This window comes from Malaclemys terrapin, chromosome 10, assembly GCF_027887155.1.
Source record: "Malaclemys terrapin pileata isolate rMalTer1 chromosome 10, rMalTer1.hap1, whole genome shotgun sequence".
NCBI lineage: Eukaryota > Metazoa > Chordata > Testudines > Emydidae > Malaclemys > Malaclemys terrapin.
The window spans coordinates 70,476,383-70,548,010 of record NC_071514.1 but is presented as its reverse complement, the minus strand read 5'-3'; the positions used below and the strand labels follow the sequence as shown (position 1 = coordinate 70,548,010).

Sequence of the window (71,628 nt, the reverse complement as noted above, 5' to 3'; positions counted from 1 at the left end):
GAGGATGAGATTTTTCCCTCCCAGTGTATTCTGGAAGATTTATCTCCTCCTTCTGAAGCATCAGAGATGGATACAGCTGGAGATGGGACACTGGGCAGGATGGGCCAGGGCTCTGACCTGACACTGAGTATTCTGTCTCTTTCAGCTGCATAGCTGGCTGGTTCTTGCTCAGATGCCCCAGGTCTAATTGATGGGCATATGTGGGATTAGGAAGGAATTTTCCACCAGGTCAAATCTGCAGTGACCTTGTGGTGTTTTTGCTTTCCTCTGCAACATGTGGTCACTTGCTGAGATTATCTGGGTATACTTCATTTAATCATTTCTGTGCCACTGCAGTGGCCTCAAGCACTGATGCACCTCAGTCCCTCCTATCCTCAGCCGATGGCACAGAATAGTTTAATCTCCTGTGGGTCTCATTTACTTGGTCTCATTTCCATTGCTGGATTTCATGCGTGGGTGCTGCTGGTGACCTGTGATATACAGGTGGTCAGACTAGATGATCTAGTGGTTCCTTCTGGCCTTATACTGTATGACTGACTATATTTTTGTTTTACATTTTTAATAGTAAATTTTATTTATAGGAATATCTGCAGGGAGTACACATCACCAGAAATCAAATCATAGCAGTTAAATTCCACAACAACCAACATTTCAGCACTTACTGTTATCCATTTTTAAAAACCATAAACAAATTGTTGCCTGGAATCAAGTGAAAAATTGCAGTTAAAGGTGTGATAAACAAATAAAAGACTACAAGATTTACAGATGGGAGTGATTAGTGCAAACTAATCAACAAACCAAGTAGAGCAGCTAAAATAAAACAGACAACAGGGGAGTTATTATACACATACTTGTGAATCATTAAGTGTAAATATAGTAACCATCTGTTGCCCAAGACAATCTGGAGCAACTTGGTACACGACAGAATGAATTTGGAAATTACAAGGTAGATGCTGTTTACTATTCTAACGTCAGTGTTGTTCAGCTACTCAGGCTACACTTCTCCCCAGGGAGATAAAGGGAAGGAAATTCTGGAAATGTCAGTAGTCAAACTCTTCTTGCTAAATATCTCAAAACATCTCTGTGACTGAACTACCATGTCCTGTAAATATAAGCCCAGCAACATTTAAGTGCTGAAAACTGGATATGTGTACAAAAGGCATATCTTTCTGGGAATGGGGAAGAGAAGGGATGAGCAAAAGAAGGGAAGATGGACTAGTCGAGTGACAACTATGTATGTCTTAGGGTGTCTTGGGCTAGTCATTCTCTAACTCTTTAAGGGCTGTCCTAAGATTGGGCAAGTACTATAAAACAAGGAGATAAAACAGGATCATTCTAGATCAAGGGTATTCAAACTTTTCATCGTGTGGACCATCTTCCTGCTTAATCATAATCTTGCCTCGTCTCCTTGGTGGCTGTTGTATAAAAGTTGTATGTGTACAGTTAACACTAAGATCAAGGTAGCTCTCTGATTTTATGAACTTGCAAGTGTACAATAGAAACTGATCCCACTATCTCCCAGTATGGTGGAGAAGGGTACAAATTCCGATCACTAACCCACAGGCAGCTAAAACTTGTAATCTAGTAGTCCATCTTGAAAACAGTGTCCTGGTTTTCTAGTTTTGATCTTGTCTCAAATTAAAATAATGTTTTTGCAGATATGATTATCTGAAGTCTCCATTCCTCCTTCTGTTTTGGACTACTGTGTTAGACTCTCACTTTTATTCTCTCATTTTCATAAAATCAAGTGGGAACCAGGGAATGTTACATGTAAATCAGAATGCCCTTGCCACCACTATCTTGAAACTGAGATTACGTAATTTATTTCAAATTCAAGTAAAAATTACCAGCTGCTATAAAGCTTGTTCACAAAGTTGTTTTTTTCCTCCCAAGGAGGGAGAATGGGAGTTTCTTCCACTTTAATTTTACAATAGAAATGTCTAAGATCTCAAATACTGTATTGGATAAAGGGATTAATTCAGTCTATATCACCAGTGAAAGAAATATTGTATGAAGTCTATATTTAAAATACCTGGTATTTGATGGACTAGGAATTTTTTTTCAGGGGAGAAAAAAAGCCACAGTGAGGGATCCTTTTCCTGTGCTGTTAATAACAATTGCCCCATATCATGCATGGTGGAAAAGTAAACTGCCAAAGTCTCTTCCATTACATGTCTTGGTTACTTGGCCCAAGATAACTGGTTTCCACCTTAACTCAGCCAAATTCTCACAAGTCTGGACTGTTTCCCAATTAAGATCCATTGCCCTGACTAATTTATCCTGATAGATTTATCCTATCTAATTTATTTACTGGGGCTAGGCCATTGGTAACCAGGACATAACCCGCTGGCTGTGGGGTAGAGATAGAGTTCAGTTCCTTCCCTTCACGTGTACTTTTGCACAGCAATTTACCATTTGGAGTATAGGACAATCTTCATATTAGATCTATAAATACAGGACTCATAAGAATTTAGCTAAAGCCCACTGTGTTCTGTGGGCTGACAAATCTTAGAGAATATTAGTAGCCTGGCAACTGTATTAGAATACAAAGTAAGCATTGTAGCACCCATCTTTATATTTAAAAAGTTTTTGTCTTTCTTTTTTGTTTTAAAGGCAGCTGAGAATGGAGCCACAGGCGTGGAGCTGGACCTTGAATTCACTGCAGATGGCATTCCCATTCTAATGCATGATGATACAGTAGAAAGGACAACTGATGGGTCTGGGAGTTTACGTGATTTTACGTTTGAAGAAATTAGGAAGCTTAATCCAGCTGCAAAACATAGACTATGGTAAATGATCAGCAACAGTCTACTAATACTTCTACTAATTTTTGAAAATGTTTCTACAGTACCAAAACATCCATCATAAATAAAATTGATTTTGACCCATCCGTGACTTAAAAACCCCTTAAAACTTTCCAACATGCATGTGGTGCCCCTTGTTCTATGTTGGAGGCAGATCAGAATCTGTCTCCTTAACCCTTCTTGGAGTGGGAACCACGAAGCAGAACTGAGTGATTTTGATTTTAAGGATGAGATTCTCCAACATCTAATGCATAAGCAGCGTTAACCTCAACTTAATCTTGACCAAACGCTTTTTAGGACAGGGTTTGGTCTGAAAAACACTTCATATGTTGGGACTATTGCTACTTTTCAAAGCTTGCTGGGGTAGCTATTTCTAAAGTGAATTTTATTGACACATCTCTTAATTAGGTTAGTTTATTTAAATGATCATGTGTATCTTTGTATGAATGGTGGGATGACTCATTTTATCTAAAACATAAGGGTTATACTGTTGGAAAGGCATTACTTGGAGTTCTAAGAAGGTTTCAGATAAGACCTTTGATCTTGACATTGGGCTTTAATTATCTCCATTCTCACAATATGTAGGCAAATAAATATATACACTTGCTGGAATATTTACAAGAATAAGTCTCCTAAAATGTTACTGTAAATGATCTATTTATTTTTTTTAAGAGGGAGCTCCATTAGTTTATACATTTGGTGTTTTTAATTTAATATACTCTACACCTTGGCACAGTTCAAATCCTTCCTTCCTCTTTGTTCTTGGAGTTCTCCTGGATTGGATTCATTCCACTGAACTCTTTATACCTTTCTGTAGGAGAGATTTCCGGGGTGAAAAAGTACCAACTTTGAAAGAAGCCGTTATGGAATGTATGCATTATAACCTCATAATCTACTTCGATGTCAAAGGCCATGCAAATCAGGTATTCTTGCTAAGAGTGCTTCTCTCACCATTTCATTGGATTGCTCCCATTGAAGTCTCTAGCACTACTCCCTTTAACTTCAGTGAGAGAGGTCTTGGGCCTGTTTTTGCAGAAAGTAAAGTTTCGTTTTATAAAACAGACAACTTTTTCATGCTTCATTCTTTCCATTTCATTGCACAAAGACGCTGACAACTATAATTAGAATGTGGCTCACTGACATGTTGGGCTCTGGTAATGTCACAAGCATGGACTGAATCTAAGTGAATGAATAACTGGGTCCTCCCTGCCACCTATTTGTGTGGAAGAAGAGAAATCATGATGGGCTATCCTGCTTGTCTGTAGTTGTTAGCACCATGACATGGGGTACTTTTGGTAGGTAATGGTTTGCTTGTTCATAAACTGTATAGCTTTTCTCTGACGTGATATATAGAAAAAATGTTTTCTTTCAAAACCAAACCACAGTTAATGCTGCAAATGTTTTATAGCAATAGACCTCGTCAGGGGTTATGTATCTCTTAGCTCTTAGTGCACTTCCTGGCTATTGAAAGCATTCTGCATGAGGCACGCACAGTATGAGAAATACTGTACATCCTTTTATGCTGCAATCTATGAATATTGCATAACAAACAATGTCTACAGCCCTTGAGCTGTAGACAAATTTAAATGCTGCTTTCCTCCTTCCCCTTTCTAATTCCAACCCCCCCAAGAAAAAAACACCCTAAAGTGGGGTCTTTCTGTATTCTAATAAATTCTTTAAATTTTACCTATGACTACAACGTACATTCTGTGTATTTATCTTTCTTTGACAGGCAGTTGATGCCCTAAAACTCCTCTATCTGGAATATCCTCGTTTGTACAACAGTAGCATTGTCTGCTCTTTCATACCAGAGATCGTCTATAAGGTAAAACTTCCTAAAGGCTTATTTTGATTTTTTTAGTTTTATGTACACCATGTCACAATCACTGTAATATGATTATACTCTTGTGGAGAAGTGTAACTCCAGAGTACATGGGGATCATTCTTAAGTAATTAAGAACACATGTAAAAGTAGGTGTCGAAATGAGAGGAGGACTGGGGTATTCGACTCTCAATCCTCATATACCCCCACTCACCATTGCAACCTTGTCAGACCCTTCCATACAGATTAGATAAATCTTGAATAACTCCCCCCTCTACCCCCCAGAATTACACTGATAAAGGTTCATTAGCTTAAAATTGACACTAAGTGACATTGATACTGAGGTGCCAAGGTATCTATTAACACATTACACCCGTGTCAGATTATTATGGAAGTTTAGAATACATTCAAATAAATGGTCTCCTAATTCCCATTATTTGTCAACCCCTTCCTCCATGTGCATGGTTCTCTTGCTCAGCTGTCTATTTCCCTTCCCTTCTCACCTTACAGAATCACAGGCATTCCTGAATTTTTCTCTAGTTTTGTCCTCCTCCTTTGAGTCCCTTTTGTTTCATCTTTTCCTACTTTCCTTGCTTCTTCCTTTGCTATCTCCTCTCTCTTCTTTCCTCCCGCTTGTCTCGTTTTCTCAGCTACTTCCCCTTCCCAATCCTTTGTTGTTTTACTGCCCCCCCATTCAAGCTCAGTGGTAAAGTGAAATTAACAACACACTTGAAGCAAGATACTAGTACTGCTTTGTGTTTTGTTAATTTCATTTTACTGCTTGCTTTGCAACAGGATGGGGTGGAGCTGAAATTAAACATGCCTGCACTGATGCTTAAGTCCCTGGCTAAGAGATTGGTAACAATGGGGACCTGTGTGAAGAATGAGGGTCAGTCTCTTTTTTTTTTTTTTTTTTATTAAGATTTTAGTAACTTTCTATTTGTATTAATACCTTATTAGAGTTAAAATAGTTAATTCTAACTCATCATTTTCCATTTATGCTGTTTGTTATTTTGCATGCTTCATTAAGCTTGGCTAGTGAAGATAGATTTGTTCACACACTAACTCCTGCACAGCAGGATACTGAAATGTTTGGGATGTAAGCCCTGCAAGGGAATGTCCAGTTCTAAACATGCATTTCATTTTTTATTTAAATAGCATGAAAAAACTTCTCTTGGGTCTTATAAAACAACATCAATATTGGGCTTATGCTACTTAATAGCAATCAAGAGCAGAGCCTCAAGTTAAATAGCTGAAACTCAGTTTCCTCTGTTTACTTTTGAGGCCTCAGTTTAGGGTTGCAGGATTGCCCCGTAACTGTTGGTGACATCACAAGTTATTACCTGAAACAGGCTCTTTACTAAGGGTACGTCCACACTACCTGCCAGATCGGCAGGTAGCAATCGATCTATTGGGGATCGATTTATCGCGTCTCATCTAGACATGATAAATCGATCCCCGAACGCGCTTCCCGTCGACTCCGGAACGCCACCAGGACGAGAGGCGGAAGCGAAGTTGATGGGGGAGCCGCGGCCGTCGTTCTCGCGCCGTGAGGATGGGAGATAAGTCGATCTAAGATGCGTTGACTTCAGCTATCGCTATTCTCGTAGCTGAAGTTGCGTATCTTAGATCGATTTCCCCTCCCTCCCTCCTCCCCCCCCCCCCCCCCCCCAGTGTAGACCAGGCCTTAAGTGTAGGAGAAACTGCATTAATATAAACGCACTGGCAAATTTGAAATATTAAAGCCCTTTCCATTAATGATTTGTGATATTAAGATAAAATTATTTATTAAGGCTTTGCATTTCATCTGTGTGTATAATAAAATAAATAAATGATACAATACAGACCAGTTAGAATTATGTGGCAATCTGTAGGTCTTAGTTATTACAAAAGTTGAAGACACTAGGTTTCAGAAACTGCTCTTTGAAACTTTGTATTTGCTAGTGTTAAATTGGCATTTGCTGAAATGGTTTTCAATACAGTTCAGTCTGTTTAAATTAAGCACAGCTTAGTCAGTGAGAACATACTGGGTCAAACAGCCTTTAGAGAATTTACAAACTGGTCTAGATGAAGTAAACTGTCTAGCCTCCTAAACAGCACGCTAAGCTGTATTTATACAGAGACTGAAGTTGGTTGACTTGCTGATACTGACAAGTGTACATTAACTTCTAGCAAGCCAGAGTTTGAGACTAAGGACCCTACCTGACCTTCCTTGCACACCCATAACTCCCATTGACTTAAATGGGAGTCTTGTGTGCACAAGCAATGCAGGATTCAAGCCTTAACATAAGTGTCACTTATTCAATCAAGGGATTACCAAGGGAAACAATACAAGCACTTACAATAAATAGTTTCAAAACCAGGTTAATCATCATCTTGGAGGAAAAAGAACTCTGCTAGACCTGCAAATTCACAAACTAGTGCCTCTCATTCCTCCATCTTCAAATGTTCCTGTTTGCAAGTCCGTCTAATCTAGAGTGTAGCCCTGGCATTTTGGCATCATCTGCTAAGTACAACTTTCTTATCTTGGTCTTCCAGATGAGGCAATCTGATAGGAATGTTGTTACAGCATTAACACACAGGCCCTGGAGCCTTAGTCATTTTGGAGATGGGAAGCCTCGTTTTGATTGCTTTTGGAAGCACTATGGGTATATGATGATGGACGTCATTATGGACTGGAGCCTACACAACTTCTTGTGGTACCTGTGTGGGGTTTCAGCTTTCCTCATGCAGAAAAATTACATTTCACAGTAAGTGTTAAAGCATAAATTTTCAGGAGGAGCTAATGTATCCAGAGGTAATCATGTAATAAAATAGGGAGGAAGAGGTAAGGTGGGACCATGATTTAGATGAGTATGATGTATACGAACACCAGAATCTCTAGTGAGTGTACTGTATGTTGTTTTAAACAAGTCTCTTATTCAATAATATATGCAATTTATTTTTTCATATTTATAATGTCTGTTCTCCCCATTCATATTTTTACCTCCAGTGCTACACCTTAAGTTAAAACAAAGGAGGGAAATTTATTGCTGTTGCCTGTTTGTAAAGGGATATTGTAGAAAGGTGGAATGCGGAGCAGGATGTCAATAGACAGACCATGGGCCAAATGCAGACCTCCAGATGCTTTTGAACAAACACAGAAGTCTCTTTATTTACTTATTATCGTTATTTTATTATTTTCTCTGGAGTCTGGACCTTGACTATACTTGGACCTAGAAATTTGGACCTTGACAAAAAAATAGACTACCCCTGCTGTGGAGAATGTATATTGTATAGGAAAGCTCTTTGTTTTAGCCTGTGTTCATGGTAGTCTTGGTCTTCTTACAGTATCTTTGTTCTTTACAGAGAGTATGTGAGGCAGTGGTCTTCACGAGGAGTTCAAGTGGTTGGCTGGACAGTGAACACACTTACAGAAAAAATGTACTATGAGACCGTCCTTGAGACCAGCTACATCACAGACAGCTTGGTGGAGGACTGTGATCCTCACTATTAGACTTACACTGTATGGGACTCTGAAATATGCCATCCTGGTTCATGCAGATCTGAGTTCAGCACCAGAGGGTCCAAAGATGCAGAATGAGGCTGCATACATAGGTTGGGTTTTTTGCTTGTACTGTATGATTGGATCTTAAATCACAGCAAACCCCTCAGTCACACCACTAGGCTGAGCCACAATCAGCATTAGTGCTGGGGAGAAATGTTGCGTGCATCTGCTATCAGAGGAAATTGCTGTATGGTCTAAAAAGATCAGTTTTGATCAACTGATTTGGTAACTAGTAGTTCAGACAGGTTGCTTATAAGTCAACTGTTTCTTTACTTGATTTAACCCTTGATTTTTAAGTCATCAGCAGCTTTTGAATGCCTAATTTTAAACTGTACATTAAACAATCTGCTCCTCAAAGAGTAGTGTGGTGTACCTCTACCGCAATGTTAAGAGCGGATGGTAGGTGTATTCCCGTACCATAACTTTGAATACGATATGGTCAGTTAATATTAGAGAGTAAATATACTTCACTGCTACAGGCTGGAAAGGATGGATATTCTGTACTCTTACGGTATGGAGAAAGACTATAGCGGTTTCTGGTTTGGGCAAATACTGCACTAAAACCTTGGTGGCTGGTGGGTAAACTTGAATGTCTCCTTTTACTTCAGTCTTAAACCTGACTTTAAAAAGGGGTGAGGGAGGTTAGAAAGGTTCTTCCACCTGATGATACTGTAGCTGAATCATTCTTCATAAACAGAGGCTGTGGAGCTGCTGTTAGCCAGAGGCTAAGCAGTAGCTGAAACACTTCTTTGTTGTTGCTGCTGCTGCTAAATTGTTTGCACAGCTAAATGGATAGGAGGGCTCCGTGACAGGGTTCTCTCAACACTCTTGGCACCACCTCCTGGTCATCCTGGGGCTTAGCTCTGCCAGGTGCTGCACCCTCTTCAGCATTCTCTCGACCCATCTTCTTCTCTCAGCCTGCAGCATCTGTCTCTCGGAGCAGCAGCTTCTGGTTTGTGGCTTGACCCTCCGGCCAGGTCACTAAGTTCCTCTCTTTCCAGGGAAATCGCAGTCCTTCCAGACCAGCTGTCTGTCTGATGTCTCCAACATCCTGTGTCACTACCCGGTGGCTGGTAGGGGAACCCAGGCTTGCCCGCTAAACTGGGTTCCAGCTCAGGGACCCTATAACATGCAGCCAAGGCCTGTACTGTCCTATCCCTTGCTGCTGTTTCCCTGGGCTTCTTCCTACAACCTTTCTCCTCACAGAAATACTACAGACTACCTCCTTGCAGCCCCCTTCTTCTCTCAGCTCCTGGGCTTTATAGAGGCCTCTCCTGTTCCTATCCAGCTGGGCCTGGTTTAATCAACACATGTGCCTTAGCTCCTCCTGCAGGTGTAGCCTGGGGAGTTAATTGGCCTGCCTGGCCATCTTAACCCCTTCCAATCCTGTGTGGGGTGGACATGGCATCACATACCCTGTTCCTCAAGCCTACAACCCACAGGGCTGTAATGGCCTCCTGCCCTGCATTTCCCTGAGCTGTGCCCACAGATCATCCCTCTCTTGTTCTGCCTCCGCCACCAGGAGACGCAAATTATGCTGGTCCTCCATGGCCTCCCGCAACGTTTTCTTTTGGAAGAAAAGCCCTCTATTCACAGGGCTTGCTCTGCTGCTGCTAGCTTCTCCTACAGCTCCTTCACTTGCCTCCACAGGATCCCTCAGGGTTTGTGTTCCCACCATAGCTTGCTCTGCTTCTGTGTTCGTTCTGATGTCGGTGTGGGCCCTCTCCACCCCAGTCATCTGTTACCTCCTTACTACCTCCTACTGGGTGTGTGGGTCCATAGTGATTGCCGCTGTGTCTATCCTGACAGTTTCCACCATGCTCTGGTCCCTGGACACCCCCTCCTTGTTTTCTATGTCACTGGAGTCCATGACTTCCCCTTGCTATCCTGTCCTTTCTGAAGAGGGTAGTGCCTCCTTATGGCCAACCTCACAGCACCCAAAGCAAACTCCTTTGCCTTGTGTTAGCAGTAGTCTTCCAATTGACCTTCTTTTGTCCAGCCCCTACTCCTGGGCTAGCCTTCACTTCATAGCTCATATATGGGCATCCCTTCTGTAGCCAGGCAAAACATGCCCCTCCTTTTCCTGTTGTCCACACAGGTAGGACTCTTTTGGACTTTGTTTTCCTGCCTTCTGAGAAAGGCTTCCTGTCCCTGTACAGGTCCGGGTACTCTCTTTTTAGGTATCACCTTCGTCCGTAGGCATAACACTGCTTTGACTGGCTCCTGGCCCTGGTACCTCCCTTCCAATCTTATTCCCTGCAGCCTCTACTAATTTCTTCCCACAGGAGTTTGAACAAATACAGCTGCTGTTCAGCTAGCTGTCAGATAGTCTTGCAGGTACCAATGCGCCTCCCACTGCCTCTGTTGGTTCTCCAGCACTTGCCTCAGCGAGATCTGGATCCGTCCCTGCTGTTTGTCAGTCACCTTCTGCAGGGGTAGTGACTCTAGAGTTCAGCCTCGGAGGTTACAAGCGCTCTCTGTAAAAAAGGCTTCTGCATAATGTGGCTCTATTGTCTCTTCCTGTTTTTCTGCTATGGCTCTCCTTGCATGGGGGTGAACACCTTATGCATTCCTTTACAGTCCGCTACAGTATTTCAACCTCCGCTTGTATCTGGGTCAATTGTTGCACAGTCTTCCACACCGGGCCTTGTAGTGGGGCGATCCTTTGCCTGGCCACTTGTGATGGAGTTCCTTCACCGCTCATGGCCATTCTGGGGATTAGTTCTGCCAGGTGCTGCGTCCTCCTTAGTGCTCTTTCTACCCGTCTTCTCTCAGTCTGTAGCCTCTCTCGCTCTCGGAGTGGCAGCTTCCAGTTTGTGGCTTGGCCCTCCAGCCAGGTCGCTAAGTTCCTCCCCTTCTGTAGAAATCGCAGTTCCTCTGGACCAGCTGTCCAGCTGACAGCTCCAATGCCATGTGGCTGGTAGGGGAACCCAAGCCTGCCCTCTACACTGGGTTCCAGCCTACGGACCCTATAACATGCAGCCAAGGCCTGTATCGTCCTAGCCCTTGCTGCTGTTTCCATGGGCTTCTTCCTACTTATCTGGATTCACACTTCTGTAAAAATCAAAGTGGTTTAGACTTGTAATAAACAAGTCGGATAGTTCAGGGCTAGTTTTATAGTATGGCAGGTATGCATCATCTGTTATGAGTAGCATCCATAAGAGTGGGTTTGATACCTTTCCGAATGGATCAAGATCTACATTAACATTGTTCTTATTATGAATACCACTAAATGATCAAACTGTTGTAGCAGTACCCTGGGTGGAACCTGTAGCTAGAGGAGAGAAGTCCTGAATGGCACAGCTCTGCAAGGAAGCATGTGTGGAGATAGAACTACTGTAAAATAAGGGTGGTCTGATTTAAATTAGAGAGAGCACAGTGAAAATTAACCAAGTGTCAATTTTATACCTTACCTCCAGAACAAAATGTCACTTCCATGTCATTTAAAAGTAGAGAGACTTAAAACCAGTTGTTTACCTGCTGTTGTTGGTGACCATTGAGATGTAGCCGAACATGCTAACTTGTAACCAATAGATGTGTAACTATGTATTTTCAGATAAAAAGGGTAATCGTATGCTTTAGCGTGCAGGCTACCCTCTTGCATTAGAGCTCCACCTCCCTGTCCCGTGCCCCCTGTCAGCTCAGATACAGCACTGCACAAGTGGCTAGTCACTTTCTTGAGACTCTGGTGGTGGGAATTGAGTAGCATTCCCTGTCAAAGCTAGAGTAGCAAACTAAGAGGATCAACTGATCAATTCACTCTGTTTTGTATTTAAATGATGCCTGATACTCATATGCTACATGTCACTGTTGGGTGAAATCACTTTCTTCATAGGCTATAGCATATCTCATATGACCAATCAGGGGTTAAAATCTACCTCAATAAATTAGGTAAAGTCAGTGTTTTGTGCCCAATAATTAATTGTGTAAACAGTTCTATAGCATCACTTGACTCAAATGAAATCTGCATGTAATGTAGGAACTAACAAGTTGATTAAAGCAGTGGGTCTCAAACTTTTTTACTGGCGACCCCTTTCACATCGCAAGCCTCTGAGTGCGACCCCCCCCCCCATATAAGTTAAATACACTGTTTAATATATTTAACACCATTTATAAATGCTGGAGGCAAGCAGGGTTTGGGGTGGAGGTTGACAGCTCGCGATTCCCCCACATAATGACCTTGCGACTCCCTGAGAGGTCCCGACCCCCAGTTTGAGAACCCCTGGATTAAAGGTAGGATAGACTCATATGTGAGCATTCTAGCAGCAGAAAATAGTGACTAATTGTGTACTGTATCTGTGGTAGGGGAATAGATTTAAAACACAGGTCACTGATGAGGAGCATGTATGAACTGATAAAGGTTGCTTATTTTCAAGAGTTACTCTTTCTCAGCCTTACCAGCCTGTCTTCAGCCCAGTCCTTGTTCAAACCAGCCATTGCACAATGAATCAAAGGCTGAAGTGGTAAGATATCTACTGGAGAGTAGCATGACTGGTAACAGTATAGACATGTATGCGCTGAATCCATTTTTAATAAAATACTCTCTTCAAGTAACAGACAGTTTGTCCTCTTGTATCTTTCATTCAGAGGTCTGTAGAAAACTAATGGATAGGGGAAAGAAAGCTTTCTTTCCCCTATCCAAGTTACTAACACATAGACACTTCTAAATGGATTCTGTTGTAACACTTGCCTCCTCACTAACTACTCCTAGACTGAGACTAAAGAATCTGTACTAATCGGATCATTGTAAGGTGAGTTGATATGAGCTATTTCATCTGGTAGCTGTCCTTGCACTACTTTCTAATTAAAAGTCATTGAGCTGAATGGCAGTAAGTGGAAAAAGACTAGTCTTCTTTTCTTCTGCCATTATAAACAATGATCTTCCAAATATATCTTGCTCCACTTAAGGTTGTCTGATCCTTTCCTCCTGAAGAAGTATTTTGAAACGCTGCGTATCTATGCCATTACTGTAGTGGACAAGATCATTCTTCTTACAGAAGCTGTACTTCAGGTAAGAAGTTGATGACAGCAGATTAATTTGTATGACAGTCTCTTAACAGAACAGTACCCTGGCAGAGTGGAGTTGAGCATCTTTTGGTAAATGGACCTGTGCCCATATGAGCAAGACGTACAGTGGAATGAAAATAGTTCTTTCCCTTAAAGCTTTTTAAACTTTGATCAAGTAAAGCATATGTAGGCTTGCTACTGTGAAGTTATCTTAAATGGGGCAAGCCTACTCAATTTTGTAGCGTTAATGGTAGAGAAAAAAGCATCTTTCCTAATGGGCACTAAGATCATATAATTGAATGAATTTGGCATTTGTGTCACAAGCTGCTATTATTTGGTTCTGGAAGGAGACATGTTACTCCTCACTTCAGAACTAGCTGCATACCTTGGCTCAGAATTTTTATCTTTCAGCTTTATTTTAATTATAAAAAACACCCTATTCCATTGTGGTGGGGCAGATGTGAGAATTGCAATTGTTCTAGAAAACTCTTTTCTGGACAGTTGGAAGAGGGCTGAATGCGCTTTGCAAATAAACAGTTGTAGTTAGACCACTTGACATGAGTATGAGCTGCTGTGCCCTAGACCAGTGACTCTCAACCTTTCCAGACTATTGTACCCCGTTTAGGAGTCTGATTGTTTTGCATATCCCCAAATTTAACCTCACTTAAAAACTATTTGCTTACAAAATCAGACATAAAAATACAAGTGTTACAACACACTATTACTGACAAATTGCTTACTTTCTCATTTTAACCATAATTATAAAATAAAATCAATTGGAATATAAATCTTGTACTTACATTTCACTATATATAGCAGTATAAGCAAGTATTTGTCTGTATGAAATTTCAGTTTGTACTGACTTTGCTAGTGCTTTTTATGTAGCCTGTTCTAAAACCGGGCAAATATATGTACCCCCAGGAGTACACATACCCCTGGTTGAGCACCACTGCCCTAGACAACGTTGATGTTTTTTCAGCAGTAGTAGTTACAAGATTTTCCACCAGAGTTACAATTTGCTATTTACCTACCTCGGCAGCTCATTGATGCACACCTTCTAGTCCCAGTTTTGCCACTTGGATCTGAGCCCTTGCATTCCATCTGCTGAAAACCTTTTCTTTTGCTTGAACTATGAGCACAGGGTAGGGAGGAAAAAATATACAGTTGGAATAAAAATAAAATAAAGCCGTTGGAAAACTAGAGGGCAAAGGTAAACATTTAAAATATACAATGCTGGGCCAACTGAACTGAGTTTGCTCCACAGCTTTAGTAATCTCCCACCTGGACTTTTGCAACCTCTCTCTCTCTCTGGCTAAGTTCATCTCTCTTGAACCATATGGCATCTGCCTGGCCTTTCAAAGCTGCAGCCTTTGCTATCCCACACTGTAGCAGCTGCCCACCTACTCTTTGTACCTTCTGACAAAGCTCTACCCTTACTGTTCATCTCCAGCCATGTCCTATGCTCTATCCTTACTCCTAGGCTTAAGGGTATGACCTTCCATAACCCTAACTCCAGCACCCCCTAGACCAGCAACAACTTTTGCAATCTCATGCGTGCCATGCAGCCCATACTTTCCCATCCCTCCTCAAAAGCCCCATTCTTTTGAATAGCCTTCAAGTACCGACCCTACTCCTGAGTTACCTTCCTCCACTGCAAAACAAAGCCTAGACTTAAATATGTATGCATCAGGCCCCAGCACTAGATGTACACTAGCAACACAATACTTGTCTTCAATTGTGTAAACCCGATCCTCTTCCTACACCTTCAGCTGTGGCGTCTCTCCAGCACTAGCTTAGATTGTAAGCTCCTTGAGGCAGGTATTTGTCTTTTTTTCTGAAGCCTCAAGCACACTCCTGCTATTGTATTAGGTAGGAAACAAATATAAAGAAAAAGCAAAAAATGTAATCCAGGGAATGAGTTGAGAAGAGGGGGCTCAGCAGGAGACGTGAAATGACAGTGACAACAACAGGAGAAATAAATCAATTCCCAGAGAAACAGTTACAACAGTAACCCCACTGAAGGGCAATTCTTAAATTAGGAAAGCAGTTGGAAAACTAGCGGATAAAGGTAGACATTTAAAAGTATCTAAGAAATGAGAACCAAATTGAGATGGACAGCACAGCCAGGCTAGGGCCCTGCAGGTGGCAAAGTGCTGCAACAGAAGAAGCAGTGCACCATGCAGCCCAAAATCATGTTGATAAAATCCCCCACACATATTTCCAAGGCATGCTGGAGTAGCTAGGTGCTATTGACCCTTTGTTTACAATTTGTGCTTGTAGCTTAACATGTATCAGATGGCAGCTGGAATTGCCACAAATATGAAGAAAAAGGATTTCTGTGGTAAGCTGGTGTAAGTGGTGTGAAGTCATAATAAAAATACACAAAAAAACGCAACTCAGATAACAAGATTAGAGTTTATCACATTATAGCCATTCTAAAATGACGCTTTAACTTCTGTCAAAAAAGGTTCAAAAGATGAGTAATCTTAATTGTGAAGAGAGAGAGGCTGACAGCAGTAGGGTTCACACAAACAGTTTTATATTCACCAATCTGTGTCACAATTTACTTTAACAAATAGTTTTAAATAGGCTAGAATCCTTTTTATTTTATTAATACTTCATTTCTGCTTTTAAAAAATACAGCTAAGAACAGCCAGATCAAAACAAGTCAGATATAGGACTACCATCAAGGGTTCCAGAATTGTAATTTGCATTTGTCATTAGGCACACATTACATCGATACAATAAAAAATTCCTTCCTAACCCATGGTGGTCATTAGCTATATTTCAGCAAGAGATTTCATAGCAGATGCTAGAGAGGTCTGCTATTATCAAGATTTCATTTTTTAACAAAATAGTACAGTGCATTTACTATGAAATTATAAAATTTAAACTGCAATTCACAAAGTGCATTTTCTGATGTGTTCTTGCTTTAATTTTTTTCCTTAGCTGCTTATTTGAAAAAAATCAATCATTTCCAATGGATTTCCAACCATTAGTGCAAAACAGTGAAGTTTACTAGAAGTACTTCTAGCAAATAGTATACATATATTGCTTCGTACAGTTCATGGTCTGAAGTCCTCGTCATCGTCGTCCTCCATTTCCCATTCAGCCTGTTGTCTGGCTCTCAGAGCCAGTGCCAGAGTCTCAGAAATCCTTGGTTGGTGTCCCTCTTCGTCTGCTTTTAGCAAAGGAAGTAAGAAAGATGGACTTGGTGAGTGCACATATAACAATGTTAGCCCTCCATTTGTAAGAAAGTGCCTATGCTGGTAAATTAAACCATCTCTCAAGTACAAGGAAGATACATGTGTGTGCAAGCCAGATCAAGCTCATGTGTGAGATTCCATGCCTGTCTTGCTTCAAGCTGTATGAATGTTCTAGGCCACCATGTACACACTAAGCCCTGGTCTACACTGGGGGGGGATTGATCTAAGTACGTCAAATTCAGCTATGTTATTCATGTACGTTATTGACTTCATCACAGTGAGTCAATCCCTGTCGAGACTGCCTGTGCCTCTTTCGGCGCTGGAGTACAGGAGTCGACGGGAGAGCACTCGGGGGTCAATTTATCGCGTCTAGACTAGATGCGATAAATCGATCCCTGCTGGATCGATCGCTGCCTGCCGAGTCAGCGGGTAGTGTAGACATACCCTTAATAACCCTCTTTGAAACAAATGCAAAGTGAAGTACAACCCTTACTGATACAGTATTCCCTCCAGGCCTGGCCTACTCCCCTAAGAGGACATGGAGTTTCATGGAATTCACTTTTCAGGTACACATAAGTCTGCCGCCATGTTTCAAAAGTAGCCACTGATTTTGGATGCCCAGTTTGACACAGCTTGGGCCTGATTGTCAGAGGCGCTAAGCTCACACAGCTCCCATTGACATCAAGTAGAGATAAGGGTGTACCCTAGTGGAGCCCAAGACGTATAGTCGAGCACTCAAAAACTGAGGCATGAAAACCCAATGTCTGCTTCTGAAGATGTTGGGCTTTAGTGGCCTAATCTGATTATTTGTTCCTGCCCTTCATCGGAGGAAGACAGAATTCTGTAGTCATTATGGTACTTTGACCTACTGCATTTCAAAATCTTACTGAGCTGAACTTCTGCGAGTTGTTTTCTCTGTGTTGAGAGTTATTACTTACCAGGAGACAGGCCAGTCTTTTCTGGTATCCCAGCAGAGGAGGACTGAAAACAAAATTCACAGTAAATCAAAATATTTACTTCCATGTTTTCCACCAATATGACTGTTACCTTATGTTTAAAAGCAAACTTAGATCACTTAAACAAATGTATCCTTTGCTTCTGCCAACCTTATGTGGCTTTGTGAAGAACTAGTTGGGTTTTGTTCTGAAAGCTTTTCTTGATACATTTTTATATTAAAAATAGTTTTTGAGGTGGGTGGATAATGGTGTCTGCAAACTGCGGAGGTCCTATTATCATCACAACATCCACACGAAAACTACTATCTTCCATACAAGTACCCTGGAGAGTGTAGACGGACCCTCTTCTTGGCTGGCTTATCATACCTCAGCATAGAAGTCTCTTCCATTTCTCCCAAATGGCCTTTCTAGGGAGGCTGTCATTTGCAGAGCAGCTTGTCTAGATGGCTGGTACGAAGATGAACTCCTCTGGAAGACAGCATGTCAGATTAGCAATATGTACATGCCTACGACTGTAGCTGTTCTGTGGATGCTGTCCCTCCATCCCCAAGCTCCAGGTACGTAGGTAAAATGTGCCTGTTTCTCAGCGCTCTTTTCCCCCCAGCTCCACTTGCGGCGTGTTTTGGCACCTACATTTGCAAGGGGGCTAGTAGGTCACAGGCAAATGCATATTTTGGAAGCTATTAAAATTTGTCTAGGTGTTAGGGAGGGCTATATGCTCACATCCTCACTCCAGGACTGCTCACGTAGGCAGATGCCCTGTCACCAGTCAGTGCTCATTGACTGCAATTGCTCATTTAACCCTGAAGTGCACACATTTCTCTCAAACAGAGAGCATTAACTCACAGCCAGTCATCATAAGATTTTAACAGAGTCCCTTGCTAGATTTCTACATGTCCTGGGTTCAGCTTGGCTGGAAATACTAGGAGAACTAGCATCAGAGATGGGATTTAAAAAAAACAAAAACAAAAAAACGACATCTTCCAAGTCTCCAAAAAGCATTAGGTTCAACTTGACTTTGGTGTGTCATCTATTCTTGTTTTTATCCAAAGAGGTTCATCCAACTCCTGGGTTGCCCTATGCATCCCTCTTGGTGGAGAAAGGGTCACATGACAGTGTTTTTATGTTATTGTCCTCACAGTTGATCAATACTAGATGCCTTAAAAAAAAAAAACCATCAGGAAGAGCAAGATACAGCCTACAAGAGAAAAGCGGCTCTGGAGGAGTAGAAGGGTGGGGTTCCCTGTCTTTATCATATATGGATAATAAAGAAAGCGCACACACATCTGTCAGGGATAGGGCTGTCTAGCTCAAACAGACATACATGTTTTCAGAAGGTCTAAAAAAAAAAAATCTTGGTGGATTCAATCCCTGATTAGCTCTAATCTATCCATAAAGATGGGATGCTGAAAGCAAAGGGCAGCCCCAACAAAGAGTTCAATCCTACCCCAAAGTAATCAGTAGCATTTTCACTATTGGACTTTAATGGGAACAAGAGGCACAGTGCACTAGGGAGAAAAAAGAAAAACAATCCATCTCCTTATGTGAAGCACTGAGCGAGGCTATTCCTGCCATAACAAGTTAGAGAATAGCCCTCAGCACATTTGATAGAATCATAGAAATTGCAGGACTGAAGGGGACCTCGAGAGGTCATCTAATCCAGCCCCCTGCGCTAAACCAGGACCAAGTAAACTTAGACCACCCCCACAGGTGTTTGTCTAACCTGCTCTGAAAAACCCTCCAGTGGCAGGGATTCCACAACCTCCCTCAATACCCCGTTCCAGTATTTAACAATCCTTATAGTTAGAAAGTTTTCCCCTATATCTCACCACAATCTCCCTTGGTGCAGATTAAGGCCATTACTTCTTCTCCTCCCTTCAGTGGACATGGAGAACAAATCGGTCACCATCCTATTTATAACAGTCCTCAACATATTTGAAGACTTATCAGGTCCCCCCCACTTGGCTTTCTTTTCTCGGGAATAAACGTACCCAGTTTTTTTAAACCTTTCCTTGTAGGTCAGGTTTTCTAAACCTTTTCTCATTTTTGTTGCTCTCCTCTGGACTCTTTCCAATTTGTCCACATCTTTCTTAAAGTGTGGTGACAAAAACTGGACACAATACTCAAGCTGAGGCCACACCAGTGCCAAATAGAGCAGATCAATTACCTCTCATATATGACACTCCTGTTAATATACCCAAGAATTATATTAGCCTTTTCTGCAGCTGTATCACATTGTTGGCTCATATTCAATTTGTGATCTACTACAACCCTCAGATCCTTTTTGAGCAGTACTGCTTGCCTAGCCAATTATTCCCCATTTTGTACTTGGGCAAATTGATTTTTTTCTTCCTAGGTGTAATACTTTGCACTTGTCTTCATTGAATTTAATCTGTTGACTTCAAACCCATTCTGTAATTTATCAAGGTCATTTTGAACTCTAATCCTGTCCTCCAAAGTGCTTTGAGTTTATTAGCTTAGGGACAGGCATCTCCAGCTGTCTGGGAGACAACATGAACAGGCCTGCTTAGGCAGATTAGTACCTTTTATTCAAGAATTGGTGCTACAAAGTTTTATTTGGCTCCTGTCTCCATCTCGTGGAGATACTGAGAAATAACACTAGTGTTTTTGGCATGCACTATACAGAACCCTTTGTCAAATAATCTCAAAGGCAGGTGAATCTCATAACTCCCAATTTTCTGATGGGGAAACTGAGGCATGGATGTTAATTACTTGCCCAAAGCCACCTAGCAAGTTAGGAATAGAATTCAGATCTCAGCTCCCACTTCCTTGCTCTTACCACTATGCTATGCTGGTGGTCTGTCTCCTGTTTTCTGGATTGGCATATTTGGCTCTCTAGAGTTACACTGACCATTCATCGGTTACCACAAGAATCTTTTATTGCTTTAGATACAAATAACTGGGTGGAATAGAAGAGCATTGTGCATTGTAGAGGAAAGACATCAGAGCTTGGGCATCTGCACTAGAAGTTGTGGCTTGAGAATTGCTCTGTCTATGCGGCTTGAGAATTTGGATGCACTGAGCTTCCTGAGATAAAAAGAGTTTATTTTCTTCTGTCTCTCTTTGGGCTCTTTTCCTTTGTTTCCTTTTTTACTATTTTTTTTAGCTTGCTTCCCTTTCTTTCAGGTGGCTTTGTGGGGGGTGATGTAGGAAGAGAGGGGAATCTGTAAAGAAAAGCAGAATGGCTGTAACAGAGAAACAAGTGGTCTTAGCATTAAAGAGCCCAGAGGAGAGTTTTGAAGATAGGGGAGAATGCAGGATGTGATTAACCAGCACTTGAGACCAGCACAATGGTAGAAGGAAATTAGACAGGAATTATTTCAGAGCTCCATCCATCTATCCCAGCAGGATACTGAGTGACAATACACAACCAGCGGAACACAGGGTAGCATATCAACATCAGAACAACTCTCCTGGGCTGAATCTGCTCCAGGGACGGACTCTTACCTTGGCCTTGTCTAGGCTAGGAAAAAAGGGTCCTTTTTTCAAGTCAAATTAGCTCAGCTGAGCTCATTTAAAGATTGAAAACCCCACTTCAGGCTAACCTTGACCTAAGATATAAAAAACTCTCCACATTCATGTTGAATGGGGTTTTCTGTGGAGTAATAAGCTCATGTGACCTAACTCAGTTGGGGGTGAAGGGGAAAGCACCTTTTCCCCTAGTCTAGAGGAGGCCTGAAAATGGATGAGCCCTTTTGTGACTGTCACACCACGTCCATGTTAGGAAGATTTTCCTTTGGCTTTGTAAACACCAACAGGGAGGTTGTCTTTACTTGAGATGTTTACCTTCTGGTGATCCCCTGGGTAAATTACAAGTGCATTGGCATTGTCCAGACTAGCCTTTGCAAAGGTGTTAACAACTGGAGTGGATGTACCCCCAATTGGTGATTGATTTATAAAATCAGCAGTTCATAGATAAGCAAAGTTTGTGTTGTAAATGGCTTGTCTAGTTTTTGTAAAGTCTATCCATGAGGAAGTTTGTGTGGAAGGTTGGTTTTTCATGAGAGTATCCAGTTTTGAGAGCTCAGTCTTAATCTTTCCCTGTTTCATAGATAGTGTTCCCTTCTGGCCTTGTGATCATTTATCTAAAGAATGTGAACAACACAGAAACACCAACGCCTTTGAACTGACCTCTTGCTGTTCTCCTTTGGGTGGGTCTAGTTTTGATGTCTGCAGTGCACGTAGTTTATTAAGTAAAAACATTTTATCCTTTCCTTCCTACAATAAAAAAAAAGAATGTTATTAACTTGAATGTGCATATTATTCCTAATGCAATCACAAGGCTTGTCTACATAGGGAAATTGACCAGGATAGCAATTACAATCAAAGTGGAATAATTGTGGAATAAAATCACATTTATTCCAGAATATCATGTCCACACAAGAGAGTTATACTGGCACAGCTATAACAGAAATTGACTGGCATATGTATAGCAGAATAATTTCCCAGAGTAGATAAGACCCAAGTTATTCTAACTCCATTAGTCAAAACTTATCTCTAGATGGGCTGTTGACGTTGCACTCCATAATGTTTTATGGAAATATGCTTATGAGTGTAAATATGATGTAACTGGAATATGCTTCAAGCAAAAGGTCTCTTGTAAGGTATCAGTATAAAGGTTATAACCTACTGAATATTCCTCTTATTTGTATGCATGTATTATCCTTGTATCTGAAGCTAGAAATATGAAGTATAATTCTGAGGTCCTATTGTAATTAGGCAAAGTTGGGTCATTAATGGTTGTTTAGAATCTTGACGGCTCCCATTGACTAGGACAATTGGCTGTAAATGGTTTATTTACCAGCAAGCCTTCCTGTATATGTGCCTGCCAGCCCTGGAAGAATGGAGGGGGTCTCACAATGACATGTGACCATGTCACCTGATACTGGAATCCATCTTAAACCTGGTGCTTTTCCATTTATAACGAGGGGTGGGGACCCAGAGAAACAAAAGATTCCCGCCTTGTGCCAAAGATATAAAAGGGGGTGCAACCAAACAAAGGGAGCTTCCAGTCATCAGAAAACCCCTAATTTCCACCTAAGATGTCTGCTGGAACTGACAAGGACATTGCCAGGGGAAAGAATTGGGCTCAGAATAGGAAGGAGTCTAGTCTTTGAAAGAAGCTTTTTGGAACATGTGAGGGTGAGATATTATCTGTAATCAGTTTCTTAATGTATTAGGCATAGATTTGCGTGTTTTGTTTTATTTTCCTTGGTAACTTACTTTGTTCTGTCTATTATTACTTGCAACCACTTAAATCCTACTTTTTATACATAATAAAATCACTTTTGTTTATTGATAAACCCAGAGTAAGTGATTAATACCTGGGGGAGCAAACAGCTGTGTATATCTCTCTATCAGGGTTATAGAGGGCGGACAATTTATGAGTTTACCCTGTATAAGCTTTATAGAGAGTAAAACGGATTTATTTGGGGTTTGGATCCCATTGGGAGCTGGGTGTCCGGGTGCTGGAGATAACCAAAAACTGCTAATCAGGTCACCTAAAGTCTGCAGCTTTGGGGGCATGGACCAGACCTGGGCCTGTGTTGCAGCAGGCTAGTGTGTCTGGCTCAACAAGACAGGATTCTGGAGTCCCAAGCTGGCAGGGAAAATGGGCTCAGAGGTAATCTCAGCACATCAGGTGACCGTCCCAAGGGGGTCTCTGTGACCGAACCCGTCACAGGCTGTAACCCCAAAGATTTACTGCGGAGGCAGGGAGAGATGCAGTCTAAAGCACTAGCTTTCCCAAAGCCAGCTGAGAGAATGCAGAAGAGGGAGTTGTTATGCATATAGTTACATTCTCAAATCCTGCAGGAATCTGATTAAACAGACTATGTAGCTACCCTGCAGGGGAGGTGGCAGCAGGAGGGTAGGGTGAGGAGAGATAAAATCATCTCCAGCAGCAGGCAGACAGACAGGAAGCCTGCAGTACAGCCCCTCTGCAGACACTACTCTAGCCAACAGGCTGGCTCTTTCTACCTCCATTGGGGTTGTCTTGGCCACTAGAACAGATCCAGTGGTGCCCACATATCAGTACATTCAGAGCCAGCATGGAGCCTACCTCCCTGGCACATGACAATTCTTATTCTCGCGCCCAAGGAGCATACACAGGACCATCGCAAACTGCTGAATTTCACCCAAGATGACTTCTACACAGACTTTACATGCAGAAAATAGGCCCCACGTCCCAGCTTCAGAAAGCAAGTCAGCTCTAGCAGCCCCTGTCCTCTCCCTAGCAAGCTGGCCAGCTCTCCAGACTAACCAAATCCTGCTTAGCCAAAAGTCTCAGGGATGGGGGCGCATGACCCAAAACTTTCACACAACTCAAGGTGCTGCTCTAAGTCTGGCTTTATTGTCACAAAATCCTTTGGGATGATGAACTTCAGACCCCTCCTCACACATACCAAGCAAAAAGCATAAAAATAATATTTACGAAAGTAAAACTAATTGTACTTTTATTTTCACAAAGAAAATAAAGCAACTGCTCTGTGGTGTTTTTTACAACACCCAGGTTTTACTGTCCTCTTAGGCATTAGCATTAATGGGAATGGTATTTGCACTGAAAAGGCTATACCCACCAATTCAATTTCTGTCTATTTAGAAACCAAATCTAACAAAGACACACAGTTTGCAGAGCCAGATCAGACTACTAGTTCCTGAAAGTACCATATCTTGACACCTAGCCATCTGACACCACACCTGTGGAAAACAAACCATTTCCTTGCTTCAAATAACACGTCTGAGGAATTGTGTGTAACCTTAAAATAAACTGCATACAGGATTGGTTAGTCAAGTGTGTTTAGGAGGATATTTTCCTCTTCTCACTTGTGCCAAAACGGAAACCTCTCTGCGTGCAAGCGTCATATGCAACGGACATGAGGAAATGAGCTAACATGTTTTCTATTATTTAAAAAAAGACAGCAACCTGAAAAACAAACTTACATTAATAATTTGCTCATGCAGGAGTCTGACCATTATCTTTCTTCCTTCTATTATTTGCCAGTAAAGATATGTGATAATTCTGAAAGAAAAGAAAGTTCAGCATGTGAGTATTTATATTCAGGTGATGCTTCTCTTCCAAATCACTGCCAAAAAAGAAGAGCTCTTGTTCATTTTACACAGTGATTACTTATAAGTAATATGCAGTGTTGTTATAAAAGATATTACCTCACCCACCTTGTCCCACTTATGAGTAATGGCAGACAAATACTAAATGGGTCAGAAGTTCTATTGGGAAAGACCCAAAGCTGTATGGGCTCTTACACAAAACACGGCAGGCAGGTCAACACCACAAGGTACCTTTTAGTTCTGGACAGGAATCCACTGTTTTCAACCAACTTTGTACCAGTTGTTGGTACTGTCCCTCCCCTTCCCCTGCCAATTAATGAACCTTAATAACTATCACATAGAGGCAAATTCTGGTTCCACTGGAATCTCTTGGAGTTTTGTTATTGATTTTTATGGGATCAGGATTTGACTCTTAGAAGGGATTGTGATTGGACTATGAGACTGGGAGCAATGACTCATCTACTATTCCCAATTTTCCTGCTGATTTCTGGAGTCTTGGGCAAAATCCATAACTGCTTTGGGAGAGCTTTTCAAAGGCACAAATGGCAGTTAGGTGCCAATGGGAATTACATGCCAAAGCCAGGTCTATACCAGGGCCATGTCTACACTAGAAGTGCTTTGCTGGTATATAGGAATGCCACTATAAAATAGCAAAGGGCTCCTAATGCCAATGCAGCTATACCAACCTACCCATGCTTTGTTCTGGTACAGCAGTTAACCAAGCGTTTCAGGTAAAAAGCACAGTGTTGCTAGTATAACTGCACCTACAATAGGGGCTTCTTCTGGCACAGGCTACGCTGGTCACAAATCACACCCCTGACTGTCATAGCTATACCAGCAGAAGTCTGTAGTGTAGATGTAGACCAGGTCTACACTACAAAGTTTTGCTGGCGTAGCTACGTTGGTTGACAGCGTGTGGAGGTGATGTGATGGGATGGGGGGGGGGGAGGGGAATCACACCCCTAACTGACATAGCTCTGCCAGCAAAACCCAGTGAAGATCAGCTTATATCAGCAAATGAACTCCTTTTCATAGAATCATAGAATATCAGGGTTGGAAGGGACCTCAGGAGGTCATCTAGTCCAACCCTCTGCTCAAAGCAGGACCAATCCCCTGACAGATTTTTGCTGCAGATCCCTAAATGGCCTCCTCAAGGATTGAACTCACAACCCTGGGTTTAGCAGGCCAATGCTCAAACCACTGAGCTATCCCTCCCCTTTTGTTAATATAAGCTGCATCTCTGGCACTAAAGGGCTTTGCAGTGTTGGCTAGCCCACAGCCTAGAAAAAGTTTACCGGTTCCAGCTACCCCAACAAACCCTCCTAGTCAATAGACAGTCTATACCGGCATAGCCTATACTAGTTCCTCTAAACAAAAGAAGCTATGCTAGCAGAAGGACCCCCCTTCCCCTGCCACCCATAATTGCATCTACACTAGGGTTTTTGCTGGTATAAAAATGTCACCAAAAATAAATCACCCTCTAATCAACATTACTATACTGGCAAAAGTTCCTAGTGTAGACCCGGCCTGTCAATTGTGCCTTTGAAAATCTGCCCCCTTTACTTATCGATTTGCTTACCTTTCAAACAGGAAGAACAAACTATCCTATCAGTTGTATCCAAGATGATTTGCTTATTTTGTAAGTTGTAAATGCACTAGTGGGAAGAGGCTTTGTAAATCTGGATACCCAATAAAGTGGGTGTACTTGCAGAACGGTCTCTCATAGGGCTAGTGTGAGGCTGCTTTGTAAAGAGCTCTGAGCACCTCATATAAAAAGGAGCAAATTGTCTTTGCTTCTCTATTCACATATCACAAATTCTCACTAAATTCCAATATATTTATTGTTTCCACCAATGAAGTTTTAAAGTTTCCTTTGCGTTTTCATCAGAGAGAATGAATGCCTCATGAAGAAGTTTCCCTCACTTTCTCCCCCCGCCCCAGTTTCATTTATGGACGCTTACAGGACAATGACAGTGAGGATGAAGAAGAAATGCACGCTTCCAATTAAGTTACGATAAATCCACACCACCCATTTCGAGCTGGAATAGCTGTCCAATATGTGTATCCACCCAGAAACGGCATGAATTATGGAAGTCAAGCCTTGGAACGGACCACACTGTTTAGAAGGCGTCAGCCTGGAAAAACAAGACAAAGTATATTTTTTAAAAAGTGCTAGTTCATTTCCCCTGGGCCTCTGTACCCTCACTCTTGGGTTAGTTACACCCGGTGCCACAGAATACTAGGTCTTCTTGGGAGACTGCATACAGTTCAACTCACTGAAGTGTAACTGCCTGAGCAAATCTTAACTGACAGAGGGCTTGCTCCATGTCTGTGTTTAAGTTTTTACACTGATGAATGCCTGGCCGATAGCATGGGCCCAGTTGACTATCCGAGCAGACACACAAGCAGGAGCGCCGGCAGACTTTTTGGTGCCCTAGGTGGCGGAAGGCCCCGCTCCCAAAATGGCGCCCCCAACAGAGGCGGCGGAAGGTCCTGCCCCGAAATACCGACAATGACCGTGGTGGCCAGATGTTCGGCCGCCGCGGTCGCCACCCCCCAAATGCCAGTGCCCTAGGCGACTACCTCTGTCGACTAATGAGTTGCGCCGACCCTGGACACAAGACCCTCTCACAGTAGAGCAGTGGGCAGCACTGCCTTTCAGGTGCCAATCTCTAGCTAGTTATAACAAGTTAATTGCCATAGTAGAGGCTACATAGATTTTGCAGTAAACTTATGAATGTAAAAAACCATTGCTTTTATAGATGCATCATGAATGCTTAAAAACCACACCACCACCACCTTGTTTTTCCGCCCCATTTTTGTAGAAGAATATTCAGATAAGATTTCTGGTAAAAACAGGATGTGACTCAGCCCCTAGCAAAAGCAGTAATTTTCAGACTAAAAATAAAAAGGTCTTAGCATTCATGAGGTAGGTTAATAAAGGTTTCTGTTTGTGATAAGGTGGAAGGTTTGGTTTGCAGAGACTGGAATGGAGCCAAGCCATGCAAATCTGAATTGAGTGAAACCTCCCAGTGTTTATGAAGATCTACTAGGAAACATCCCACTTGAACCCTGATTTCTGGGCCTGCCCTTGATCTTAAGTCACTTTTTTGGTAGCTAGCAAGCGAGGCTGCTGTATTGGGTGCGAGAGAGAAGAGGAAATGGGTTTGTCACAGAAACTTCTGAGAGAAAGAGAGGAGGGAGAGCCAGACTGTCACAGCAAATGTTTCATTTAATAACCAAACCAAACTCAAGCCGCCAAACAGAGGTTTGCAACTTATCTGATTTTTCTTATAAAAGTTTTCTGCCTCCATACATCTTGCATTGTTTCTTGGGCCGCCTTTTGTTCCTCCAGGTGGGAGAGCAGAAGTGAATGTAAGGAAAATGGACAAACAGGAATAGCAGCTTCTATCTATCATACCTACATGGCTCCCATTACTATAGTATCCGAGCGCCTCACACAGTCTTTAGAGCATTTATCCTCACACTATGTTGTGAAGCAGGGAAATTCTACTCTCTCTCATTTTACAGATGGGGGACCTGAGGCAAAGGGACACCATGTGACTTGCCTGAAATCACACAGGAAGTCTGTGGCAGAGGAAAGAAAGGAACCTGGGTTACCCATGTCACAGGCCAGTACCACCCTTCCTCTGCTTCCTTCTCATCCCTCAGATCTTTGGGGGGAGCCGCACAGTCTCAATTCCACTCTCTTTCAATAGTTGAGCACAGCTTTCAAGAGATTAACTTAAAGTCCATGAGTTTGCAGTAGTGTTCTTTAGAGTCCTGAACAGTTTATGAGCAACACTGGAAACCTTTCAGTGGAAGACAATGCAGATTTCTCTTTAGTATGTATTGAAATATCTCCACCCTGTTTGGTTTCTGATTAAGGTGTAATTCAGTTTAGAGATATCAGACTGAATGCTGATGCTCTTTCCTACCTCCAGATAGTGATCGCCATTACAGACAGGACTCCAGTAAAGGAAGGGAAAAACAGCAGAAAAATGAAGAGTGTTGTCATCTGAGAAGCTCTCCAGACTTTGCGAGGTGGTTGACAATTTCTCATCAGACTGACCTTTAAAAAAAGATGCACACACACACAGATGGAGTTGTGTTACATGCCACTTAAATAACTGTGTTTCACTCAATCCAGTTGAAATTGCTAGCAAATTCATAGGAATAGCATTCATCAACAGTTTCCAAACAGCACTTCCAGCAACAAACATACCACATCATTATAAAGTACAGCCTTTCAAATAGTGAGAGGCAAAACTGGATTCTGTTGGTCAGGATTCTGAAAACCAGACTAGGGGGCATTTCACCTGAACCCCAAAGTTCAAGGGAGTTTTGATCAATGGTACAATTCTACTTTCAAGACCACAAAACATTTAATATTTGTTGAGTTTGAGAAGAACTCAGCAGAAGTCAACTTCTCCTATATGCTATGGCAGTAGACTCAGGCCTGGTCTATACTTACAAATAAGATCAATTTATCTACATTGCTCAGGGGTGTGAAAAAATTCATACCCTTGAGCGCCATAGTTAAGCTAATCTCGCCCACTGGTCTAGATGTGGCTAGGTCAATGGAACATTTCTTCCATTGATCTCGCTACTACCGCTTGGGGAGGTGGATTAGCTACAAATCAACAGAAAAACCCTTTCTGTCAATGTAGAATACATTACAGCATCACAGCTGCAGCAGTAGCACTCATAGGGTAGACACAGTCTAAGTGGTCAATTATTGAAAATAGTACAGTCATGCATACAACAATGGGGGGGACTTCTGGTTTTGGCTGGTGTGTGTGTGTGGGTGGGTGGGTGTCACACCCACCCACACTTTCATTTCACTACTTCATTCTCTGCACCTGATAAATTTTGCCCTTAACCTCTCTTTTTGTCCCCCGAAGAACTTTTTCTGTAGAGGCAGGACATAGATACAGTATCATTCAAGGCTCCTGACAGTAATGATCCATGTTTCAAGAAGCTGAAGCTTCCACCTCGCTCCTGAAAACTCAGGTAAGAATGTGCTCTTGCTGAGATGTTGGACTAGTTAGGGTTCATGGTTCTTGAAGAAGAGAAAATATAAAGCTCCTTACCTTTTTTACATAAAATATTATAAAAAATGATATAATCTGCATGGCTGGCATTAAAGGTGCGAAGAAGATGCCAATCCTACAAGAAAAAAAAATGTAGGGGAGAAAGAGTCCAAAAACATATGAAAACTCAGTCTTTGGTTTTTACTGCATGGTATGAAAATAGAATATATCAGACTATATTTGGATAAAGTTATTATAATATTAATATTGTTAAATGTAACAATAAGTAAAACTTGTTATAGGTAAATTAACCTTTTAAAAATTATACTTAAAAATAAAGCAAAACATTTGCAATATTCTTTTAGAATTTGGAAAACAATTTCCTTCCTTATCCTGTCGCTCATCGGACAGTCTCTTTCCCAACTTGTTGCTAACACCATTTGATAGTAGAAAAGCTTTGATAGTGATGCTACTTCAGTAGGGAAGTAAGACATAATATCAAAGACGCAGGATGCTCCTTCCTACAACCTCCTTCCACCCCCCAGTTTTCAGTTGTGGCCAGAAAGAAGACTACTTTGTGTAGGTCCTGCATAAAATCACTGTTATTAATTTTACATCAATTCTGTAGCAGTGGCGCTGGAACATTTTTAGTAGTGGGGGTGCTGAAAGCCAGCCCCCTTACCTCTTCCCCCTGCCTCCCTCACTGAGGGCTGAGAGTAGAGCTGTGTCTCCGGGAAGGGGGAGGGGGGTGGAAAGGATAAGGGGGCCGAGGCCACAGCTGGGGGCAGGCGTGGGGCCAGGAGTGGAGCCCTGGGCAGGGGCCAGCAGTCAGGACCCCACGTGCAGGGCCAAGAGCAGAGCCCCAGCTGTGGGGATAGGTGTGGGGCCCCTGGAGTGGAGCCCTAGAAGCGGGGGTCCAGGTGCGGGGCCCTTGGCATGGGACCAGTGGCCAGGGAGCAGGGCCGACATCCAGGGCCCCAGGAACAGAGTCCCAGGTGCGGGGCCAGGAGTGAGGCAGGCCCCGGGAGCGAAGACCTGGGAGCAGGGGGGGGGGCTGGGCGTGGGGCCCCGGGGGCTGGGCCAGCAGCTGGAGAGTAGGTCCAGCAGCCAGGACCCGAGCCCCAGGTGAGGTGAAGGGTTGGGGAGCGGAGCGCGGGCGGAGGGCCGGCCCAGGGCATAGGCACAGGAAGCACCCCCAGGTTTTTGCTCAGAGTCAGCGGCTGGGGAGCGGGGCGCAGGGCCAGTGGCCCCGCATAAAACCTGGGGGTGCTGCAGCACCCCCCTCCCCCACCCATGTTCTGCAGAGTGGGGAATGACAAAAAACAGGGGATGGGTGTGTCTTTAAGTTGCAATTTTAAGAAAAGGTAGGTTAAAATGTCTTTCTATCACAGTTTTTATACCATTCTTACCATTGTGGTAGCCAAGCACTTGTAAATGTGGTCACAGTTCAGGCAAATGCATCTGTATTCCCTCTCCGTGGTTCACCAAGGGACCCGCTCTGGGCTCCCAGCCGTCACCTCTCTTGGGCCGAGACCCATGTCTCTCTCCCTCCTGACTGGCATTTATCCAGACTGCACAGTCCTTTGCCTACCCTTTATTATTCCTAGCAAATCAGACTGCCTAAACAGTAGGGTTACCATACGTCCGGTTTTTCCCGGACATGTCCGGCTTTTTGGTAATCAAACCCCCATCCGGGGGGAACTGCCAAAAAGCCGAACATGTCCGGGAAAAATACCGGCCGGGCACTTCCCCTCCCGGGCTCCAGCTGCTCTGCTCCTCCCCTGACTCTTTGGCTCGGTTTAAAGCCAAGCTGCCCGAGCGCTACTGGCTTCGGGCAGCCCCCATGCCTCCGGTCCCCAGCCGCCGGCCGGGCACTTCCCCTCCCGGGCTCCGGGGGCGCAGGGTCCAGAGGCATGGGGGCTGCCCGAAGCCGGTAGCGCTTGGGCAGCTTGGCGCTTACAGAGCCCAGGAGTTCAGGGAGCACAGCAGCCGGAGCCCGGGAGGGGAAGTGCCCGGCCGGGGGCGCAGGGTCCGGAGGCATGGGGGCTGCCCAAAGCCCGAGCGCTACCGGCTACATGGTTTGCCGGGCAGCCTCCAGACCTTGCGCCCCCGGCTGGGCACTTCCCCCCTCCCGGGTTCCAGCTGCGCTGGGTAGGCGCCGGCCGGGGGCGCAGGGTCTGGGGGCTGCCCGGCAAACCGTGAAGCCGGTAGCACTCGGGCAGCCCTTTTCGTGTGGCTGGGAGGGAGGAGGGGGAGTTAGGGCGGGGACTTTGGGGAAGGGGCAGGGAATGGGCGGAGTTGGGGCGGGGCCGGGGGTGGGAAAGGGGTGGGGCCAGGGCCCCGTGGAGTGTCCTCTTTTTTTATTTTTTAAATATGGTAACCCTACTAAACAGGCCTCAGTCTGTGCTTTGCTTTCTTGCTGAAAGCTGTGACCAGTTTATTGCCAGCAGTTACAGGTTACCACACAGCTCTTTATAAGCAAAACACACTTATTCTTAAGGTGAAAGCATTACAGAAAAAACATATTAAAAACAATAAAGGAGTCTACACACATGCTAATAAGCTTTACCCTCCGCCCTCCCCAGAGAGAGATCATCCCCATTCATTAACTCCAACAGCGGCTCTGGTAAAAGTCAGTCCTTCAAACCCCACAAAGGTTTTCCTGTGGTTACAAGTTCATAGCGGCCTTAGCTCAGAACTAGCCGAGCCAGGAATAGGTCAATCCTTCCTTTATACAGCTTGGGCCTTTGATCATGACATTCTGGGAAGAGTAATCAGGAAACAGGGTATAGCTTCAAAAGACTAGGTTACATACAATCCCAGCCCACAATAATAGATCAATCATTCATTTAATACAATGAACACTAAGCTACTTAAACTTAATTCAATGAGGTCTCCCAGGGCAATTTCCTGCCATATCCTTATCTGTCGCAAACATCATCATCAGGCTGTTTTTCATAGTGGCTCTGTAGGAATAAATACTAATATTTTACAGCAGGTATGAATGAAAACTCATCACTTACCAGGCCAAAGTCTGTGTGTAGATCAAGTCTAAAACATTTCGTGCAATATCAAATTCTGGCACTCCAAGTTTTTTGCAACATTTAGTTCCAATGATTCTGAAAATGACACAAAATCATGAACTATAGAACTGCAACAATCTTTAAAGGAAACTCCTGCATATAAGTAACAATGACTAACTATATGTGGATTTATATTAATGGTGTATTATGAAAAAGTGTGCACCGTTTGTCAGTTAGGCAGCAAATGGAAGAATAAGCACATATCTGTATTTGACAAAATACTGATGTTCATGAATATGCTGCATGGATGACAGAAGCCAAAGAACATTTTTCATTTGAGCCAAGAGTTATGCTATATAGGATGAAGCAGCTAAAATTTAAATGTAAAAATACTTCTCTATGAGATAACGGGTACAAACTGAGCATTAATTTAAAATGTTGCCATCAAATCAGTAATGATGTAATCTAGAAATCGCACTCACCTTCGTACAAATTCTCCAAAGAAAGAACCAAGCAAGCAAAATATGAAGTCAATCACAATGAGACGGTAGATTTCTTGGCCAACTAGGCTTTCCCAGCACTTTTAAGAGAGCAAAATAAAGGGTGTATTTAATTCAAATCTCTCTGTCTAATGTATGAACTTCTGGACCCTGATCCAAAGCTCATTGAAAGACAAACGGAAAAATTTCAGGAGGCTGTAGCTCAGACCGTTGTTCACTCTAGTTTCCCTCCCCCTCAGACAGCCTCCCAAAACAACTCCAGTGAGGATAGAGCTCAAAAATGTGCTCAGATCCAGTACAATGGAATTCATCATTGTCTCTGTCTATACAGTGAGCTATAGCTAGTACTGACCTAAGCTGGATGAATAATGTCATACCCTGACATTTTTTCCTCACAACAGTTGTTTCTCCAAAGATTCCTGGATCCAGCTGAAGAATGTCAAGGCCACAATTCCTTCCCTCTCTTAAGAGGCCACATATAGCCCTCTGCACTGGGGCAAATTTCATCCCAACAGTCTGTTCCCTTTCACACACCTTTTCCTCCACTGATCACATATTTCCTGATGTTTAGACAAAATATTATGAAAGTGGTTTAAGGCTAATTCCTGACCATGTGTTTTATGGCAAAGATTTGTACACACGAGTGATTAGAACTTTACCTCTTTCTCTGACGTAGCCACATCGTTAAGCCAATAGTAGCAGAGGATTCCAATTATTGATATTTTCAGACAAACATTCCTACAAAGAAGAAGTAACTATATTGATTCCTGTTAAACAAACATGGAGGGATGTGACATCGGTTGCACATCACTCCTTTCTAATACATTTGATTCTGTGAAACACATTGCAAGTGAGATGTGTAACATTCCATGTGGGAGAAAGGCAGCAGTATTTGCACATTGTCCTACACTAGGGATGTCAGCTTTAAAGTAGAGTGCAGCTCCACTTGGCCAGCTTTAGAAGACACTCTCGGTGGAGCAGGGATGATGGTACTTTGTATTGCTGTAACCAACCGTCCCTCCATTTTCCATCTTTCCCACACTGGGGTCTGCACCACAGGCTGAGCAAAGCCCAGTGTATCAGGATATGCTTGAAAGAGAGGGAAACAATACACTTGCCTCCACTGAGGCTGTGGCACTGTAGCGAGCTCCAAGTACATAACAGGCAGCATTAGAGGTGGAGTCACAAGTCCTTTGAATGGAGCAACTGCCCTGATGCATAGCAGGCTGCTGCTTTCAGTACTCTTTCGTCATGGGCCTTACCGTTGACAGAAAAAGTGCAGCAGCTTCAGGCAGCTCGTGCGGCTAACTAGGAGAGGATGGCACTGGATACCTGATAATAGTGGCGTAGAGCTGATGTCTGGGATACTGGAATTTCTCTATGAGTCCAAACAAGGCGAAGCAGAAGGGGATGAGGAGGTTGAGGAGAGACACAACAATGGGCAGCACTAGCGTGGCAGCCTCGTTTTCCAGCTCACTTTTGTTACCTTCCAGGAGCTTAAAGGGAAAGAAAAATAAAGCGTAAGAGAGCCTCCCCTCAGAATTGTCTTTGTGGAACAGTTTGTACACTGCGATGCCTGCATTCTCTTGGAGAGTCACGGCTCTGCATTTAACCTATGCTATCATGCTTTCATATGCCCAGTCCTGCTAGGATGGACCTCTGTACCCACACAGGCAAGGGGAGGGCACTCGCAGATCCAAGTGCAGTACTGGGGGCTTAGAGTGCACCAGACAGCATTTTCTGTCTTTTCATTGTTTTTCTTTGTAGTACCTACCCTGTTTCCCCGAAAATAAGACAGTGTCTTATATTAATTTTTGCTCCCAAAGATGCGCTAGGTCTTATTTTCAGGGGATGTCTTATTTTTCAGAAATGAAAAATGCCTTATTATCGGTGGATGCCTTATTATCGGGGAGGTCTTATTATCGGGGGGATGCCTTATATTACAACGAGAGGCAAAACTGTAAGTAGGCCTTATTTTCGGAGGATGTCTTATTTTCGGGGAAACAGGGTAGCAGAATAAGGCTACTGGAATCCGAACTAAGCAATTCTTCCTGCTGCCTTCTAGGCCTTGATTATTTAAACTAGTATTAAGTTATGGAAGGTTATATGAGCCTATTAGCAGAAGCAACACCTATGATGCCTTATTGTCTTTCAAGCCTTAATCATGAATTGTCATTAGCACTCAAGAGTCCAGCATACCAATGTTGAAGCCTGTGTTTCCAGGGTAGCAGTTTACCAAACCTTGTCCTTACCTGTAGTTCATTTCTTGAGAGGTAGTAAACACCAGCACAACAAGCAGCTGCTATTCCCAAGGAAGCCACCCAAACCACCAGATGAATAGCGATACGAGCAATTTTCTGCTTTAGAGAAAGGTTCAGTACCTCGAGGGTCACTTCAGACAGGGATTCCTGCAATCAAACACTTGCTAATTAAGCATAGGCCTTAGTCAATAGTATAACAACAACAACAACAACATCTAGCTCTTACCTAGTGCTATTGAGCAATAGACCTCAAAGTGATTTACAAAGGTTGTTAGTATCATTACCCACATTTTATAAATGGGGAAACTGAGGCATTGAGAGGGGCAGTGACATGTCCAACGTCTCCCAGCAGACTAGTGGCCAAGCCAGGAATAGAACTCAGGTTTGACACATGGCCAGAAAGGGTTAAGCAGCTCGCAGGCTAATTGATGCAGATTCAACCTTTAGAGACATGTTAGAAAAGTATGTAAATGTTAATTAGGGCCACTGCATCTTAGATAGGCTAGAACTTTGAAATGCAAACTTGTATTGTTACTAATACTAATTGTATGCATTTACTTATATCTTCTTAGATGTTAGCCATGTAAACAGACAGTTCCTGTCTATTACGATAGCTACGGATTCAGAGATCAAAAGGGAATATTAACATTTAGATGAATCTTGGGTGAAATAATGTCATTGTCTATATGTCTCTTTAAAGTTTGTGATAAACTGCTTAATGGATAAATTACTTTATGTTAATCCATGTAGTTAATTACCCATGACGTTCGGGAAGCAGAAGGTTACATCAAAAGCCTATTGTTCGCCCAGGTCAAGAGGCTGCTAGAAAACTGTATAAAAGACTCTTGGGATCTGATTATTTCATTTCAGATCTGCCTGATGCTTTATGCAGGGGAAGCTTAAGTCATAAAACTGAGATCTCCAGTCCCACCTGGATCACCCGGAATATGAACATTGGACTATAACCTGTGGACTAAGTCTGAAAGAACTTTTTGCAGCTATAAAGCTCACCATCTCTACTATAAAACTGAACTTAGAATTGTACTCATGTCTGTATGTAATACTGATCTTTTAACCAATACTCTCTCTCTTTTCTTTTTTTTAATACATTTCAGTTTAGTTAACAAGAATTGGCTGTCAGCGTGTATTTGGGTAAAATCTGAAATATTCATTAACTTGGGAGGTAATGTGTCAAATCCTTTAGGATTGGTAGAACTTTCTTATATGATGAATAAGATTTTCAGTAATCTTCAGCATATCTGATTTGGGTGTCTGGGTGGAAGCCCAAGGCTGGGTTGCTATAAGGGAACTGTGTTTTGGCTTCTGTGCAACCAGTGAGGTATTGTGGAAGCTGTTTTATGTTAGTTTGGTAACTCTAAGCATTGGGACATCCACTAGCTTTGGGGACTGTCTGCCACATTCTTTGCAGTTTTCCCTAATTGAGTAATATCAGGGTGGCCCCCAGTACCTTGGTCACACCAGGTCTCATAAATCCCAGGCCAGTGCTCTCTCCACACCTGTCCTAAGTGACCACTCAAGGGATAGAATACAGGTGATCTCTTAGGGCTGGTCTCCACTATGGGAAGATTGATGCTGCTGCAATGGATACAGCAGGGATCGATTTAGTGGGTCGAGTGAAGACCCACTAGATCAACAGCAGAGCGCTCTCCAGTACTCCATCTCTCTTAGAAGAGTAAGGGAAGTCGACTGGAGAGCATCTCCCATCGACGCAGCACAGTGAAGACACTGGGCTAAGTTGATCTAAGCTACGTCGAATCCAGCTACATTATTCACATAGCTGGAGTAGCATAACTTAGGTCGACTTACCCCGGTAGTGAAGACAAGCCCTTAGTGCAGGCAGCACAGTTGTACTCACTATGTTTGGGGCAGTCTCTTGTACAAGTTTCATCATACTTCATAGTTAGGGCTACAGCTCCCAACGGTGCCTTTCTACCTAAGTGATCCAATACCAAGAAAACCAAACTCACAATGATAAAAAAGGCCAAAAATAAAGGAAAAAACACGAGCTAGGGGCAAGGCACCGTTCGTTCATGTGCACAGCCATATAGGATATGCCACAATGAGGGAGAGAAGCATGTTATATGGAAATAATCTCAGTTAAATCAGCAGTATGCTAGATAATGCCAGGCAAAGAACAGTGTGTTCCCCCCACCTTCTAGCTAAAGGCCACTGTTTGGCTGCAGGTCTGAAAAAAAAAAATAGAGCTGGGCAAATATTCATGCCACAGTTGTAGAGATTCAACTGCCAGGACAAAAAAGAAGGAGCTAGAAAAAAATTCCTTTAGAAATATGTTGTTAAGCCAATAGCAGGTAAGTAAATGGCTCCTAACAGAAAACCTTCACATAGTCAACTAGTGGGGCAGGAAGAAGTTGGATCTCTGAAGTATCCGATGGCACTTTCTTGAGCAAGTCATACATTCAAACCCAGAGTTAGATCTGCTCACACGGGGAGAGGATTTCTTTCCGATCCATTTCATTCTGTACCTTTATTTGTGTACTGAGATTGCTTTGCTTCAGTTTCACAGCTTTCTCATTGGTTATATTGAAGTCCCAGATGCAGAGAAGCTTGGCAGCACTTCCAGAGTAAGTCTGAAGATTGAGGAAGTTCTTACAGAAGGACTTTGCCATGCTGCAGTAGAAGTTACACGCAGGAGATCAGTATTAGGGAAAGGCAGGGAGTCTTTGAGAGGAAAGACCCAAATAGGGTGGGGGAAAAAAAATCAGTCTTGCAAACTACAGAAAACTACCTTCCTTGATTAGTGAATGTAGAGTTCAGTTACAGTCACTCCCCTTTCCCTTTATGCACATTTTACAGATGGGGAAACTGAGGTCAACAGGTCTCTTTACATACCCTGCTACTTCCTGCCTTCTTTTCCCCTATTCCATGTCAGCAATGGCTGCGTCTGAAGGGCCATTTCAATGCAGCAAATCACTCGTGGAAGTTATGGACAGCAGCATTCATAACGGGATTACACTCAACTGACTAAGCCAGAATTCTTCTGGGGGGTCATTGGTGTCTTTGCAGTGATTCTACACCCTGTCTGGTGGGTCTGGCAGCACTTTGGACACTATGTAGCCCTAAACTGGGGAAATTTGATGACAGCGTATTTAATTTCAGCAGATTCTTTTATTACTATCAGGAACTAGAAACAGGAATTCGTCAACAGCAGCATGTCCAAATTAGTGGCCAAGGATATTATTACTACTAGTAGACGCTCTTAAAATGTGAATAGCATTTTTGTCTTCATACAGATATATCCATTTTAAAGTGCAGGAGGAATATATAGTTATTGTACCTGTACACCAAGCTAAAGAAGCAGATGATGAAATAAATCCCAATAGTGAAAATATAGGCCAGCTGCATGTTATAGGAAGAATTGTTCTCAGTTTTCGTGATTGTAGAGTTGGTGTAAAAACCGTAGTAGAGCACTGTTTTTTTAAAATAACCCTAAAATGATATGGAAATTGGATTAGCACTCAAAAGACATGCTGTTGATTGAATAAAGTGGAGTACTCAAGGGTCTGATCCTGCAAAACTTGATTGACAGGAATAGACCCATTCACCCCAATGAGATCACTCTTGCTAGTAAGGTTTTTGCAGGATTAGGCCCTCCTTTCCCCCCAACTACTGATCACAATTTTACAGGTGCCAAGTGCTTTTTGTGGCCAATGAAGCACCCCTCCTTTTCCTAGAGATCGACGTGAGGAGCTGCAGGTGCACAACACCTTGAAGGAGTGGACCTTAGTTAAAATTATTGCAACTGGCATTAGATCAAAGGTTATTTGGCCACCTTTCCGAGGACACACTCTGTAAATACTGTACTTTAATCCCTTCTTGCTATACTTTTACTTTGCATCCAGAAACTTAGGAACACAACAGTTTTACAACTGAAGACTGAGAACTGTTAACTGAAATGCACAAATGCAACATTGCAAGAGAATTCCAGCAGGAATATTCATATTTACCCTTCTTAAAAAAACAACATGGCATCCTCACATTGAGAAGGTCTTAGCTACCAGTCTGGGTTATTATTTCACTAAATAGACACCCGCCCCCCCTCGTGTACAGTGGAAATGATGCAACCTTTTTGTAAAGGTCAGGTGTGGAAAAAGCTAACCTCCCCCAAAAAGGAACAGCTCCTCCTCTCTGACCAAATAAACAACCAAACAGTAGCTTAGTGTCAGTAAAATTAGCACAGTATGGGATACTGGGATGTTTTCCTTTAGGTTTTTCTTCCCCCAAAAAATATTTAGATATTTAGGCCCTGATGGTGTAGAGATCCCAGCACACATTTAAAGGTCCATTCGAATAATGCCCCGCTGACTTCAACACGTCTCTATGCAAGGATTTGCCCAGCTCCTTGCAAAAATCAAGAATTCAGTGCTTATGAAATGTGCCAGGTTCACAGCATTGGAAACGGAAGTCCTTAACATATCTGCAGAAGCAGGATAGCATAGGAAGATTCACTGCTGATAGTGTCTTAGGATAATTCAGAAGGGGTTAAAGGATAATGCAGTCTTCATGCCTATTCAATCGCTCGCTGAGAGGCTGTCAAAAAGGCACCAAGCAGTTTTTGAATAGGACACAAATACTCTAGGAATTAGAGTGAGATCAATTAATATCATACAGGCTACTGGGCAGCTTATGAAACTATAAGGCAAATTAAAAATTTTACAGTGACCAGAAGAAAATAAGAACACTATTAAAACTTCCACCACTACCCTGAGCTGTTACTAGAAAATACTTCTGGCTATTTTTTTACATTAGGATGATTTTATAAAATCTCTCTCTTGTATACAGGACTAGTTTGGGCCCGCCTCTACATACTTACAGCCCCGGTCAGAAGCTCCAGACCGTTGAACGAAAGGTTATTTGGTCCTGATGCTATAAGCTGTGGGATTGTTATGAAGCTGAAGTTTACAAGGAATGAGAAGATGTTGAAAGTCAGTAACCACTTCAGAAAAACAAAATAGGAAAGAACACTGGTTCCAAACTTGCCACGGATGACTTTCAGAGTCTTCTGCCATAGTTGCAATAAGTGCAAATATTCTGACAGGCCATTTTTAAATCGCCGATAGGACTAATATTAGAAGGAGATAGAAATATGATCATTAACAGGCAATCTGATACTGCACTTGTTACATAGTATTCAAATTAAAGTCACACAAGACAATCCCACATTTCTCATATTTGTATTTTTAAATTAGGAACATTTTCCCTCCTTCACTTTCTTCTCATTTGTAGGATGCCTTTCCTTGACTTGAGCTCTTAAATGCTACCATAATCCAACTTAATAAATAAAATAAAATAAAATAAAATAAAAATGCAATGGTTCTTTGGCCTATTGGCAAGTAAAGGTAACACAAGGGAATATGCTATGCAATGCTGGAGTGAGCAATGAGATCCTAGTTAAAAAAAGTTTTACCCAACTTGTGTGAACAAGGCAGGTTACACTTACCAATGCTGTTTTGTACAGACACTGTGTACAACAGTTAATCTGAGTACTGGAGCTCACAGATTTTTTTGTTTTCTCCATGAGAACTTTATTCCTGTGGAACAGCATGGAGGAGGGTGATTAAAACAATGAAGAACTTCTCATTTAACATACCACATTGTGTTTAACAGACTCCTGCAAACACAAATGTTATGCACGTGCTCAGGAGCACAGCTGGGCAGGATATGGCCAGCGTATACTTTTGAGAGTTTACAAATTTTTACCATCCTAAATCTGGACAAAAGGTCAACATCACAAAAAATTTAGCTAGCTGAAAAAGCCCCCCCTTCCCCCCCCGCCAAATAATAAACAAATAATTTTCAGTTTGGGTCAATTGAAACATTTTATTTCAATTTCAAGATTTTTAACGCTTTCAGTCTAATTAGTTTCACATTTCAAAACAGAAAGTTGTTTCAAACCAGAGCAAAAATCAGAATTTTTCATTAAAATTGTCAGAAAAAATCATTTTGACATTTTATAAACTTTTTTTTTTTTTAAATTTCAGGTTGGAAAATTCATCTAGAAATCAACCTGGTTTTGAAAACAGTTATAGTTTTGACAAAGCAGCATTTTTCAGAAAAAAAGATAATCAAAAAATTCCCAGTCAGCTCTACTCTGTAGCAGCCAAAAAGTTACTAAAATGTGGACTTTAGGGAGAGCGCTTTGCTGTTTGTCTTTCTGTTAACTGGCATCTGCTTCAGGACAGACAAGTCTGGTGCCAATCTAACCTCCTTGCATCTAACACCTGCTTATTGTTGGTGATGGGCTTTGGATATCCTCTACAATGGCACTGTGATAGTGACAAATCAGCCATTACTTTCAACCTCTTTTGCTTGGCGTCTTCTCCACTCTTGTTGCTGAAAACTCTTTTGAAACTCTTAAACATCACAATCCACATTTCAAATGACATTTCTTATATAAGCAGAACAGATATTGCTGTCAACGAGAGGAAACATTGCTCCCATCGAACAAAAATGCACATCCTGCCATCCTTACTGAATGCTGATTTGACTTGTAAGATGCTACTTTAAAACAGGTTATTATTTTCCAGTTGTTTTGTTCCATAATTGACCGAGAATCTAGAGAGGAAATATGCAGACACCTGCATTTGTTAAGTAGATGCCAGAAACTGTATGTGTGTTCACATTAATACTAAGCTGTAATAAACATTGTGCTTTACCTGATGTCTCTCTTTTCTTTCATGGTCTTTGGTGTCTTCTGGATTGCTTTAACTCTCTCTCTGCTGGACATGTTTGCAAGATTTTTGATCAAGTTTTCTTCTGTAGGTGGGATGTACAAAAAAATTATATCCATCCAGAACTTTAGATAACATCTTAACTTTTATACAAAGAATGAGAAGAGGAAGACTGGAAATAAGACATCCAGTATACTACCAAGACTCAGCTAAACGATGGGAAATTGAGACCTAGTGATTGCTAGCATTGGTATTGCACTAAATATGCTTAGTTTTCTGGAATGAATGTTTCTGTAATACATTGGGAGAATACAGTTTTTAATGCTTTCAAAAATTATCCATGCCCAGTGATGGTTTACTGTTAGTACAATGGGCTGTAATACAAAATAAGCAAAAACATTGACTCAAGCTTTTCAAAAAGGTTCTTACTCGCTGTTTTTTCTAGTGGGGTTTTGGTTTCTATATTTTCATAAAAAACAAACCTAGTGAACTGAAAATTAATTCTGTTTAAAAAAGATATTTAGTTAGTAAATTTAGTGCTAATGGAAACAAATTGTACTTTTGCTGAAAAGCTTTTTAGATATGGTGCTCTGATCTGTTATTTTGAGGCTTATGCGTTTTAATAATTGTCAGTTTGAGAGAGTCACTTGAATGTGAATCTAAAAATGTAAAATAGCATCAGCTAGGGCATAAAAGCCATGTCTACACTAGTTTAAAAACATGTCAGGTAGCATGTTAATTAACACATTAAAATTCTAGTGTAGATTAAACAGTTATCATTTTAACCCATGTTAGCCAGGCACAATAAAAACTTGTGGGGAGCTTAAGGTTTACCACAACCAGTTAACATGTGTTAGAACTACAACTTGCCTTATCTAGATAGGATTTTAGCACAATTAATGAACATGTTAGTTAACATGCCAAATATACATCTTCTTTCCTAGTGAAGACAAGGCCAAATATTGCAAAACACAACCATGTCAGGCTTTTACACCCAACTCTTGCTAATGTATTTAGCAAGCCCAACCCTCATCACCCCTACTGTTTCACAGCTGGGTTTCTCTAGCGTAGAGACTGCCATTTGTGGCAAGTGGTTTCAAGTTCTCTTGTGGTTCTATATTGGCTATCAAGGCCTTCCACATTTTTCTGGGATAAGAATATATTTAAATACCCCATTATTTCTCTAAGTAACTTACCTTGTTTATATTTGTCTTCGTTATACATTTCTGCATTTGAGTCTAGTCTGAGAAGGCTGGAAGGCATCCTGTAGACCAGGTCAGCTTGTCTTCTGTTATATCTCTGACTGAAGCTACCTGAACAAGACACACTTTTTAGTGAACTAAGAAATTTAATGCCAAATTTGCTTAGCCAGACCTGTTCATTACGCATTCACTTTCCACGTAGTCCAGCTAAGTAAAGAATACCCATCCTCCCACATTTGATGTGTAATTTTTCAGACTTGAAAACTGAACTTTAAGGGCCAGACTGGGATACATGCACCGTAAACCCTACTACACAAGGACTCACACTGACTTCAGTGAGATTATTGCTGGAATAACATACTATTCAGCATAAGAAAGGGTATCTGAATCTGGCCCTAAGAGATAGGCTCCCGTTTTCTTATCAGAGTTCAACACATCTTCTCACCCCTATCCCAATATTCAAAAACACTGACATTTCTATGTTCACTGGATGCTTATACCTTCCTCTATTGAAGCTGAAGAGCGAGAAAAGTTTACAAACACCATTTTCTGGTCACTCACAGCCACTTGGGAAGAAGATGCAGGCAGCTCAGAGCTGCATTCCCCTTCTGCATTTAGATTTCCTGGGGTTAGAAGACCAGGAAAGTCTAAAGTGTCTGCTAACAAATGCTCCCTTTGTGGGTCTTCAGCAATTTCTCCCTTCAGATTTGAATAAACAACGGGGATAGTAGCATTTGTACTCAGAGCCAGTTTTCTTTGTATCCATTTAAAAGGATTAGAGAAAGGAAAATATGTTTGTCTTTTTTCTGAGGTACTCCCTGGACTCTCAAGGTCTGGATGTTTATCCTTCAGTTGATTGCTCTGGATATCCATTTCCCAAGCATAAAAAGTCTTAAGGAGAAATTTATTAAGTTTCTCTCCCTCTCTCTATGTTTTATAATGAGGAATTTTGAAACAGGTCATTTCCATGAAGCAATAGAATTGTTACTTTCCAGTAAGACTCCAATTTCCCCCCCAAATCAGATGTTAACCAGATCCATTTACATGTTCCTAAAAGGTTAAAGTTGGTTAAGGATAGCTAAGAGAGGTGTTTTTCCAGCGTACCTAGGCAACAACTCTAGAAGAGAATTCTTCATTATAGGAATTCTAGAAGCAGCAAACAGTTACCAAATATGTCAGAGTGAAAAGGATTACAGGATACTGAAACCTGATGGATCTACAATATAGTCTGTTATGCAGGGCACAGCCAATAAATTGCCACTAATACAATCATTTTAAGACTGACTGTGTTCCAGTATCTAGTCAAAGAGTCAACCCTACACTATTCCAGTCCCAAAGGACATGTCGTTTGATTGCCTGGGTGGTGGGTGAACGCGTCCGTGGGGGAGGCTCGCCCCTCCCCCTCTGCCCAAGGCCCACCCCTTTAGGTACTACTAAGCACTATCCTTCACACAAACACGTGATGGGCCAAATTCTCTGCTGGTGTAAATCCACTGACATCAGTGGAAGCACCGTAGCAAAGAATTTGGCCCCACAACCCCCTGAATAACTTCACAAGTGATTTACAGGGGTACAGCTGCTTATAGGGAATTCACATTTAAATAGGTGACTCTGCTTCATACCATACTCTTCATTTACAGCTGGGGGGGTGAGGCAAGGGAACAGTTTGCATGTCCCACACATACATTTTTGAGAGTGAAAAATTTCTTCTCAGATTGAATCATGACGAAAAGTCAAAATCTCAAAAATATTCACAAAAAAAAAATCCAGGTCAATCAAAACTTTTTGTTTCAACTTCAGCCTCTCCCCATCCCCTTTGAAATTAAACTAAAAGGTTTTAAAAGTGAAAAGTCACTGAATTGGAAAGCCTGATGGTTTTGTTTTTAAAATGTCAAGACATTTGGACATTTTCCCCCCTACAACTTTTTTTTCAAGTTGGGAGATTCCTCAAATCAAAACCTGTTTCATGAACAGTCTCAGTTTAGATAAACAGGCATTTTTTGATAAAGAAATGATTCATCAAAAAATTCCCAACCACCTCTATTTTCATTGCCATGAGATGGGGTCCAATCAAAAGGTTCCAGGAAGCTCTGGTACAATGAAGTAGTGTTGTCAAGAAATATTTTGATATTTAATGGTGACTAGGATTCAGTGAGGACTCCTGGACAATCAGCCACCTGAACTAAATAAAGAACCTTCCACATTCATTAGTATGAAATACCTTATCAAGGGATAAAGTCTGGTTAGTTTAAGCCTAAGAAAGCTGTCATCCTCCTTTGGAGATTAAAGTTTCAATGTTCTCATTGGCCATTCCATCTTTGCGCCTTAAGCCTTACCTCCATCAGACACATCAGAAGATCTGCGTATGTAAGGACCATCCATGGCATGAAACGTGGAGGGAGATGTGTATGCTAATTCTGGCTCATACTCAAAGGAAGGATTAGCTGTTAGAGGGAAAAGCAGAAGCATTAAGCCACAAAGAAATGTTTAAAACAGTTCACAGAAGATTGGGTTTGTTGATATAGTAATAAACTCAGTGCTACTGTGTATAGCACAACAGATCCTTGAATTATTCTCGTCCCTCGTTCTAATACTGTACACCCATTTAAAATCCATCATTATATTGTATAGTATAGTTACACCATGCCGTAGACTACTGAAAGGCAAACGTAATGATGCTAGCTGCCTACATTTTCAAGAGTAGCTAGTGATTGTGGGTGTTTCAATTTTTGGAGGCTCAACATAAGACATCATAAAGGTACCTGATTTTCAGAAAGTGCTCCAAAAAAACAAAAACAAAAAAATGGGTGTTAGGACTGAGATTCCCACTTTGAACTTTAGGGTACAAATGTAGGGGCCTGCATAAAAACTTCTAAGCTTAATTACCAGCTTAGCTCTGGTTCGGCTGCCACCATTTTCAATGGATTCCCTCCCTGGGAAACCTTGAAAAACCTTCACCAAATCCCTGGTGAAAACAAATCCAACCCCTTGGATTTAAAACAAGGGGAAATTAACCATTCCCCTCCTTCCTCCCACCAACTCCTGGTGAATCAAGATCCAAAACCCCTTTGGATCTAAAACAAGGAAAAAATCAATCAGGTTCTTAAAAAGAAGGTTTTTAATTAAAGAAAAAGGTAAAAATCATCTCTGTAAAATCAGTATGGAAATCAACCTTACAGGGTAATCAAACTTAAAGAGCTCAGAGGACTCCCCTCTAGTCTCAGGTTCAAAGTACAGCAAACAAAGAGAAACACTCTAGTAAAAGGTACATTTACAAGTTGAGAAAACAAAGGAAAACTAACACGCCTTGCCTGGCTATTTACTTACAAGTTTGAAATAGGAGAGACTTGCTTAGAAAGATGTGGAGAACCTGGATTGATGTCTGGTCCCTCTCAGTCCCCGAGAACGAACACACTTCCAAACAAAGAACACAAACAAAAGCCTTCCCCCCCCCAAGATTTGAAAGTATCTTGTCCCCTTATTGGTCCTTTAGGTCAGATGCCAGCCAGGTTACCTGAGCTTCTTAACCCTTTACAGGGAAAAGGATTTTGGAGTCTCTGGCCAGGAGGGATTTATAGTACTGTACACAGGACAGCTATTACCCTTCCCTTTATAGTTATGACAATGGGCCTCATTATGGCGTCTCAAGTTGGGCACCCAGAAAAGAAAGCACCCAAAACCCACTAATCACTTTTTAAAATGTAGGTAACTAATGTTAACGTTCTGTTTTTCCCCCTCCCAAGCACAACATAACAAAAAATAAAACTCTGGAGTGACAGGTTAGAAATAATCCTTGCTAAAATGTTCTTTTTTAAAAAAAAAAACTAAGGGTTTTCCTCCCTCTCATTTTGCCCACAAAGATGTTACATGTTAGTTTCCTAAGAGGGACACTTCTATAAAACACGCTCTGGCCTGATCCTGCCTTGAATGTAGAGCTCCTTTAGAAATCAAGATGAGCAGGTATTTGGATCAACTTCAGGAATGGATCCCCAAAATACTGTTATACATAGGATTTTGCTATGTGGAATTACATACTATGTGGATTTCCATATGGATTTGTGTTGGGTCCAGCCGACCTCGATGCGCTGTGGCTGTATCGGAAGCCAGGCTGCATCGAGGCCATTGGTATAGCCATGGGATAATCCTGGTTTCTTTGTCCTCTTCCACTGCGACCTTCATAGGAATTGTACAACGAGTCATCATCCAGGGAGGACTCAGGAAGGTTTTGGTGAAAGGATGAATTCCTTTCTCTGCTGTGTGAGCAAACAAACAAAAAGGAGGGACTAACAGTGACCAGAAAGGTAAGATATATCTATTTACTTTTGTTTCTAGATGTGCAGTAGTCAAACAATTTTTTGATATAAATAAGTTATGTATCATCGTACTTTACCACATTTTAAAACATTTTCACAATATACAATCCTTAGAATCAAAGCTCTGACATAAGTGCTAATCATGAACTGAATTAAAGAGATGAAAACTTCAGTCCCACTGAAGTCAGTGGGAGGACCACTCAAAGTAAGTATATGCATAAGCATTTGTAAAATCAGGCTCCAAGCTCCAAGTGTGCAGCAAACTTTTTGGCTGCACATCTGCTGAAAAATTGATAAAACCAACAAATCCCTGGTACCTGCAACTATAAATCCTGGAACACATTAATTTAAAGTATAAAATAATAACAAAGCCACTATGACAAATGTAGAAATGTAAAAATACAGACAGAGTAGTTGAGGTATGATTGAACCAACTACTGTTGGTGCAAGGTACAAGTTTTCAGTGACACAGAGCTCTTCTTCAGATCTGTACCTTCCACCAACAGAAGTTGGTCCAGTAAAAGATATTACCTCACCTAACTTGTCTCTCTCATATCCTGGGACCTTCATGGATGAAACAACACTGCAAAAGACAAACTCCACAGACATTCTCAGACAAGAACTAAGGAGTGATTTAAATGAACGGCAAAAATAGAACTGGTAACAAGTTCCATCCCCCACACTCCCATGAGTTCTAAATATTCAATTTCCTTTATTACCAACAGTACTATCGTTCAGAACTTTTATAAATTATTACTCAAACTTACCTTCTGTCAATCTCCAATGTCTCAGAGTAGTGATAGTCTGGGTTTTCAAAAGCTTCATTATAGTGATAAGTCATGATGAATCTGATTCCTTGATTGTGGGTGAGAAATCTTCTTTACCCGAAGTCTTTATTGCTTCAGTATTATATTAGTGGGTGATTCATTTTGAATCTAATAAAAGACAAAATTTAGATCCAATAGATTTTCTGCCTAATAGCAAGGAACAAAAAGAATAGATGTCAGCATCTGAACAAGACAAAAAATGGCTTTATTCTTCCTGGAGTAACAATGAATAAAGCAATAAGATCTGTATAAATGGAGAACAGTCTCAAGTGATTATAGCATCATCTGGGTCTTATTTACCCTCTGGACAACATGTATTTACTGGTAGTTACAAAGATAGCAAATTTCACTATGTAGAAATACAAGCCCTTATCTAAAATTAAAGCACTAGACTTGAGCATGAAGATTTTGTGTAAAAAGATTTTCCCAACATTTTGACAACATAGAAACCAGTTTTTTTTTAAAGATATATAACAAACCAATGATCCCTGATCTACAGACTGATCCTGTTTCTCTTTAGATACATTTCACTGATTTCAACCCGGAGCCCAGCTCCTGCAATTGGCACATCTATAGAGATTTTCATCTGTAGATCTGAAGAGAGGTGGTTAAGTATAGCTGGTTATGTCTTCACTGCTTTAAAAAAGGTAGTTTTTTACATCGCAATAGCTACCTCAGGACTGGTCTACACTATGAGTTTAATTCGAATTTAGCAGCATTAAATCGAATTAACCCTGCACCCGTCCACACAACGAAGCCATTTATTTCGAAATAAAGGGCTCTTAAAATCGATTTCTGTACTCCTCCCCGACAAGCGGAGTAGCACCAAAATCGATATTGTCATTTCGAATTAGGGTTAGTGTGGCCACAATTCGAAGGTATTGGCCTCCGGGAGCTATCCCACAGTGCACCATTGTGACCGCTCTGGACAGCAATCTGAACTCAGATGCACTGACCAGGTAGACAGGAAAAGCCCCGCGAACATTTGAAATTTATTTCCTGTTTGCCCAGCGTGGAGAGCACAGGTGACCACAGAGAGCTCATCAGCACAGGTAACCATGCAGGAAAAAGAGCACCATCATGGACCGTACGGGAGGTACTGGATCTGATCACTATATGGGGAGAGGATTCAGTGCTAGCAGAACTTCGTTCGAAAATACGAAATGCCAAAACTTTTGAAAAAATCTCCAAGGGCATGATGGAGAGAGGCCACAATAGGGACTCAGATCAGTGCCGCGTGAAAGTCAAGGAGCTCAGACAAGCCTATCAAAAAATAAAGGAGGCAAACGGTCGCTCCGGTTCAGAGCCGCGAACATGCCGCTGCTACACCGAGCTGCATGCAATTCTAGGGGGGGCCGCCACCACTACCCCACCTCTGACCGTGGATTCCGAGGCGGGGGTAATCTCATCAGCCACACCTGAGGATTCTGAGGAGGAGGAGGAAGAGGAGGAGGAGGACGAGCTTGCGGAGAGCACCCAGCACTCTGTTCTCCCCAACAGCCAGGATCTTTTTCTCAGCCTGAAAGAAGTACCCTCCCAAGCCAGTATCCAAGACCATGACCCAATGGAAGGGACCTCAGGTGAGTTTACCTTTTAAAATATATAACTTGTTTTAAAAGCAAGCGTTTTTTAATGATTACTTTGCCCGGAGGACTTGGGATGCATTCGCAGCCAGTACAGCTACTGGAAAAGTCTGTTAACGTGTCTGGGGATGGAGCGGAAATCCTCCAGGGACATCTCAATGAAGCTTTCCTGGAGGTACTCCAAAAGCCTTTCCACAAGGTTTCTGGGCAGTGCAGCCTTATTCCGTCCTCCATGGTAGGACACTTGACCACGCCATGCTAGTAGCAAGTAATCTGGTATCATTGCATGACAAAGCCTGGCAGCGTATGGTCCCGGTGTTTGCTGGCATTCAAGCAACATCCGTTCTTTATCTCGCTGTGTAATCCTCAGGAGAGTGATATCGCTCATGGTAACCTGGTTGAAATATGGGAATTTAATTAAGGGGACAGAGGTGGCCGTTCCTACTGGGCTGTTTGCCTGTGGCTGAAAATAAATCCTTCCCTGCAGTTAGCCAAGCACGGGAGGGTGGGAGGGGGGAGAGAATTGGCCCTGAGCTTTTCGCGTTTGGCTAGCAGGGATCTTCCCTGATACCAGCCACATGGTGGGGGGAGGGATAAAGCGATCATCCAGAGAATTGGATGTGGGGGGGTTAGTTTGTTTTCTGCTGCTGAAGGTAAACAGGAAAACCGCAGCACTCAACGGGCTTTGCTTGGTATGTGGGAAAGGAGGGTGCAGAAGCTAAAAGACAATGGCTTACCATGGCCGCGTGCAAGCCGATTCTGTTGCCCGGACCTGCGTCTGTGATCTTTAGCAGCAAAGCCACAGGCACTCAGTATTAAGAGGCAAAATGCGACCTTGCACAGAAATCGCATGTGCTATGTGTAAGGGGACTGTTGCCCCCTTACTAACATTCAGTGGGGGTGTTTTGGTTGGCTAGCTCCCAGCACTAAAAGGGGAAGGGTCGATAGCAAATCAGGAGCCTGAGACTGACAGTCCCCAGGAACAATGGGGAGAGGCCAATGCTCCAGATCAGCCTGATTGACAGGGCGGGCAGGCTAATCAGAGAGTCAGGAAGCCAGGGGAGTCCCGTCCTCCCTGTGAACTGGAATTGCCTGGGTCAGACAGAGTGGGGCCGAGCTAAGGAGAGAGCAGGGGCCCGAGCTAAGCTGCTGGAAGCAGAGCTGCAACCCCAAAGCCAGAGCACGGCCCAGAGAGAGCAGAGCTGCCCTGGGAGCAGAACTGCAGCAACCAGAGCCAGAGGGACCAGACAAGCAGCCAGGAAGCAGGTCAGAGCTGGGAGCAGAGTCACAGAAGCAGCCTGCAGAGCAGACCTGTCCTGGGGGCAGAGCTGTAGCAACCAGAGTCAGAGAGACCAGAGAAGCAGCCCAGGGAGCTGAAGGCAGAGCAGCAGCAGCAGCCGTGCTGAGGCCGAGTGGAGCTGGGGCTGGAGCTGGAACTGGAGCTGGAGCCGGGGCTGGAGCAGTTCGGAGCTGGGTGCGGTGAGCAGCTGGGGAGAGTGAGGGAGACCCTGGGCAGTGGGCCCAGCACAGGGAGACGCCTCAGCCAAGAGGCTCTGCAGGCCAGACTTGGAGTGGGGATTATAACCCCGACCGGGCGGGGGCGACGCTGGGAAGAAGGGTCCTGCCACCTAGAGCCTGAGAGCGTGTGGCCACCGCCAGAGCAAGTGTCCAACCCGCAGCGTCTCTGCAGCACAGCCAGGGCCTGAGAAGGAGCCTGGGACCTAAAATGAACAGACTGTGAACTGCCCTGACGTTCCAGAGACACTGGTTGTGATGTTCCCTGCCGCAGAGCGGGGTGATGTGTTTTCCTTTAACCTTTCCCATTTTTCCTTATTCTTTTTTAAAATTAATTGTTAATTAAACAACTTGTATTTGCTTTAAATTGTATGAAATGATCAGTGGGTCAGGGAGGTGCCCAGTGCAAAGAAAGTTCCCTGGAGTGGGGACACCCTAGCCCCTGTCCTGGGTGACCACCGCAGGGTTGGGGGTCGAGCCCCCCAGGAATCCTGGGCCCAGCCTTGTTGGGGTTTACGAGGACTCTGCCAGCCAGGAGAGTGGAAGGGGAGTCCTCAAGGGCAGGGAGGCCTCTGGGTAAAGGAAGTGGGCGCGAGGACTCGGATCCTTTCGCTAGTCCACTTCACCGCGGTAGTGCAGAAGCCAGAAAAGTTCCCCACAATAGCGGGACAATTCCCCCGCTTACATATGTAATGTGAATAGTGTTGGTCACTGTGAAAGAGTATAAGCATTGTTCTGTAAAATGTATCTTTTTAAAAAAATTCTCTCCTTTTTTCCCTCCCTCCAGCAGCTGCAAATTTTTCAAGCCTCCCTCCTCTGTTCCGAAGGCTATCTCAGGTAAGGCGTCGGAAAAAGAAGACGCGAGACGAGATGTTCGCGGAAATCATGGAATCCACCCGCAGTGAAAGAGCTCATCTGAATGAGTGGAAGGACACAGTTTCAAAGTATAGGAAAGATGCCAGTGAACGTGAGGACAGGAGGGACCAATGTGGGGACATGAGGGACTAATGTGAGGACAGGAGGGACCAACGTGAGGAGAGGAGAGACGCTCGAGATGAGAGGTGGCGGCAGGAAGATCAGAGGAGGCAGGATGCAACGCTGGGGCTGCTGCGTGAGCAAACAGACATGCTCCGGCGTCTGGTGGAGCTTCAGGAATGGCAGCAGGATCACAGACTGGCGCTACAGCCCCTGTATAACCCCCTCCCCCCTCACCATGTTCCATAGCCTCCTCACCCAGACGTGTAAGAACGCAGGAGGGAGGGGAGGGAGGCTCTGTGCACCCTCCCATTCCACCCCAGTGGACAGCCCAAGCAAAAGGCTGTCATTTTTTTAACCTTTTTTTAGTGGCCTTTTCCTTCCTGCCGATCCTTCTCCTAAACCCCACCCGGGTTCCCTCCCTCTTTTTATAATCTATTAATAAAGAATAAATGATTTTTAAACGATAGTGACTTTATTTGGTTTGAAAGCAAGCTGGGGGAAGGGGGAGAGTGGGTTCCTTACAGAGAATGAGTCAATAAAGGGGGCGGGTTTTCATGAAGGAGAAACAAACAGATATTTCACACTGTAGCCTGGCCAGTCATGAAACTGGTTTTCAAAGCTTCTCTGATGCACAACGCTTCCTGGTGTGCTCTTCTAATCGCCCTGGTGTCTGGCTGCACGTAATCAGCAGCCAGGCAATTTGCCTCAGCCTCCCACCCCGCCATAAAGGTCTCCCCCTTACTTTCACAGAGATTGTGGAGCACACAGCAAGCAGCAATAACAATGGCGAGATTGGTTTGGCTGAGGTCTGAGCGAGTCAGTAACGATCGCCAGCGACCTTTTAAACGGCCAAATGCACATTCTACCACCATTCTGCACTTGCTCAGCCTGTAGTTGAACAGCTCCTGACTCCTGTCCAGGCTGCCTGTGTATGGCTTCATGAGCCATGGCATTAAGGGGTAGGCTGGGTCCCCAAGGGTAACTATTGGCATCTCAACATCCCCAACAGTTATTTTCTGGTCCGGGAAGTAAGTCCCTTGCTGCAGCCGTTTAAACAGAGTAGTGTTCCTGAAGACACAAGCATCATGAACCCTTCCCGGCCATCCCACATTGATGTTGGTGAAACGTCCCTTGTGATCCACCAGTGCTTGCAGCACCATTGAAAAGTACCCCTTGTGGTTTATGTACTGGCTGCCCTGGTGCTCCGGTGCCAAGATAGGGATATGGGTTCCATCTATCGCCCCACCACAGTTAGGGAATCCCATTGCAGCAAAGCCATCCACTATGACCTGCACATTTCCCAGAGTCACTACCTTTCGTAGCAGCAGCTCAGCGATTGCTTTGGCTACTTGTATCACAGCAGCCCCCACAGTAGATTTACCCACTCCAAATTGATTCCCGACTGACCGGTAGCTGTCTGGCGTTGCAAGCTTCCACAGGGCTATCACCACTCACTTCTCAACTGTGAGGGCTGCTCTCATCTTGGTATTCTGGCGCTTCAGGGCAGGGAACAGCAAGTCACAAAGTTCCATGAAAGTGCCCTTATGCATGCGAAAGTTTCGCAGCCACTAGGAATCGTCCCACACCTGCAACACTATGCGGTCCCACCAGTCTGTGCTTGTTTCCCAGGCCCAGAATCAACGTTCCACGGATAGAACCTGCCCCATTAACAACATGATCTCCAAAGCATCGGGGCCTGCGGTTTGAGAGAATTCTGTGTCCATGTCCATGTCCTCATCACTCTTGTCGCTGCGCTGCCATCGCCACCTCCTCCTCGCCTCGTTTTTCTGGTCCTGGTTCAGCATAAACTGCACGATAATGCACGAGGTGTTTACAATGTTCATGACTGCTGTCTTGAGCTGAGCGGGCTCCATGCTTGCAGTGGTATGGAATCTGCAGTGTTCACCCAGGAAAAAAGATGCGAAAGGGTTGTCTGCCGTTGCTTTCATGGAGGGAGGGAGGGAGGGAGGGAGGGGGAGGATGTACCCAGAACCACCTGCAACAAAGTTTTTTGCCCCATCAGGCACTGGGATCTCAACCCAGAATTCCAATGGGCGGGGGAGACTGCGGGAACTATGGGATAGCTATGGGATAACTACCCGCAGTGCAACGCTCTGGAAATCGACGCTAGCCCCAGTACATGGATGCACACTGCCGAATTAATGTGCTTGGTGTGGCCGCATACATTCGACTTTATACAATCTGTTTCCAAAATTCGAATTCTGTAAATTCGGATTAATCCTGTAGTGTAGACATACCCTCACTGTACAATCCTAATGAGAGAAGACACTGTAGTTTTTGTTTCAGTGTAGCTAGTCGAGGTCAACCCTGAGGGGAGGGAGTATACTCATTGAGTGCTAGGAACATAGGGTAAAGGCCCAGCAGATAGCACCCCACAAAAATATCCATGTTTATGTGAAAATAAATTAATACAAAGACAAAGTGTACTATAATATATTATATCATGTTTTCGTATTGTGTATTATATCATGATCTAGTCACACAGCTATATCCAGATTAATGCCTTTGAGTACTTGTCAATAAAAGCTATATTAAGCAATTGAAATATATTCTGAAGTTGCCCATCCCACTTTGCAAACAGTTACTGACTGGAATCTGATATTTGCCCACAAGAGACTATAAACATAAGCACTTAATGCTAAACTTTTCATGTTGTTCCGGTAACAATCCCACACATGCCAAGATAGACCAAAGATTGCAAGAGCCTTAAAGTAACATATTAAGCCAGTAATCAGCTGACCAAATTAATCAGTTATGCAAGTGTACATAGTTTTATATATATATATAAAATCCAAAACCTAATCCTTCCTCTTTGCAGCAGACAAAATGGGGATTTTGCTTGAAGAAGGATTGACTCCCAGTTATTAATATAATAGTGAGAATTTTTCTTTGACAACACTCGATAAATAAGTTTTTTTAAGAATTGGTGTGTGCTAGATAAAAAAAAATAGTCTACCAGTTTTTTAGTAATTAGCACATTCACCCCACACCCAACTTAAAAGCATAGGGTTTAAAAGAATTGCCAGGTTTACAGTATAGTCACAGCCTACTGAGGAGAGCTGTCTGGAAAACAGTATTTCCCTCGCATAAAAAACTTAACTTTTTTGAAAAAAAACCCTCCACTTTTGTTTTCATTCAGGACAAAAAGTCAAAAATTAGTAATTTTTCACAAGAAGAATAATTTTTTTTTAGAATTTGATTTGGGAGCACCAAATCAGCATTTTCCAATGAAAGACTGTTCTGCTGGAAAAATTTTGACCAACTCTACTTCTGAGACATACAATGCTCTTGGAAAGGCAACAGAAGAGTCCTTCACAGCACGCCTACCTCCCCATGGGAAAAGGTCACCCAGACACAAAAATCCACATACCGCCTCTTCTTCTTGCTCCCCCTAAAAAATAAAGCTCAGCCATGAGGACTTGCAGAGCAACCCTGAGAGACAAACTCATAAAAGGTAGGTCCCAGGCCCCACAGCTCTCCATTCTGTTCTGTTTAGGTTCTACTAGTGCAACCAGGACCAAGATCTCTCCATGAATTTCCAGGAGGAGCTGGTGTGGAATGGGGCCCAGGTCATTGCCTTTTCACCAAGGTTCATTGGAGAGGAAGTGTGGAGTTATTGTCAGGCCATGTGACTCCTTCCTTCCCTTTGACCTCTGATGTGGTCCTCTCAGTCAGCAAGAGCTAAATATTTTTACAGTAGTCTAACTTCGAAAATTCTTCTCTGATTGAATGAATCTTCACAGGAGAACAACTACCGTTTGGGAGAGGGGAGGGAAGGAGAAGAGAGTGGAGGGAAAGATTAAGGGGCATTACTGAGTCATTCAGGAAGTCTCAGCTTCACAGTGAGGAAGGCTGGTCCAGTGGTTAGGGCCCTAGCTAGGACTTAAGAAACCTAAGTTCAAGTCCCTTCTCCACCAGACTCCCTATCTGATGGTCAGAAAGTCACTTGTGTCTCAGTGCCTTAGTGTTTCATCAGTAAAATGGGGATAATAGCAATTCCCAACCTTGCAGACCTATTGCAAGGCTAAATACATTAAAGACTGGGTGATGCTCACATACTATGGTAATGGGGGCCATATAAGATGGATAGACAGCCATTAGGGAGTGGGCACTTTCCTTTTGATCAGTAAATAGCCTCTGGGGTTACACAGTTCAGGAACCTCAGAGCCTTTTGTAGGCAACAGGCTCATTTTTTTCTGGGTCAAGATACAAAAGAATAGCCATTTTTTCCCTCCCTCCCTCTAAAACGCATGTGGTAAGGCAGCTCCAGGACCTAGTTCTGCAGATATGGGGATTTCATTCTGTAGACACTAATCCTCCCCTAGAATGTTAATCACACAGGAAGGTGTAAGTAAACATGCACATCCAGTCTTATCAAGTTTCAAACAAATTAGTTAAAGCATGACCAAATGCTGCCATTGTACTCCTAACAGTGTCGGTATACAAATAAAGTGTCTGATTGTAGTTATGCAAATCCTGAAGTTAAAAAAAGAAGCCAATCTAGAAGTTAACTTGAAGATCTTTTTTTTAAAGCCAACAATAGTAGTATGAACTATAAGGAACTACTACAGTATATTTTACTTAATAACCAAGAACAAAAGCAATGTCAGTCATCCAAGAACCACTAATATTTGATATAGCAGATTAAACTACACTCTTTCCCACAAGTAGCCGTTAGTTTACATAAGGCCTGGTTCGTTCTTTATTGTCACCCTCTGAGTTTTTATATTATGGATTCCTTTCCTGTGTAATATACTCTACCCAGTTCCATATGGAAAGATCTCTCATGACTAGCACATTTTAATTAGTTTGTCAGTCTGAAATTGATATTAAAAGAGATTAATATTGTGACAGGGTATCAGGTTCTAGGATTCTACACTGCTCTTCTGCTGACTCACCAGATCAGGCAAGTCCTATTTGATCCAACGCAGTGGTATCTAATGAAGTGTCTCTCTCTGAAGCAAAATAACTAGTGACAAAGCCAGTCAGACCCTGTGAGATAAAACTCTAAGAGGCAGCCAGGCTCTGGCGAGCACTTAAGCTGAAGGTTATGCAAGATAACCATGAAAAAAAGCTGATTCACGGACCACAGATGTCTGTGGGAACTTTATCAATTATGTAAGTAGGTGCAGGACTAGGTCCATAGCAACAAATGCTGTGACTTGACTTTCTATCAGGATCTAGTTTTATTTAAGCTATCGGGTGTATCTGAGACCTTGACGTCATTTTCACTGTTACACTGGACTCTTGTTTCAAGATAGAAAGAGCCTGCATTGTGTATGTTATGAAAGATCCAGTGACTTCACAATGAAGGACAGCTAGTTTTAGTGGCAATCAATTTGATTGTGATAAGTGAGAGATAAGTGTCATGAGAGGGAAAGTGAGTCCGGATTTCAGCACAGTTCAGCAGCCAAGCCTTATTCAGAAAAGCACTTAAATGGGATTAACCTTAAGCGTATGATTAAGTCCTACTGACTTCTACGGGACTAAAACAGGTTCTTTAGAATTATTTGTTGAATAGGGGTGGATATAAGCAACATACACAAATAATTTACTAAATTTCATGAAGACCACAATATTTTTCCCCTTTTCCGCCCCCACACATGTAGACTCCCCATCCCAAAAAGTAAAGCCTCTACACATTTATAATTCTTACAGCTAAACTTACATTTTGAAGTCATTTTCAGTTGTCTAGAAACTAGAGATTCCTCTAGAAATAGATTTCTCTTTTTTAATCTGTCTCTTGCTTCCTTGATGCTTTAATTTTTGACTTAACATGTTTCCAGATTGGCAGGAGCAAGTCAGTGCAGCCAGCTGACTGATATACAATGGCCACATTTTTCTCTCCCACCCTGCCAATCTTCGTAGATCAAGCACAGTGCAAATGGCTATGTTTTCATAAGCACAGTAAGCAAGATTCAGACACTGTACCACTATTTCCACTTCTTGCCATGCCTACCCAGACTTCACCTCTCACACACACACGGTCTGAGAAGATAATCCTGGAGGTGGTGCAGCATAGAGTTTGTAACTCTCTCATGTCCTATCTCATGCACTAATGTTGTTTCCCTCATTGTTTTGGGACTGTTGAGTTAACTATCATTGTAATACTGAATTTGAAAATGTAGAGTAGCAACAGAGCAGATGGTCCTTTCCTTGCCATTCCACAAGGATGTGTGCACATATGCATGTTTTTAAGGCACTGTCGTAACTCATACTTCAGCCACTCCAGATATGTGGACATTTTCCAAATTTGATTCAAATGGGGTTCGCAGAGTGGGGTGCTCTCTGGAAAGGACCCAATAGCCCAAAGGTGCTGCACCTTGCATCATCAGGCCTGAACTGCGGCAATTACAGAAGGCCAGTGGATCACAGCTCAACCACAACACAACCTCTCTGAGCAATCAGTTAGCAAGGGCTCCTACTGAGATGGCCTGATTCCTTGGTCACATGACATGAGACAGGCCCAGCTAATCAAATACATACCAAATGATCTATTCCAACTCCCCAGGCTAGAACCCAATGCAGCATGATAGTAGCATGACAGACCCAATTTTGAGGTTCTTGCAGTAAGTTTTGAAGATTTTGCAAAGCACTGGAATGCATTTGCTTTTTCCTCTTCATGTCCAGAGCCAAGGTCTATTCCATACTCCATTTCTGACTGAGGATTGACGGTAAAATGGTTAACTTCTCCTATACTGTGGACTGTTTATCCCCTTCTTCTTCCATTTTGAACTCCGGCTAGCTGCCATGCTTACTTTGCCCTGCATTACATAGTAATATCCCCAATATCAATATAACAGAATGGCATTGAAAAGTAACTTATTTGTATGCAAATATCAAATTTTTGGTATACTTTGATCAAGAGCAGAGTCCATGCAACCCATTATTTTTTGCTTTTATTAAACATAAATATACAGTAGTAATGTTTACTGATTTGATGGGAATAGAGTGATTTTTCAGGGGTGCCTGGGACCTTCAGCATCAAGACATAGGCCTCTGTGACTTAAGCCAAAGGAATAACTCCACTAAACCAGTTCTGACTATTATCCTCTGTGGACTTATCCTCTGTTGAACCCAGCATGTGACACCTGCTATTTTTATTCCCTAGCATCTTTAAAAGAAACTCCAGTAGAACCTCAGAGTTACGAACACCAGAGTATGACCTGACCAGTCAACCAAACACCTCATTTGGAACTGGAAGTATGCAATGACGCAGCAGCAGAGACAAAACAAAAAAAGCAAATACTGTACAGTATTGTGTTAAATGTAAACTACTGAAAAAATAAATTAAAAAAAGATTTGACAAGGTAAGGAAACTGTTTCTGTGCTTGTTTTATTTAAATGGAGATGGTTAAAAGCATCATTTTTCTTTTGCATACTAAAGTTTCAAAGCTGTATGAAGTCAATGTGCTGTTGTAAACTTTTGAAAGAACAACCATAATGTTTTGTTCAGAGTTGCAAACATTTCAGAGTTACGAACAACCTCCATTCCTGAGGTATTCGTAACTCTGAGATTCTATTGTATAAGGCATCTACAAAAACTCAACCCATTGCAGCCAATGATTTTAGTTTATTATCCATTTATTGTGTGATGTTATCATATATATTCATTGTATGTTAAGTAGAATGAATCTGTAGGATTATAAAAGAATAAGATTGATCAGTATTGAGTGGAACCAAGTATTAGACATGAGTAAGACAAGCTGAAATCCAAGAACCTGTAGGGTGATGCCTGCAAGACTTTAGCTTAGCTATTTTAGGCTTTGGAGACAAGAAATGATGACATAAGTGACCATAAAATACTCGATGCTTTAAGATTATGGGAAAAGAGGTACCAAGTGGTAATATTGTGCAAAATTACCCAGAAGATTAATATTAGATCATAAAAATAGTTTAAAGGCGCATCTGTCTTAGACGTGTCTTAACCACAGGATATAGGTTGTGTGTCGATGCTAGTGAGAACAAAGGGAACTTACACCACCCATAGAAAATTGGGATCCCTTACGTTTCTAGGGGACACAGACCAATAAGAGAAAAAAGTGTTGACACTTTTATGGACATGCGCAGAATGTAGGTATAGACCAGGAGTCTCAAACACATGGCCCTTGGGGTTATTTTCTGCGGCTTGTGAGCTCCTCGTGGCCCCCCTCCTTCCCCCAGCATTTACCTAGAGTGGCTCCAGCCCGACGCGCACTGGGAAGCAGCCGGAACCTGGGGAAGGAGGGGCGCAGGGGTGTGTGTGGCTGTTGCTTCAGGCACCTCCCCCAGCAGCTCCCATTGGCCGTGGTTCCCCATTCCTGGCCAATGGGAGCTGCTGGGAGCGGTGCCTGAAGCAACAGTCACACACACCCCTGCGCCCCTCCTTCCCCAGGTTCCGGCCGCTTCCTGGAGTGGCGTGGGGGCAGGGCAGGCAGGCAGGCAGGCAGGGAGCCTGGCCTGCCCCCAGTGCACGTCGGGCCAGAGCCCGCCCCCCGAACGCATCCTGCAGCCGAACCCCCTGCCCTGAGCCCCTTGCCGCACCCCACACCCCTCCTGCACCCCGACCCCTGCCCTGAACCCCCTGCTGCACCCCGCACCCCTCCTGCACCCCGACCCCCTGCCCTGAGTCCCCTGCCGCACCCTGCACCCCAACCCCCTGCCCTGACCCCCTGCCGCACCCCTCACCCCTCCTGCACCCCACACTCCAACTACCTGCCCTGAGCCTCCGCCACACCCCACACCCCTCCTGCACTCCCTGGGGGCAGGGAGGGGGTGGAGTTGGGGTGGGGATTTCGGGGAAGGGGTTGGAATGGGGGCAGGGAAGAGGTGGGGCAAGGGCAGGGCCTCATGGAAGGGGTGGAGTGGGAGCGGGGCCGAGGGCGGCGGGGGGGGGAGGTGTCAGTAAATGCAGCCCTTGGGCCAATATACTAGTCCTCATGTGGCCCTCATGGTCATTTGAGTTTGAGACCCCTGGTATAGACAGAATCATATTATAAAAAGGGGAAGCCCAGAACAGGAAAATTGAGCTCCCTATGGGAGACTTCAACAGGAACCCTCCCGCTACTGATGATCAAGCCATGGGAGACCCATCAGACCCTAACAGTATTGTTAAGGATGGGAGTATAACTATATTTGCAACTTGTGCATAGGTCTGTATAGAATTTCTATATGCTTGGTTAATTATAACTTTCATTGTAACTTTATTAAAACTTGTAAAATAGACTAGACTTTGTACTGGTGAATGTATGTGTGGTCACTACCCTTGGTCTTTGTGTGCGCCTAGAAACTCACTCTAAAGAAAGTAGCAGAGGTGACTTTCACTCTGTTAAGCTTGAAACTGTAGTCGCCAGAGCCAAACCCACAGTGGTGTAACACCACATTACAGAATTCAGTTTAAATAAAATAAAAGGCTACACCATTCTGTGCAAACTTCCTCTGATTGGGAAAAAGGGGTCCTAAAATGTTTTATCTATTAACATTAGAAATAGCCAAACTGAAAGGTAGGGTGATGCATCAGAAAGAAAAAGAAAGATTTGTATGAGTAAGAAATTGTGAATCCTGCGAGGGGAGAGATTTCTGCTAAAGAATCAGAAGGAAGATCAGTTGAATCTTGTGCTGTGCCCCTACTTACAGAACTCGAAAGACTTTATCCAGCCCATAATTAGATCAAACCAGCTATGTATATTTCCAAGGCACCCATCACAGTTATATCTAGGATCACATGTAAGTAAGAGTCCATTCCAAACTATGCACTGATGCATTCTATGAAGCAGAACAGAACTACTATTTATTTTTAAATGCAAACTCGATCTTGCAATTCCTACTTTACACTAACCAGCACTGACAGCTACAGTCAACAGAATACTGTTGTTAGAAGAAACTGGGTTTGGACAAAAGAAAATGAAAGTTTGGAATTCTAACTATACACGGAAAGACACATCATAGTACAATAATATGGTAAAAAGTCTTAACTATTGTATGTTTAATTTTAATAGACTGGTTCCTTTTGTTTTGCATCAGCTTCTTTATTCTGCACTGGTAAGGTAAGCCTAACCAATTTTGTTGCCAGTTTCAGATTATAATTTAATGAGATGTATCAGTTTCAAGAGCCTCATCAACTGGTCCAATTGAAAAGACCGATGTAAATTAAAGAAGTTATAATTTTATAAGAATGGTAAAGACATTTACTGTCTTCAAGCTTCTAAAGATACCTTTCCCAACTTCCTTTTTAGAATGATGTAACCTCACTACTATTTGTGTGGCTACCTCTGGGAGTTAATTTATTTTCAAAATTAAAACATCAGACTCAAGTGGGGAAACACACACACACACACACACACACTATGTTGTAATGAATGAGTTCAGAAGTGATTTCAGTACATAGAAAACTATGTTTTGTAACAGAAAAACTATCCACTTGTCATAGCTATTTCTGTCCACTTCCTTGTATCCAGTTCTCGGACAACAAAATGTAATTGCTTTTTAAAACAAGCCATGAGTACTGAAAATACAGTGTAACACATTGGTGAGTGCATTACCCATCCCCCTCTGTACCCAGTCCACAGAGGATACAAATCTGTTACAGCCCCAGCTAGAAAGACTTAGCTACATAGCTCAAGGTGGAACTACTTGTGCTTTTAGCTCTGTAGATCCAATACAGTAACTGTAATATCATACTACCAAGGGTAATTTGATTAACAATCCCTTTCTGGGCAGAGGATAAATTTCTATACAAATTAAGTCAGACTGCACTGTATAGGATGTTCCCATTGCAGTAACAAATATGTCATTGCCAAACTACAGGGCTGCAGTGGCTAACCAACTTTGGCAAATGAACAGGTGCTATTCCAGTGAATCAAGGTCTCTCAGACTAAAGCAGCCAAGCGTTCGCACCAAAGTCTGAGTGTTTTTATTTGATCCTCTACTTATGTGTTTCTCAGCCTTCTCTGGTTGGTGACCCCTTATTCAAAGTCAACAAATTGGACAATCCCCTTATAGTTACTATTAAAGCAAGAGTAACAAATATTTTTTTTTAAAAAAGGTATCAGTGATAATCAGAAGCCTACCTAATTTTTGTATGTGTGTGAGGCTGATAGAGAGTACCTGACCTTGAAGGGTAAAGAGTGTGTAAGAGCAAGATATTCTTTGCTATCTACTGTAATAAAACTCAATGCCTTCTGACCTCCTGGGGGGAGGTTGCAACCCACCGGATGAGAAACACTGCTCTATATTAACCTGTAACTAGGGGCTAGATTTCTGTATCCATTGAATGGTACCTCACTCTACAAGTAGTCCCACTGAAGTCAGGGGAACTAACTGAAGTTGACTGCTACTATATTGCAGTAAGGGTATCAGACTCTGTCCCTTAAGAACATAAGAACATACTGGGTCAGACCAAAGGTCCATCTAGCCCAGTATCCTGTCTTCCAACAGTGCCGAATGCCAGGTGCCCCAGAGGGAATGAAGAGAACAAATAATCATCAAGCGATCCATCCCGTCGCCCATTCCCAGCTTCTGGCAAACAGAGGCTAGAGACACCATCCCTGCCCATCCTGCCTACTAGCCATTGATGGACGTATCCTTCATGAATTTATCAAGTTCTTTTTTTTAACCCTGTTACAGTCTTGTCCTTTACAACATCCTCTAGCAAGGAGCGACTCTTTTAAACTGAATGCACAGCAAGGGGTTAACATCTACAGTGGGGAGGAAAATTGCTGCAGCTTATTCAGCAAGGACCCAATCCTGCGCCAATTGAAGTCTTGCCACTGACTCCAATACAAGCAGGATCAAACCTCAGTGGTGTCATTGCCCTGGAGACCTTTCGTGTCGTTAATAGAATCATAGAGTTTAAGGCCAGAAGGGATCACCTGATGATCATCTAGTCCAGTAGTTCTTAAACTGTGGGTCAGGACCCCAAAGTGGGCCATGATCCCGTTTTAATAGGGTTACTGAGGCTGGTGTTAGACTTGCTGGAGCCTGGGGCTGAAACCAAAGTCCAAGCCCCGCCGCCCAGGGCTTCAGTCTTTGGCTTTTGCCCCCCACCCAGGGCTGAAGCCTTCAAGCTCTGACTTTGGCCCCCCTCCTGGCTTTGCCCTCCGCCCCGGGCAGTGGGGCTCGGGCTTCAGCTTTCGCCCTCCCGCTCATAGCAATGGGGATCAGGCTTCCCCCTTCCCAGAGTCATGTAGTAATTTTTGTTGTCAGAAGGGGGTCACAGTGGAATGAAGTTTGAGAACCCCTGATCTAGTCTGACCTCCTGTATAACACAGGCTACCAACAGCACACAGTACCAGCACAGATCTACATTTCCATGTTAGCTCCTAGTCTAAAAGAGGCAGAACGTTTCACTGAGCGTATAGGATACAGAGGTTTTTTTGGTCCATCTATGTTAATAGCAAGGTTTAGAAGCTTTTTAAATTTAACAGAGTTCAGATAATCTGTCCTACCTGTTTCATGGAGGCCTTAATCCAATTTTTTAAAATTATATTTTGCATGTGTTTACATCTTTCTGTGAACTAGAGAATGAACTTTATAGCACGTACGTTTTCATATGAAGCTCAGTACTACTCCATATTATTTGACTTGTAAAATATCCTGGTGTACATTGACCTCTAAATTTCTGCTCTCCCTCCCTCTCTAGACATATAGAGAAGGAGAGAGAGTGTAAAATAAAATGAACTTGTAAACCACTGAAAATAGCAATAGAAATCACCTTTCCACAACAAGATAGCGCTCAGATCCCTACATGGTCTTGAGAGCCTGGTAAACTTTACTGATTGTTGTTGACAACAACGCTATAAACCTGCCCTTCTTCAATAACATTTCCTTATCACTGATGGTCCGAACTTTCCCCATTAGCCCAATTTATTCCTTTCGCTTCCTCATGGGTCAATAGGTCCAAAGGTTAGCAAAGCAGCGTTTAGATGGTTGCCTTGGTGTGGCATGAACAGTCTAAAGTTAACAGCTTGGACAGAGCTTTCACCCCAGCGTTCTAGAGCGGGTCTCCTTCCCCGACACAGTAAGGTCAGAGCCAACTCTGCTGCCACCACCTATCCCCAGAGGGGATGCAACCGCCATACAGTTAATACCAGATTGCCCCCCCCCCCCCGACTAAGCTGAGGGGCGTTGGGGGAAGAGAGCGTTGGAGAGAGGCAGAGAGAAGCTTCTGTAACTTACCCAGGAGGTGGGCTGGGATCCGCTCTCCCGCCTGCACCGTGCAGAGGGAGGGATGGAGCCGCCGCCGGCCCAGTCACAGCGCTGATCCGAGCCCCCCGGCTGGCTGGGCAGAGCAGAGCGCGCGCGCTTCTCACGCACCTGCAGAGCCGCTACTCCCGGAAATCCAGCAGGACTTGCTGGCCGCTCGCACCTCCCGGGGGCGGGGAGGGGGCGAATCGCTCCACTGGCTACCAGGCGGGCGCTTTGCTCGGGACGTCCGAGGCGGGCGCTTTGCTCGGGTGGGTGGCTGCGCTCTGCAGCCGGGCCCCCTGGCTCCTGCCGCGGGAGTTGCGCTTCTCGCCGAGGGAGAGGCGCTCAGCCTTCCCGCGGAGCTGCCCGGCACAAGGTTAGGGCGCGATCAGTAACCACCCAAAACCCAGCTTAGATGGGGGACGGGGGAATTCTAACACGGGCTGGAACCCTAATGTAGACGGGGCTGTTGCTGTTTTAACGTGTAGGTGCCCACGTGCTGAGTGGGTACCCTGGCAGGGCAGCGGGCGGGTCTGTAGTCTGGGGCTAGACCAGGGGTGAGCAAACTTTTTGGCCCCACGGCACGTCTGGGTATGAAAATTGTGCGGTGGGCCATGAATGCTCACAAAATTGGGGGCTGGGGTGCGGGCTCTAGGGTGGGTCTGGAGATGAGGGGTTGGGGGTGCAGGAGGGTGCTTCGGACTGGGACTGAGGGGTTCAGAGGGGGATCAGGGCTGGGGCAGGAGGTTGGGGTGCAGGCTCTGGCTGGGGGTGTGGGCTCTATGGTGGGGTGGGGGATGAGGGGTTGGGGGTGCAGGAGGGTGCTTCAGACTGGGACCAAGGGGTTTGGAGGGCAGGAGGGGGATCAGGGCTGGGGCAGGGGGTTGGGGTGGAGGAGGAGGTCAGGGGTGCAGGCTCCAGGTGGCACTTACCTCAAGCAGCTCCCAGAAGCAGCGGCATGTCCTTCCTCAGCTCTGAGCGCTGCCCTGTCTGCAGGTGCTGCCCCTGCAGGTCTCATTGGCTGTGGTTCCTGGCCAATGGGAGCTGCGGGGATGGCGCTTGGGGTGGGGGCAGCGTGTGGAGCCCCTTATCTGTCCCTATGCGTAGGAGCCAGAGGGGGGACATGCTGCTGCTTCTGGGAGCTGTGCGGAGTGGGGCAAGCCCCAGACCCCACTCCCCGGCTGGAGCTCAAGGGCCAGATTAAAATGTCTGGAGGGCCGGATACAGCCCCCAGGCTGTAGTTTGCCCACTCCTGGGCTAGACATAACCGCTGCCAATGTGGCCATGGCCACACACAGCTGCTATGGCGCCAGGGCCTGTCTGTCTAGGTGCTGGGAAGCACCTCCCAGCCACTATGCAGACAGGGGTGTTAAGTACAGTACTTAACACATGTTCAAACACACCCTTTATCCTGAAGACCAGGCCTCTCAGTCTTGGTGCTGGGCCCACTTTGGAATGCCTGGTGCTGGGGTTTATCTTGGCGTTATTTTGTTTTCTGCAGTGGTGGGGTTCTCTTTTCTCACCGTCTGAAGGTTTGCTGGCTGATTCTCTAGCTGAAGGGCCAATGCTTGATGCCAAGTATGTTATGTATTTCATGGAGACTTCTGAAATATATTCATATATTTTGATGTATAACATTATACAAAAAAGTGCTTCTGTTAGGTGCCTGTTCCCAGGGTGCTTTCCATAGTATTCAACTAAAAAACTGATCAAGTTTAGCTAAACAGAGGCTCCATGCTGCAGGGATACAGCTGTGCCTGAAAGAAGCTCACTGCAGGTTGGGGATCATAGTACAATTCTCCCCCTGCTATGACTTATTTTCTCTCTTCCTTTGAAATATCTCTTAAGAATGCCACTAACTCATTACTAAACTGCAGAGACTTACACACTTGCATAACTTTACTGAACATTGTATGTGCATAAGATCATACAGCGAGTCTGGATCAGAATTAGGAAAAGAACTCAGAAGTTCTGAAAAACATTCCTGTATGCATGGCAAAAAGATAGCACGACAGGCACAAAAATAGGTCACGCAAGTCGTAAGGGCTTTACAAAAAAGTGCAGACTTAGTTATTGCCTTTAAAAAATTATAATCCAAACAGGTTGAATTGTCTCTTCATTCAAGTTCTGCCTGCTCATGAATGTGTTCTATCCACCATTCCTCACCCACTGATATCAACAGGAGGATTGGCACTGACTTAAATGGGAATGAGTCTTAGGGTTGCCAGGTGTCCAGTTTTTGACCAGAACGCCAGGTCGAAAAGGAACCCTGCAGGCTCCAGTCAGCACTGCTGACCAGGTCATTAAAAATCCAGTTGGAATGGGGCTGACAGGCTCCCTACCTGGCTTTGCATGGCTCCCTGGAAGCAGCAACATGTCCCTGCTGCTCCTAGATGAAGGAACGGCCAGGGGGGCTCCATGCACTGCCCCTGCCCTGCCCCGAGTTCTGGCTCTGCAGCTCCCATTGGCTGGGATCCGCAGCCAATGGAGCTGTGGGGCAGCGCCTGCGGGTGGAGGCAGCACACAGAGCTGCTTGGTCATGCCTCCACCTAGGAGCCAAGGGACATGTCGCCACTTGTGAGGAGCCACCTGAGGTAGGCGATGCCCAGATCTGGCATCCCAAAACCCCTCCTACACCCCAACCTACAGCCCTGAGCCCCCTCCTGCACCCCAAATCCCTCATCCCTGTTCTGTGCTGAAGCCCTCACCTGCTCCCACATCCCAACCCCCTGCCCCAGCTTGTGAAAATAAGCAAGCGAGAGAGATGGGGAATGGAGTGGGCAGGGTCTCAGAGAAGGGGTGGGGCAGGGGTGCAATTAGAAAGTTGGTAACCCTAGAGTAAGATCAGGGCCCAAAAGAGTCAATTTAATAAATCCTGCCTTCTGCCATATACAAATGCATTATAACAGGGTAGTCATTTGGATGGCTGAGCTAAACAAGACAATGAGGGCAAATTTTCCCCTTTCTTCCTTTAAGACTCAAATCCACAAATGTAAACTCTGAGAAGTGGGGCAAAGTAGGTTGAGAGGTGTCTTCTTTAGCTGTTTTTTTTAAATATTATTAAAATCAAAAACTTTTCATCTAAGCTGCCAAGGATTTGAAAATGTTATGTTTCTAAACAGATTAAAATTACAGGTCAGTTTATTTAATACACCTTTTATGAGGCATCAACTACTTGTATTTGATTCAATTCTGTTTGTTAATATAAATAAATGTGAACATTAATGAGTCTGAAAGCATTCAATAAAGAATTAGAATAAAATACATATTTTACTTGAAATGAATGATCCAATAACATTTGACTGCAAGGCTCTAGCTTACTCAGATACAGACAGCAAAGTTACTTTGGAATAATGGCTCCTACCTGTAGAATTTAGTGCTGGTTCTGTTCTTCATATTATTTGTATAATGGCAGTGCTAGAGGCTCAGCTGAGATCAGGGCTGCAGTGAGCTAGGACTGTACACACACATAGTGAAACAGACCCTGTCCCCAAAGAGCTTATAGTCAAAATGGACAAAAAAGGCAAATGGTAGAGAAACAACTTGTCCAAAGTCAGAAACAGAGCCAGGAGTAGAACCCAGGTTCCCTGAGCCCTGTTCAGTGTCCTATCCAGTAGACGACACCGTCTCTGTTCTTAAACATGCTATTATTAATTAGGTATATTATCCTAGCCATTAGCCCTTTATGTGAGCATGGCATGAGATGCCCTTTTAACATGCAGAGGACAGGGAGAATTTTTACAAGTACCTTTTGAAAGTCTAAGGAAGAGCTAAGCTCTTTGCTCAACTGGAAAATTGTGACTTCTATAAATATTTGGATGAAAGAGTAACCAGCAACCTTGAACAGTCAGTACAGGGTTGCCTGACATACATGATAAACTCTGTGACATGCAGTTCTAAAGGGCTACTGAAGTTTTGTTATTCTGATGGCAGAGGCTTATTTTGGCTGGTTACCAACCTGTTGCTGCTTTTACAAGCTTCTGAGATGGTTAAGGTGTGTTTATGTTGCATTAGATGCCCTTATTAAATGTACTGTTTCTGAATGAAATTTTAGAGTTATGCCATAAAAATACACCTTTTTTAAGGCCACATTCTTGGCATGACTGTAAAGCACTAGCCTGTAGCTATGTTGTACCACCAAATTAGGAACTGCGGTCACGCTGACCAAACTACATGCTAAAGCAAGGGAGTAGCGGGACTGAATGAAAAAAGGGTGAAGGACTGACCTATGTTGAGAAGTTCACTTGAAAGAATTTGATGTTTTTTTTTAAATGTTGTATTGTGAAAGAACCACCAGAGAAAGAATGTCCCTTGAAATATGGTGGCTGCTGCTGGATGGAGATTCAGCCCTGTGATGACAAAGCACACTGCAACAGGAGAGTCTGTGGTCAGCAGTCATTCAAACTCCTCTTTACTTGAGCCATTGGAGAGAAGTGTGTCGTACCAATAATGTGGAAAAAGCGAGACCACCTATGCTTTTGGAGGCTATGAATCCATGGAGTATCATTTAAAGTGATTTTAGATGCATGGCTTCCCACCTGGCAGAAGGCTGCTGTGATAATTGTATAAAGCTGGACAAAACATTTAAAATTTCTAGGTGTTCCAATAAAAAGGGACACATTTCCACTAAAATGTGTTCCTTTTCAACCAACTCTATAATTTAAAGAATGATTTTAGAGGGGCATTAACCTGATCATTTTGTGTCATGTGGAAAGTTATGATTTTCTGGGAAGTTCAGAAGGATGGTGTTTTTAATTAGCAGTTGCACTGTTTCTTCCATTCAGGAAATTGTTCTTAGTGCTAAGAAAAGTAACACTTATAGAAAGAAATTCTTTATGATAAGGATGTCATTGGAAGAATCATTATTTAGACTGTAGGCTTTTCAAGGCGGGTACCATCTCTTATTCCATGTTTGCTCAATGCATAGCACAGAGGATTGTTCCTAGCCTCTACCACAGTAAAAATTAATTATTAGGCAACTGTGGCACAAGTAGCCTCTCTAGTGTACTGTGGAGTTAGGACTAGAGCTGGGCAATAGCAGTGAAATCATTTTTTCAACAATACCAATAAGAAGCTTCATTTTATGTGATTTCAAACCTCCTGAAATGGATTGGAGATTATCCACAGTCCAACATCTGAAAGGTGATGTGCTGTCAACAGCAGGAATCAAACCCAGGATCTCAATGCAGGAGTCTCACTTAAGCTGCAATACAGCTTTGTTAGCTCAGAGCCACCAGGCAGATTCTCAGAAGTCTACTGCCCTACCACAAGAGGGGGCTAAAGAGCCATGCTGTTGTAGTTACAGACATAAAGAGTTGTTTCCATCCATAAGTTTCATCTGTGAAAACACATACTTGTGCAATGCACTTTAAAAAGCTCCAAAAGGAGGAAGAAAACTACCCCTTGCGAAATATAGTCAGAAGCTCAGCTCTGACAGTCATTTATTATGTGGCCGTGGGCCACTTAAAATACACACTTTTCCCCAGTGCAGAGGCATTAACACGTTTCTCTCAACCAGGTAATGTGTTAACGCTACAACGTGCTTTGACTACACTAGGATGTTCACATACTTTTTCACCTAGCTGAGTCAACATCTCTATCTGTTATCCACATTTTAGACATGGGGAAAACTGATTGCCTTATCTACTTCATAGAGTAGCTTGAAGATTAGTTAGTGTTCATAAAGCATTTTGAAAATGTGTATTTGGTATTGCTGAGGTAACCAATCACAAGTGAAAGATCTATGAAGTTTCTCCTTCCATCTGTGATTCATTACCACCTCATCATCCTGAAAGCCTATAGCATTACCCAGTGGTGACTCACCCATGTCTGCTACAGAGAATCAATCAGAAAGATGTGTTTAGCTATTAGAATGCAGTCAGTACAATTAGAAAGTCTCTGACTAGAATTTCTTTCACAAATGATATGGCGGGATTTAGCACAAGTTTCATTTTACTTTAAATTAATATATTTTTCTTTTCCTCTTCCAGGTAACTTTCGTAAATCTAATTATGAAGTATTCCAGAAAATAAGTCCTCTGTGCAAAGCTGAGCACAGGATTAAAGGA

The 71,628-nt window shown here is 43.2% G+C and overlaps 2 protein-coding genes across 7 annotated transcripts in view; one reads left to right on the top strand and one right to left on the bottom strand.

Moving 5' to 3' along the window:
• Positions 1–9,743, top strand: part of GDE1 (glycerophosphodiester phosphodiesterase 1) — an 11,594-nt gene extending 1,851 nt beyond the window's left edge. For both annotated transcript variants that reach the window (XM_054041710.1, XM_054041711.1), the window contains exons 2-6: positions 2,614–2,789; positions 3,622–3,727; positions 4,537–4,629; positions 7,165–7,376; positions 7,975–9,743. In XM_054041710.1, coding sequence (XP_053897685.1) covers positions 2,614–2,789; positions 3,622–3,727; positions 4,537–4,629; positions 7,165–7,376; positions 7,975–8,122 — 735 coding nt within the window. In that variant the 3' untranslated portion in view covers positions 8,123–9,743. The remainder of the gene's footprint in view (positions 1–2,613; positions 2,790–3,621; positions 3,728–4,536; positions 4,630–7,164; positions 7,377–7,974) is intronic.
• Positions 9,744–15,580: 5,837 nt separating this feature from the next.
• TMC5 (transmembrane channel like 5) lies at positions 15,581–65,669 on the bottom strand. Of its 5 annotated transcripts, XM_054041838.1 has the most exons (23): positions 65,553–65,669; positions 48,241–48,408; positions 47,196–47,413; positions 45,497–45,604; positions 43,155–43,271; positions 41,944–42,043; positions 40,728–40,818; positions 40,101–40,349; positions 38,565–38,716; positions 37,753–37,897; positions 35,240–35,395; positions 34,320–34,483; positions 33,647–33,725; positions 32,970–33,067; positions 32,488–32,583; positions 29,525–29,600; positions 28,370–28,503; positions 26,393–26,566; positions 24,306–24,384; positions 21,495–21,581; positions 17,709–17,810; positions 17,325–17,367; positions 15,581–16,358 (listed from the first exon to the last, which is right to left on the bottom strand). In XM_054041838.1, the coding sequence occupies exons 2-23, from the start codon at positions 48,312–48,314 to the stop codon at positions 16,246–16,248; spliced, it is 2,655 nt and encodes an 884-aa protein (XP_053897813.1). In that variant the 5' UTR covers positions 48,315–48,408; positions 65,553–65,669; the 3' UTR covers positions 15,581–16,245. The 5 variants fall into 5 exon arrangements, 3 of the variants coding, with proteins under 3 accessions (XP_053897813.1, XP_053897811.1, XP_053897812.1); XM_054041836.1 differs by lacking the exons at positions 15,581–16,358; positions 17,325–17,367 and adding an exon at positions 19,172–19,217 and having other exon boundaries at positions 17,661–17,810; XR_008446453.1 differs by lacking the exons at positions 15,581–16,358; positions 17,325–17,367 and adding an exon at positions 19,172–20,527 and having other exon boundaries at positions 17,723–18,501.
• Between the last annotated feature and the right edge of the window lie 5,959 nt (positions 65,670–71,628).

Bases quoted from the DNA above. Each gene is read 5' to 3' on its own strand.
- TMC5 (XM_054041838.1), bottom strand. From the start codon at position 48,314: ATGACTTATCACTATAATGAAGCTTTTGAAAACCCAGACTATCACTAC. The intron at 35,396-37,752 runs GTACAGAATGAA...GTTTGATTGCAG, and splicing joins ATCTCAGTACACAAATAAAG to GAATCCCTGTCTGAAGTGAC. The intron at 17,368-17,708 runs GTATGATAAGCC...TTTTGTTTTCAG, and splicing joins GAAGAGACTTCTATGCTGAG to TCCTCCTCTGCTGGGATACC.